Source organism: Chenopodium album, chromosome 13 (genome assembly GCF_948465745.1).
Source record: "Chenopodium album chromosome 13, dcCheAlbu1.1, whole genome shotgun sequence".
Taxonomy (NCBI): domain Eukaryota; kingdom Viridiplantae; phylum Streptophyta; class Magnoliopsida; order Caryophyllales; family Amaranthaceae; genus Chenopodium; species Chenopodium album.
Window position 1 is genome coordinate 40,708,962 of NC_137846.1, and position 72,089 is coordinate 40,781,050.

General features: G+C 33.7%; 3 protein-coding genes and 1 long non-coding RNA gene across 5 annotated transcripts; 3 read left to right on the top strand and 1 right to left on the bottom strand.

The window, feature by feature from the left end:
* Positions 1–4,054: 4,054 nt before the first annotated feature.
* Positions 4,055–5,936, top strand: LOC145576654 (uncharacterized). Its single transcript, XM_081634375.1, has 2 exons — positions 4,055–4,643; positions 5,523–5,936. Exons 1-2 carry the CDS (start codon positions 4,131–4,133, stop codon positions 5,574–5,576), a joined length of 567 nt encoding a protein of 188 aa, XP_081490501.1. The 5' UTR covers positions 4,055–4,130; the 3' UTR covers positions 5,577–5,936.
* Positions 5,937–7,507: 1,571 nt separating this feature from the next.
* LOC145576655 (uncharacterized) lies at positions 7,508–9,103 on the top strand. Of its 2 annotated transcripts, none has more exons than XR_014098514.1 (2): positions 7,508–7,704; positions 8,200–9,103. It is a non-coding gene; the product is annotated as an uncharacterized LOC145576655 (long non-coding RNA). The 2 variants fall into 2 exon arrangements; XR_014098515.1 differs by having other exon boundaries at positions 8,240–8,982.
* A 2,373-nt stretch (positions 9,104–11,476) lies between these two features.
* Positions 11,477–14,151, top strand: LOC145576656 (bidirectional sugar transporter SWEET2-like). Its single transcript, XM_081634376.1, has 7 exons — positions 11,477–11,672; positions 12,542–12,578; positions 12,690–12,906; positions 13,002–13,160; positions 13,373–13,492; positions 13,593–13,726; positions 13,825–14,151. The coding sequence occupies exons 1-6, from the start codon at positions 11,612–11,614 to the stop codon at positions 13,701–13,703; spliced, it is 705 nt and encodes a 234-aa protein (XP_081490502.1). The 5' UTR covers positions 11,477–11,611; the 3' UTR covers positions 13,704–13,726; positions 13,825–14,151.
* A 21,043-nt stretch (positions 14,152–35,194) lies between these two features.
* Positions 35,195–51,242, bottom strand: LOC145574766 (3-isopropylmalate dehydratase large subunit, chloroplastic-like). The gene is made up of 15 exons (XM_081632624.1): positions 51,104–51,242; positions 50,723–50,878; positions 49,904–50,074; positions 40,779–40,931; positions 40,634–40,702; positions 40,387–40,503; positions 39,151–39,225; positions 38,983–39,060; positions 38,741–38,836; positions 38,287–38,336; positions 37,994–38,048; positions 37,757–37,888; positions 37,040–37,087; positions 36,779–36,937; positions 35,195–35,552 (listed from the first exon to the last, which is right to left on the bottom strand). The coding sequence occupies exons 2-15, from the start codon at positions 50,867–50,869 to the stop codon at positions 35,415–35,417; spliced, it is 1,488 nt and encodes a 495-aa protein (XP_081488750.1). The 5' UTR covers positions 50,870–50,878; positions 51,104–51,242; the 3' UTR covers positions 35,195–35,414.
* Positions 51,243–72,089: the final 20,847 nt, after the last annotated feature.

A 72,089-nucleotide genomic window follows, 5' to 3' on the forward strand; every position in this document is an offset into this window, starting at 1 on the left:
ACGGAGTATTACAGTACTAAGCTATTAACTCAAAAATAACTTCTTTTATTTTTATCATGATTTTTGTTACAATTCTCTTAAACCCTGGCAGTGCTGCTCCTACGCCCCCTTCTCTATTATCTCCTCCTCCTCCTCCTCTCCGCACCCCCCTCCATCCGATTTTGTGCTTTTCGTTCTACAATAGCCTAAAGGTTTGTGCCAGGCGATGCAGTGTGTAAATGCCCCGAGCACTAACCAAGGGTTCTCCTTGCACAGAGGGTGGCCTATGGATACCACTGGGAACATGAAGCCCTTCCTTTTTTTTTTTTTTTTTCTCTTATCCCGGATCTAACCTGAAGCTCTTGATACCATGTTGAAAAAAAAATAGAGATGAGAGAAGGGAAAGAATAATAAAAGTTGTATTCAATCCATTTAAAATTGTACTACATTGCAACATAAATATAGTGCAAAATATAACTAAAAATAAGGAACATAATCTCATGATCATTGATCATGCTAACATTAACCCCCACTAAACTAACCCACTACTATTATGATTCCACTAACATTAGGAGTTAACTAACCACTAACAATTTGAAGCAAATATTCCAACACACCCCCTTGCTTCAAATTAGATTACAATGACTATTCGATTTTCATGCTTGATCTCAACGAAATTTTCTTTTGCTTTTACAGCATTTTGTGATGCACATCTCATCACCCACACAATTTTGATGGTGCACATTATCACCAACATGATATTCTCGGAGCACTTCTCTCCGCACAACTAATCCTCGACATTTTTTTTATTGATGCACTTCTCATCAATTACTTGATCTTGTTGATGCACATTATCATCAACTTACATTCAATGGAGCACATCTCTCCATTAACTCTCTTTGACATTGTCCTCCAATTGACCATGTCACCTTGCATCATACCAAACATCTTTGGTATTATCTTGGAAACCATCTCTGCATTGATTACGACTTCCATACCTTCATGGGCTAAAAGTGAACCCATCAACATACCACACTAACCATTACTTTCATGGTTAAACACACAAAAAAATACTCACAAAAATATTTCACTCGAAAAAAATATTGCTCTCAAACAATAAGATCAAGCTGCGTTGCTTGTCTCCTTACTCGATATTTTTTTTAATACTCTCTATCTCTCTCTCTCTCTCTCTCTCTTTTCTTCTTTTTCTTCTTTTTCTTCATCTCTTTCCCTTCCCTTTTTTTTTTTTCTCTTATCCCGGATCTAACCTGAACCTCTTGATACCATGTTGAAATAATAAATAGAGATGAGAGAAGGGAAAGAATAATAAAAGTTGTATTCAATCCATTTAAAATTGTACTACATTGCAACATAAATATAGTGCAAAATATAACTAAAAATAAGGAACATAATCCCAAGATCATTGATCATGCTAACATTAACCCCCACTAAACTAACCCACTACTATTATGATTCCACTAACATTAGGAGTTAACTAACCACTAACAATTTGAAGCAAATATTCCAACAACTGACAGTAGGAAATAGCTAACAAAACTTCAATGCAAGTTTATTATCCTAGGTAATTAGATATGTTACATTTATTTTATATGTTCTAAAATGCATGTATGACAATATTATATTCATTCTCATCTACTACTTCTCAGCTATTAATTAGGTGAATTAGAAGGTGCATGTGCTAATGCAAAGTTATAATTAAGGATGATAGGATTAAAAAAAAAAAATCTATATACTTCCTCCGTTCTTTTTTTATTGCACCATAAGAGACTTCACACTTGTCAATGCATTACTTTAGCTATCAATATCTTCAATTATACGTTTGTAAAAATTATAAAAATTTGATACTTGAAAAGTAGAGTTCGATACGAATCTAAGTAGATCCCACATGACTATATTTTTCCTAATGTATAAATCACAAATGATGGTCAAAGAAGATTAAGTGAATAGTGTTAAAGTCCTAATGATGCAATAAAATAAAAACGGAGGAAGTATATATATGCACAACATAAACCACAACCAAGAAAGAAAAAAAAACAGATTGATTACAAATAATAAATTAAGTCTTGATATCCTAAAAAAAAATTATGTCTTGAAATATTGTGCTAAATGAATTTAAGTCTTTAATTTGACTATCCCTTCATATCTCGCCTGAAGTAGTAGATTTCTTCCTCTCATATTACTTGTAAACATATGCAATTATAATGTCACCATTTCCTATCTCAGGAACATGTAGTATGAAAGTGAATGTATTCATCAAACATTCACTCAAATACTCTAAAAAGTAGTCTCCAAAACTTTGCTCATAAAAAAAACAGAGTGAAATGTATAGAATTTGAGTATTGGGGATTTGGAAGATTGTGGTGAAGTGTTGTTGCAAAATTAACTCTACAATTATACTTCCGCTAATTAATTCCAATTGACTCTAATTCTTTCCCCCTTTTTTCTCCTTCTCGAAATCATATAACAACACGGTTGCTAAATACAACCTTGACCTACTTAACACACCCTCCTAAAATACCAAAAATACCCTCACCCTCCCTCTCTTCCTCCCTCCCGTGTTCTTTGTTGTTGATTTCTCTTTCACCCTACATCCCAAAATTCATAAATCGTCACCGTCACAATTAAAAATCATTCAATATCCCTATTCAATTTGCATCTATTTTATATCATTTCATTCCCTATTTCATTTTGGATCTCCACTCAAACAACAAAGGTTAGTTCCTCCAAATTCTGATTGTTGAAGATGTGCAATTATGGAATGCACGGTAAATTTTCGATTTGTGTATTTTCGTTCCTTTTTCCAGAATTTTCGATCTTTTTTGGGATTAAATTTGCGTTAAATTGATACAACTGAGTTGGGATGATCAGACTCAAACTCAAAATCAACAAGCAACAATTGAATTTTACAATAAATAATTTCAATTTTTTTTTTTTAATAAAATTCCAAAGTAGGGATGAAAAAAAAAAGATTATTTTGTTAAATTTGTGAGGAATCCAGTATATTATTTTGTTCAAGTTGTGCGGAATACAATATAAGATTTTGTTCAATTTTTGCTAAATAAAGTACTCCTTTGTTCAATATGATTTTGTTCAATTTGTGAGAAATAGAGTATACTACTTTGTTCAATATGCATGAAATAAATACATAAATTTTGTTCATTGTAGTTGAAATAGACTAGTTTGTTTCATACGTATTATATGAGATAGACTATAAACGAAAAGTTACATCAATTTCAATGTCTTTCATGTCAAAATATATAATCGTTTATTGCAATCACAATAAGTATTTTAAATTGATTTTAGTTAATGTATGTTATGACAATAATGAATAGTTTTATTAAGATTTTATATTGAGGTGAAATAGGAGGGAAGTTAAACTTTAGAGTTCTTTTAGAATTGCAAAAATAAGGAAAAAAAAGGGTTGTGTAAAGTAAATCTAGGTTGCGTTTAGCAATCCCCTATAACAATAGGAAAAGCATAATTGTATAAAGAATTTAACTCTTTTTACTTGTAAGCTCCCTTTCATTTTAAATTGTCATGTAATGTATCATAAACTATAATGTAATTTTCGCAATCACTTTCTTATAATTTTTAAAATCTCTAATAAACCCTTTTTTATAAAAAATAAAAAAAATAAAAAAAAAACTTTTTAGAAAACAAACTCCATTTTAAAAAGAGTATTTTTTTTTAAACTATTCTATAGCTTTTTTAAGATTCATACAAATACTGAAACACACTTTGCCACTTACAAAATATGAAGGGAGTTAATAATTATTGTGGGACGGAGGCTAGAAATAATTATAATATTGTATCAATGTGTTTTCAATAGTTGTACATCCTCTATAAAACACAACATTTTTTCCCATTTTGATTCCATGGGTTGCCCGTGAACTAAATTTAAAACATTAATACACATTGCGGTTGCTCTGATTAAATGGCCAAATGTTTCATGTGAAGCTCCACCGTCGTACGTCAGCCCCTTATACTTTAATTACCAACCAAATTTTCATTTTCATGCAATTCATTTCATAGCTACCTTAATAAATCACTTCATTACCCTATTAAAAAAATAAAAAATAAAATAAAATAAAGCAAATTTTTCTATTGTAGAAAGAAAGATTACGTAATACATGGATGCATTGTGGAAATTAGAGGATAAATTGAAGATATCAACACCAAAAGCAGTAGTAGTACTTATTTGTACGTCAATTTTAGTCATTATTGTTTGCTTAACCATAATTTTTGTAGTCCTTAAGAAGAAGGCCGCTCAAAGGAACAAGATCGCGTGCCATGATGAATTTGATGAAGAGACCGAGTCAATGATAGTGTACGAAAGATCTCATTCCAAGTGTGGATTGATGGAAGTAAGGAAGGCATTGTTGGGGTCAGCGTGTTGGAGCTTGGCACACAAGTGGAACGACGAGAGTAGTGTTGTGCTAGGGAAACAAAGGATGAACGTTGTGTCGAGTTGTTTGAAGTGTTTAGGTTGTGTAGGCCGGTCGAAGATGCCCGTTTGGCAAAGGCCAATTCTAATGGGTGAGAGGTGTGAACTTCCTAGATTTAGTGGTTTGATTTTGTATGATGAAACAGGTAGGCCAATTACTCACCACTATGATCATCATCACCATCAGTATTACCAACAGGTGAGCAACACAATATATAACCTCCTCCAATTTGTTTCATTTTGCTTATTATTGTCTTAGCACCCGTTCACTTCACCTTATTTTTGCTAAACTGAAATTAATTGTACTGAACTGAAGTTATTTTTGCTGAAATGAAATTATTTTTACAGAAATTATTTTTTTAAGGTAAACTGAACAGGGCCTTATTTGAAATCATCATTGACATAATATAAGAAAATTTAAGTCATGCGAAATCTTATTTGATTTGTTTATTAATAAATATTTTTAATATATGCAAAGATTTTTATATAATTTGTAATTCAAGATATTTATATTTAAAATAGGAGACTAAAAAAAGAAAAAAAAAGAGTACTTATTTACTTGATTTTCAATTTTTGCAAAGATTGATTCTAGGGTTAAGATCTAATTCCTTGGTTGAACAAAAAAAATTTAAATTAAAAAATTGCACTATATATCTTGTAATGAAATTTTACTAGTACTAGTGCTTATATAGTCATATACTCATATAATTAGTGCTTGCAATCATATTTATAAGTTTATGGTTTTGCTTGCCTTCATAATGTGATTTGCGAACTTTCTCTCCATTCATTGAGAAAGGGTTTATGGGCCAACATTGGCATCAATACTTGGGTTTTTCGTGTTGTAACAAATTATTTAGGAATTACCAACAACTTTTTTGTACATTATGAAATTACGTGTCTATCTATTAATGTCTATGGTAGATAAACTATTAATTGAAAGTCTTGATTTAGTGATCAAGACTTATGACTTATGTGTGTGTGTTAAAACACGTGTTTAAATTCTTAATTTGTTGTTTTTAGTTTTGGGAGGTTGGCTAAGGCAAAGTTATATGTGAGTGCGTGTGATCATAATTCACAGGAAGAAGCAGAGTTTGCTGGAACGACGGCGGGTATGCTTATGGACTTACTATGATGGTTGAAGATAGATCTGATCACGAGAGTGTTATTCATGGATGCGTCCTTTTCTATTCGATGTGATTTTCACCGTGCGCAATATCAAGGAAGAGATGTACATACACTATATCAATTTGGTTTTAGCCTCTCTTTTCTTGTTGTAATCTCATACAAGTATAGTATAAAAGATCAGCTATTTCTCTTTATATGAAAGAAAATAATGCAAGATAAAAAGATCAAGTTCTGATTTTACAAACTTGTGAATGTCTAGTGCATTTCTACAATCGTTGAAATTCTTACATTTCTACAAACTTGTGAGTTGTGACTTGTGAGGTCAAGTGCAAGCTAATTTTTCACGTACCATCCATTTTCATTAGCAATTCAATAAGATTTATTTGCAGTAATTCTAGTCTCGTGTATAAAATAAATATATACATATATAATAATATAATTGTTACACCCTTTGTTCCTTTTAATTCTTTAATACACTTGTGAATTTTGTAGTCTCCAATGGATCACAACTTTAATCATATATTCATTCAATATGATATGATGAGTTACAATTCTATATAAAAAAAAATGATATATTGAATATATGTTTCAAACAAAATTGATATGGTTTTGATGTTTATTATAGTGTTTTTTCATAGTAAAAATTTCAAAAAATTGAGATGTAAAACATAAAAAGAAACGAGTAGCATTTACTAGTGTAATGACATGTACATTATAACGATTTACCATTTTTATATTTAAACAAGTTCAATGACATTAAATTAGCAAATCAATACTTCATACTTTGTAGTGCAATGAAGTATATGTAGTAGTAAAAAGTTGCTTCTACCGTTTTTTTTATTTGACCTGTTTTATTTATTATACTTGTTGTCAATGCACAATTTTAAATTTCAATAACTTCAATTCTTATATTAACTTTTTTTGACACAAATTCTTATATTAATTAATTGTTAAAAAATTCTTAAAAAAATAAATAACGATAAAGAATTTTTTTTACAAACCAAACTTCGTAAAGTTTTATTTACTTAAAAAGAAAAATAGAAATTAGATTTTGTTACCGCACGGATCCTATCTATAAATCCATTAATGGGCTCACTATTTAACATATTTGACATTATTTTTTAATTGCACTACTATATTAGTACTCATGCGATGCACGATTTAAGAATTTAAAAGATATTTTTATTAATATTATATTATTAATTAATTAATAGTTTTGCAACAAATCATATGAAAGAGTATTTTTAGGAAGAAAAACTTCATTAATGCGTTTTTAGTAATTGATACACATACTTTTATTTATTTTTTAAAAAATAATCTTCCTAATATTTGAATTTATTTGTTGGAAAGATAAAAAGTTGAAAAAAAATTGAATGAAAAAAAAATGATGTCATAATGAATTTCGGAGGGAAATTTTTTAATTAGAAAATGACATGTGTACAAAAATGATGTCAGCGGTTTTAACTTTAGTAATACTCCAGTTATAGATTTGTTTTGGTTACAAGAACTAGGAAAAAGGGTGTAAGGCGGGGAATACCAAGAAATGCCCATGTGTGTATGTGACTACAAACAATGGAGACAAAAAAAGTGTGGTAATAAGTTATTATCAAATGTATGTAAATGGTATGATTGGGTATTTGGTGTATGAACATATGATAAAAGTTTATAAATGCATATCATAGAGGGATATGACATTAATACTTTGTGTACAACTTCTCAAAAAGAAAAATAGTGCAATTAAATAAATAAATAATTAAAAAGGGGAAAGTATGTTATGTGAGATCAAAAGTGAGGTTAATCCTTCTATTACTATGAATTTCATGAGTCTTTTTTCATGCCTTATACATACTGGTATACCTCTTTGCTAAATCCGGTAATATATATATAGGAAGTGGATCATGTGAAAACAAGTGTTAGGTTTTGTTCTTGATTTATTAATTGAAAAATCCTTTCTTTCTCCTCTACTTTTTACTGTATTTTTCTCTCTCCTCCATCTCATATCTCATATCTCATATCTCCTATCTCCCTAACTCCATCACACTCTTTCTCTCTCCTTCCCTTAAAAAATCATCAAATTACAGAGAATTTGCTTCAATGTCCGTAATTCTTTATTAGCTTCAAAGTTGAACTAGAAAGTGAGTTTTTCGTCTATATTTTTCGTTAATTGTGTATTTTCAATTTTATTTTATTTTTTTTTTTTTTTTTGAAAATCAAACTGATTTTTCGATTTAAATTTTTTGAGTTTCGTAGGAGTAATTACACTTATTTGAGCTTTTTCTTGCTTAATCGAATTTCAAAGGAGTGTAAATATGTTAAGATTCGACTTAATTCCTTCTTATGGCATTATTGAGCTTAATTTGTATTTTTTTTTTTTTCATAATTTGAGTAGATTAGGTTTTTATGTATAATTTTTTCTTGACTTTCTTCTGATTTCGAATGCAACTGTGAGTTGTTTGCTGAATTTTATCTAATGAATTTGCGCTTTTGTCTATTATAATAGTTTTAATATATGAAACTTTTATCTAATTAAATTAGGGGATTTTGAGTATTTACAATCTATATGCATCAGTATGTAATTCTTTAGTTGAATCTGAATGTGCTTTTGTGTGATTTATATTTCTAAAAATTAGTGGAATTTGATCAACACGTGGCTGAATTGTTGATTGTTAGAGGTCGAATTGGTGATGTTGGAGTCGGGCTTTGGTGGCGAATCGGTGGAGCAATTGGTGGCTGGGCTGTGTGGGCGTCCGATGGAGTTACGGCTGCTGATGTTGTGGTTTGACTGTTATGGTGATTATTGCGATAGCTGGTCATGTGACTTGGCGGAGGTTGGTTGTGGATTTGGAGGGTGCGAGGTGGATGAACTACATGGCTGGCTAGGCGAATTAAGGTGGCTGGTGGTTGTTGTGGGAAAGCGTAGCTACTTTGTGTTGTTGTTGGGTTGTGCTGAAGTAGGTGAGTGGGGGTGAATACTTGCAGGTTGCAGCAGTGTTACAAGGTTGTTATTGCTGCTTGTTGGTGTTGTGTAAGCTGATGGTGGAGTGAAGGCTTAGGTGTTTAGGGGCAGGAACAAAGGAGGGGGGGCAGCAGCCTTGTGAAGCAAAAGAACATTTGATAGTGGTTCCGGTGAAAACATTATTGTATATAATGACCTTAGCATCAAGAAAATATTGTCAAATTTTGACATAGTTACCTTATTTTTTTTTGTATATTTTTGTATATTTAATGACCATAGCATCATGAAAATGTTGTAAAATTTGTTTCAGGGACCTTATTTTTGTACATAGCAATCTTTATGTAAATGTTGTTAAAATTGATGTAGTTACCTTATTTTTATATATAGTGACCTTCATTTTTGTATATAACCTCTATGTAAATGTCGTCAATTTAGATAAAATTACCTTAATTTAGTATGTAGTGACCTTAAAAAGGTTGAATTGATTTTATGTAAGTTTGGAAAGATCTTAGGGCTTTTGAACCGTCTGATCTATTGTGATAATAATGAATGGTTGAGATTTGTTGTTTTCAGCATAAGCCTTGTTTTCAGCGGAACCACCCCGTATATATATGTATATGTATATGTGTATATATATAAAGCTAAACTTTTAGCCAGGTCACGAGGCTGTGACATTTGGCGTTTCAACTTTTCGCCAAGTGTTGTGCCAAGTTGGATAGATTTAAATAGACTTTATAAAATAAAAAAGTTAGTTTAGAATTCTATTTTGATAGAATTTTAGGATAAAATTGTTAGTTTAGAGTTTAATTTTTGATAAAATACCAATATTTTAGAGGTACAAATTGAATTATAATTTTATTCAAAAAAATTATTAGATTATAATTCTCAAAAATTTCACATAAATTTATTTTGTATATTATAATATTTTTTGGAGCAAAGGAACTAGTTCAAAGCGTAAAATATCCATTTACAATATATATTAATCGGTTAAAATAATGTATTTCACAATCTAGAAAAATTTTATTACTGCGTAGACTTGTCAATTAGGGTCGGGTCATGAATCATCTCGCATTGTGTCAGTTTAGGTTACGAGTCAAGAAATAATATTCCACTCTTGCCCAAAGTTTTGGGTTCGGGTCAACCCAACGAGCTTTGAACATTTATTTATTTATTTATTTATTTATTTATTTTTGCTAATTTTTAAAATTTTTAATGTATGAACATTTTCACCAACATTATCATTAGTAATTACATTACTACTAGATAGCAAATCGTCAGAAAAGCACATCAATTCCTAACTAATTTTGTATCAATGATATATTTTAAAATTTAATATATAGATTAAAAATTTATCTTAAAATTCAATAAATAATCCGGGCATCGCACGGGGCACAAAACTAGTGTAAGAATTATTTATCCAACTTTTTGCCAAGTGTCGCGCCACGTTGGATAAATTTAAATAGACTTCATAAGATAAAAAATTTAGTTTAGAATTCTATTTGGATAGAATTTTAGGATAAAATTTTTAGTTTAGAGTTTTATTATCGATAAAATACTAATATTTCAGATGTACAAATTGAATTATAATTTTATTCAAAAAAGGTTATTAGTTTTATATCAAAATATTTTTTTTGGAGCGAAAGAAGTAGTTCAAAGCGTAAAACATCCATTTATAATATATATTAATCGATTAAAATTATATACTTCACAATCTAATAGAATGGGTACCTGTCAAATAAGGTTGGGTCATGGAACATTTCGGATTGGGTCACTTCAGATTACGAGTCAAGAAATGTTCAAGCTTTGCCCAAAGTTTTGGGTTTGGGTTAATCCAACGTGTTTTGAACATTTAAATTTATTAAGTTTATTTTTTGCTAATTATTATTTTTTATTTTTAATGTATTAAAGCGAACATTTTTACCAACATTATTATTAGTCATTACATGCCTACTAGATAGCAAATCATCAAAAAACCACATCAATTCCTAACTAATTTTGTATCAATGATATATTTTAAATTTTAACATATAAATTATAAATTTATCTTAAAATTTAATAAACAACCTGGGCGTCGCACGGGGCATAAAACTATATATATATATATATATATATGAAAAATGTACAATTTTCAACAACGACCATAAATTTGTTGAAAAATCAGTGCATTTTGTATGCAGTTGGCCATACCATGCGGTCGCTTGTAAAATAACAAAGAAACTCATATAACACTGATCGAGTAATTCTTATAATACTAATATATAACCCCTGTAATACTAACTGAATAATCCCTATAACACCGACGAAGTAACTCATACAACACTGACCGGATAACCCCTGTAACACCGTAGAAGTAACCCACATAACACTTGTTGAATTACCCTTGTAACACTGAAAAAGTAACTCATGTAATACTGACTGAATATCCCCTATAACACTATCTTAATAACCCCTATAATCATAAGTTTATAACCGAACAACCTCTATAACATTAATCGAATAATACACGATGAGCTGTTTATAATCGAACAACCTCTATAATATTAACCGAATAATACACGATGAACTGATCACGCGGTAAACAAACGACATAAAAGTTAAAAGTTAGTGAAAATTTTATTAGGGCCGATTTTGTTTGAATATTGGTCATCAAATTCTATCCTTGGGGCCCAATCACTATTTTGTTGGGTGGGCTGTTTCACCTAGTCATCATAATATCCTACGTGATACTATTATCCTTGAAAGGATAATGACCAAAACCAGTAATTGCAATTATAAGGAATAAACTCTAAAAATACCTCCGTATCCTTATAAAAGTCTAAAAAATCATATCTCGACCATAACAATTCTTTTCACTTTTTTAACAACGTGACAATTTCCCCTTATAAAAATGTCACATCTTTTGTGACAGACTGTAATACAATACCTCTTTGACCGATCATACATACAAATATACAATTCTACATTTTAGATTTTAGATTTTAGAAGAGATTGGTCTGAAAACACCACACACACACACAAAAATAAAAAAAGAAAAAAGAAAAAGAAAAAGGAATTTTAATTTTATTTTTCATATCCAAATTAAATTCATGGTTTCTTCACTTTCAGTTGTTGCATATTCTGCTCTCAAAGATGCAGCTGGGGTTGCTGGTAATTTCCCATTTCTCTCTCTCTCTTTATTTTAAATTATTGGAAAAAATGGAGATTTTGTATTGCAATTTTTTTTATAGTTGAATGTAATTGATTGATTAGTTCAGATATTATTCTCTCTTTTTGGGTGTTAATTTTTGTGATTTGACTTTTTTTTCTGATTAGATTTCATCTTTGTTTGAGGTCAATCATTAAAACTTCTTGACTTTATTGTTGGAATATATCAAGAAGAGTTTTTAATTTCTGGGAATTTATGATTTGAGCAAAACATTTAAATGCTGATATTAAATTGAGTCATTCAAGTGTAATTGGTTAAAGATTGCATAATTGAGTAATTATTGTCAAATCGTTGCAAATAATATGAAATGAAGGTTGTATAATCTTTGCTTAGTTGTTGCGATCAGTCATCTATCCTAGAAGCCTTATACTGTATATGAATACTTATCTCTGGTAATCCCTCGGACTCTAAAAGTTCTTCCTAATAGGATGGTACAGTGGCAGATATAAAAGTCAAAGTGGAAGTACTTTTTAAAATGATGGGATTAATGTAGTTGTGAATAACTGAATTTATATGGGAGTTAATGAGTTATCAATTGTTCATTTTGATGATGTTGGTCTATTGGAAGCACCTCATATCGTTATTGTTGCGAGTTTTGAATATTTCGGATTATTTGAAAATTAAGTACACCAATTTATGATGGAAAAAGTAGTTTTCAGTTGTTTGTTGTCAAATTTGAAATTGAACATTTGAAAGCTATCAGTAATGCTGATTTAATGACCAAGGTAGTTGTTATGATAGATATTATTTGTAGGATTTTCTTATGTCATGACTTTTGACTTACAAACTTTCATCTGCATTTGCATTACAGGGAACATCTTTGCTTTTGGGCTGTTTGTGTCACCAATGTGAGTTTTACCACTCGAAATCGTGTGAATATTGCAAATTTCATTGATCTATGTTCAAGTTTTTCTGAGTGTTATTCTCACTGAATATCCTATAACTTGTGCAATAAACAGACCGACATTCAGGAGAATTATCAGAAATGGGTCAACAGAAGAATTCTCAGGATTGCCCTATATATACACCCTCCTGAACTGTATGATATGCGCCTGGTATGGGTCACCCTTCGTATCAGTTGATAATATATTGATTACAACAGTCAATTCGACAGGGGCTATCTTCCAATTAGTCTACATATCCCTCTTCATAGCATATGCTGAGCGAGTGAGAAAGGTATTATATCATTTCTGATTTAACTCTGGCTATTGATTGGGAGTATCATTGAATGGTTTATTAGTTGATTGCTTTCATTTCATGTTATATAACAGATGAAGATGCTTGGTTTGCTATCTGCTGTGGTTGTCTCGTTTGCCATTTTGGTCACCTTGAGCTTAAGAGTCTTTGACTTTAATTCAAGGCAGATTTTTGTTGGGTTCTTGAGCTGCGCATCTCTAATTTCAATGTTTGCTTCACCACTCTTTATAATCGTATGTTTTCCAAGTTTCAGCACTCTTGTTTAATTTCTTGCAATATATTGAATCCTCCTAGGCTAATTAACCAAGGGATCAATGCACCCTCAGCTAACTACAGTTTGCTCAATAAGGGTGCTGAAGACATGTCGTCCATAATAGTTGCTTAACTAATTATGTAAATACAGACTATGCCTTCTCATTTCTGACAGACAGTATTGACTTTGCAGAGACTGGTTATAAGGACAAAAAGTGTCGAATACATGCCTTTCTACCTTTCACTCTCTTCTTTCTTGATGAGCATGTCTTTTTTTACGTACGGGATGCTTAACTGGGATGCATTCATCTATGTAAGCAGTCTTATATCTTCACTTATCAAGTATATAGCTTAATGTTTTTTTTACCCTTTTACTGAATACAGTCGTGTTTGCTTTCCTGATTGAACTCCAGGTTCCAAATGGGATAGGAGCCCTTCTCGCAATCATTCAATTGGGACTGTATGGCTATTATAGTAACAAAGCTAATGAAGAACATGAACCTTTGATTGTTTCCTACTCATGATATTTTTTGCTGAAATTCACAAGGTAAAGCTTCATCGAAGCTTCTCACTTGACCTTTGTAAATATATATTTTAACATCATGGAATGAGCGAATTCATGTGCATCTATTTGCACCCTTGCAGGAGAACTGATAAATGGTTGTTCAGAAGTGCAACGCTGCTGTTCTTCCGCATTGGAAGAATCCTATAAGATCTGTGCTCTTTCTTCAGCTATCTCTTCCGGTCACATTGGCTGGTGCCTTGGGAATTATTTGTTTGCATCAAGCAATTCTTTGTCACAGGTGATGTCCACCTGATATTTATTCCGATTGATTCATCCATTCATGAATGGAATATCCTTCTTCCTGCTTGAGGAGTATTTCCATTCTTTGCTTTGTATTTGGAAAAATTCTTCAGCAAATTTTGTAATTTTTTGGGTGCAAATGATAAAAAGTATGATTAATTTGGTTATTCCCTGCAAAAATTACCACAAAGGAAAACTTGAAGGGTTGAACTCTTTCTTACAAGTTAAATACTCAGTATTATGGTCTTTGTCGAACCGGTGGTTGGAAACAGATAACCTCAAATTGGAATCCATAACACCAAGCACAACTTGGTCTTTGTCCCACATATCTACCAAGATGGAGTGATAAAAGTTTATCTATGTGTTCTCTAATTTTTTACAATTGAATTTAATAATTGCCGACGCACAACTTTGACGATCCTATAGGTATCTTATTAGTTATATACTTTAAATTAGTAAGATAACTTTAGTGATTAATATCTTATAAGTATCAAAATTATATTTTTATGTAAAATACTTGCATCGTTTTTTAAGTTGCGTTGCTTTTATTGGACAACTTGTCAATTATTGGTCCTTAATCTTTAGGGCAAGTACGAGTTAGGTCAGTGGGTCATACTTGGATATTAGGTCAAGATAGCCTCTAGGCTAGGTTTGGGCTTGGTTCAAATCAAGCTTGGTTTGAGTTATGTTGGACTGACAAACTCATTTTAAGTTATCCTTTCGTGTGTAGTTCATGTTCAGTTTGAGTTGGGTTCATTTTGGATATGGGTAATTAGGTATGATTAGGTTAGGTTTGGGGCAATTTATGGTAAATGAATTCAAGACTCGGTCTAGTCTGGCTTACTATTAACGAGTCAATAAATTATTAACAATGGTGGGTTGTAAACGCACACATCAGCGAAGGAGAAAGAAAATGTGGAGTTGCTAGTGTTTGAGACGATTTTCTAGTTTGCATTAACGAAGAAAGGGGGTATATACTTACTAGAGACTAATCCTGATTATTGGATAGGTTTGGGGCAATTTATGGTAAATGAATTCAAGTCTCGGTTTAGTCTAGCTTACTATTGACGAGCCAATAAACTATTAGCAATGGTGGGTTGTAAATGCACACATCAACGAAGGAGAAAGAAAATGTGGAGTTGCTAGTGTTTGAGGGCGATTTTCTAGTTTGCATTAACGAAGAAAGGGGGTATGTACTTACTAAAGACTAGACCTGATTATTGGATAGGGTAGCCCAATGACAATAGGATCAGGCTCAAGCTTAAAGGGTACTTTGTGGATAGGGCCTTTAATGGACAGTGCCCTTATGAGGTAAGGTCAATGTAAGGCCAAAATGTTTGTCTAATAAGATATAGAAAATAGTTAAGTTAAAAAAAAATACTTCCTCCGTTACGTACTGTAGACACTTGATTGTGTCTCCCCAAATACCAAACTCAGTGATGAGTATCTTTCACGTCATTGAATATCGAATGAGGTGAAATATTGAAAAGTCTCGTGAATTCTTCTGTTTCTAAAATGTTTTAATAAAAATAATTCATTTCTGTTCTCTAAAAATCATTCATTTTGTATCCTATTTATGAAAAACATCCAATCTTGTTTAGTTTGGTCCATGATATGGGTCCAATAGTTGTGTAATTGGATGGGGCTTGAAAAGACCTTTCTAACGATATATTATAAAACCAATCCCGCGTTACAACGAGGAAGTTATGGTCAGAATACTAAACTGGGTCTTAAATGAGTTTTATGGGCGACCCAATGATCATGTAAAGGGTCCATTAATTTTAATTGTACTCCTAAAGTCATTAGGATTCTTCTTAGTCTTCTAGAAACTTCTAGAAGGTTATTTTGAGTTCTAATGGGATTAGGATTAATAGTTAATAATTATATTTGATTTCGAAAAGATAAAGAATTTTATTTGGAATAAAACAAGTGTTTTAAAAGATTAAAACCAGTTTAATTAAAGATAAGTACGGACTCTAAGTAACCTAATTTGATTAGGAGAAGGACTCCATATGGAAATTTTATCATACAGCAATCATCGTGCCGTGATGGGCTTATCACCATGCGATGGGCTTATCGCCATGCTATGGAGCTATCGCATCGCGATAGTCCTGTCGCGTCGCGATGGAACCAGTTTTACTCCGAGTCTGATTCTTGCACTTTTCAATCGTTTACGGTCGATTTTTCTCTATAAATAGGGTCGATTTCCCCCGTTTTCAACTCATCAACAATCATCTATTCTCTTTTCTCTCTCTAAGCTAAAAGCTTATTCTTTCTTTCTCCCTCCTTCTAAGCCTTTTTACACCTTTTTATAAAATACACCATTCCTCATTCACGAGTCTCGAATACATCTAGGATCTAGCCAAGCTCGAAGTTGACTTAGATCTCGACGTGAAAGAAAGAGGTATGAGGCTTCTAAGTTAATAATTTCATTGCTCTATTTCTATAGAAATCATGCTTAGATTGTTTTATTAATTCCTAGTATCATGTTAGGATGCTTTTATTGCTTTCTAGTATCATGTTAGGATTAAAGCTTTGATTTTTATTGTTTAGTGACATACTAAGATTTGTTATTAATCTTGTTAGTATCATGTCTAGGATCTTGCTAACGTTCTTATGCTTTGATGAGATTGAGATCGTTATGATGATGATTTGGTTGTATCAATGTTATTATGTTGCTTGATATTATTGTTATTGCTTGATCACGCCCTCTCTTGCAGATTTAAAGGGAATTTATACTTGAAATCACACTTAATAAGATAATTAATAATTTGATTTTAGGCTAATATGATTTTCATTCAAGTGATCACCGATGATAGATTTATTTGTGCATTAATATCAACCAAAATAGATTAAACAGGTTTAGGATTAATATATTGATTGTATGTTGCTTCGAAAAGCGCGCATGAGTATAAGAAGAACAAAGTAAAGGCCTATTTAGGGCATGTTCAATCGCTTTTAGGTTGAATTTGTACCTTCATCCCCGAATATCCAGTTATGGTTCAAGACCACTATGGAGTTACGATCTCTGTGATCGTGTGATCGTGAATGGTTTACAATTTCCTAAAACTTGTTGGCGACTCTTTTTCTCTAGATTCCTTTCCTTTGGACGCCACCATGCTTAAGTGTATGATCACAGTGGGGCTCAAGTGTAGGATGCTTGAAATATTCTCTACACGTATTATCTGCAACAAATAGGTTGACACGGACTCCAAGACAAAAGATATTAAGCCTTGATTAGTAAGATTGAAGGGTACGTGCTTATGTGAAGGAGAGAGAGTGGTATGGCTAATAATCTACCACATCACCACCAACTAACACCCCTCCACCACCACTATTATATTCGTACTCCACCAGAAACTCCACCACCAGCACCGCAACAAGAAACTCCACCACCAGAAACTCCGAAATCCCGATCACGACCACCACCATAAACTCCACCAGTGAAATCGCGAAACCCCGACCACTACCAAAAAATCCGCAAATCCACCACCACCAGAAACAACCAACACCAGAAACGACCGCCACTAGAAACTCCGAAACCCTGACCACCAGAAACGACCACCACTAGTGAAATCCCGAAACCCCGACTACCAGCACGTACCACAACGCGAAACTACCATCGGAATCCCAAAACCCCCCCACCACCAGTAAAATCCACCACAAAAACACCGTACTTGGGAAATTCGTAGCTTTAGATCTGAGATCTTAGATCTGAAATCCACCAGCGAAATCACACACCCAATTCTCTTTCTCTTTTGTTTCGATCTGAGATCCTTAATTGAGAGTTTGAGATAAAGAAGAATGTGACTGGCGTTGGTGGTGGTGGCTATAAAGAAGGTGAACCCTAACTGAAGATGAAGAAGATGATGTTGGTGGTTGTAATAGTCCGGTGTCGGAGGTGTTTATGGTGGCCTTGGTGTCGGTGGTCTGGTGAACTGTCGAAGGTGTTCGTGGTGTTGGTGGTCTGGTACGATGGTTCCCATGGGTGGTCAGTGATGATGGTGGTGGTCAATGATGATGGTGGCAGGGGAGAGGAGTTTTTTTAATTATTAATGTTAAGTAATAGTGCTATTATTTCTTAAACAGGGGGTAATATAGTAATTTTATTTTAAAAAAACTTACCAAAAAAGGAAAGAAAAAGTTTGTTTAGTTTCCCTTTTTGGCAAATGTTGCACTAACGAAGGAAGTACATAAATATATGAAAAAATTAGAAAATAACACCATAATTTTACAAAAAATGGATTATAACACCACAATTTTTCAAACTTTTATTATAACACCACAAAAAAATCAAAAATAATTAATTTCACCACCATCTAACGGATTCTTGGATGGAATGTGTTGGTGGGGCTCATTTTGGACACGTGTCACTCAGCGATTTGTTTAAAAAAACAACAAAAAAAATCCCCCTAAATCCTAACCCAAGTTACCCAACCCAACCCCACCATCGGAACCACCAGCCAAAGTCGTCGACAACCCCTGACCTCCCACCGAAACCCGTCAAAACCCCTTGACCTCCCACCGGAACCCCCTGACCCCAACAAAACTGCCGACTTCACATAATCACCCTTTTCTCCTCCCCAAAAACCACCCTAGCCACCGCATTATTTCACGTAATGCCCCCATCGTAGCGACTCCAGCACCCAGATGGCGACCCACCGAACTCCGCCTGCCTGACGACCCGCAGAATTCCACCTGCGCGACGACCCCCGACCTGATCCCCACCCTAGTATGCGACCCCATTCCATGCAAACGGCAGCTGGGGTGTTTTTCGATGGCTGGGGTGTTTCCATTCAAAGATGGGTTAGGTGGGTTTTTCGGTGGATGGGGTGTTTTAAGGTCGGCTTTGGTTGATTTTTCAGTGGCTGGAGGTGCCGACAGTGGGGTTGGGTTAGGGTTTTGGGGTTGCCGGCGGCAGTTCATGGTTGCCGATGGTGGGGCAAGGTTAGGGTTTAGCTTTTTTGTTTTTATTTTTTAAAATTTTTGTTTTTTTAAAATTTTTGTTTTTTTAACCAATCAATGAATGAGACATGTGCTTGGAGGGCCCCATTAACGGACCATCCAAAAATTCCGTTTGATGGTGGTGAAATCCAATATTTGGGTTTTTTGTGGTGTTATAATAAAAGTTTGAGATTTTGTGGTGTTATAATCAAATTTTTATGAAATTTGTGGTGTTATTTTCTAATTTTTCATAAATATATTCTTATTCATATATACGTAGTATTTAATTATGGCTTTGTCCAATGTTTAATTTAATTGATATTTGCTGGCTTGTCCATTATCGACCTAATAAAATGTGACCTTGTTTTCCCGAATCGCAATCAACCCGCCCGAGAAATTTAAACATTTCATGTTAAGAAATTCGAAATTTTCAACTTAATGTAACACTTCGTTTCATGCAATGTCAGGCATTCTCTTCAACTTAGGGCGTGTTCGACGCTAGCGTTTTAGTAGCTTTTAGTGGTTTGACTTGGTCAAACCATTACTTAACAAAAAATGTGAGTGTTTGGAAAAATAGTGGTTATGGTAGCTTTTAGTGGTGGATGCAGCTTTAATGAAAAGTTAGTTTTATTAGTTTTTGAAGTTAGAGTTAGCTTTTGAGGTAGCTGTTGAAAATTTAATCTACAGATTTAAAGATAAAATATCGATTTTTATATGTAACGGCTAGTCAATCGCTAATTTACCGAACACTCATACCTAAAATTTCTATCTTCACGGCTAACAACATGTTGACATCTAAAAGCTACCTACACCACTAACAGCTATCTTCACAACTATATTTAGCCGAACATGCCCTTAATCAAGGAGCATTCAAGAAAAAAAAACAATTAATTTCAATTCAATAACAATAAAAGTTAATTTTTACAAATGATAATTTCAACGCAATAATAATAACAATTCAATAATAATCTTCTGATCTCAAATGTAAATTTTTGTAGGGGCTTCCACCGGTGTTTTTATAGGTTGTAAGCCTAAAAAAACCTTTCAATAAATGGATCCCATCTCTATTATGGTGTTTGTCCTATTAGGTTTAATTTCTTTGTTTGTTCGTGTGCCAAAGGTTAAAGATTTAGGGTTTCACAATCGTCAGAAGTATCTGGAAGGCCATATGAGTTTTTTCACCCAAACAGATCAAATTTGCGATGTAACTTATTGTAAGGTGATTTGTAATTGTATTGGAATTTTAAAATTCCTAGGATTTGTTTGTAAGTGTCGTTCAGGTATATTTCAAAATCCTTTATCTTCTTGTAAAAAAAATAACAAAATATAAGTTTACTTTAGTAAAAAAATATATTTTTATTTCAGTAAAAAATCATCAACATTTCATAAAATATTTATTCAATAGTTTACTCTAAAAATCCATGTGTAGATTATCTCATGAATCAATTAGATTTGTAAATGTTTTTAAAATGGTTTTTATAAAGGCAAATGCTATATGCATCATAAGGGCTGCATATAAGCATTAATTAGATACAAGATTCCCTTATATTTCCAATAATATAAATACAGTTCTCAATTAACTAATTTTATGAATCCAAGTAAAATATTTAACCACATTAAGTTTTGGCTAAAAAGGGGGAAATTTTGGCGCCATATTCTATTAAAATTTTGCATCCCTTCAGTTTCCATTATATGGTCTCGTCAAACATAAAATTCCATTAATGGATATTAATCAACATTCCATCAAAATTTCTTTTGACAAATAAATCCTATCAAAGTTACTGTTAATTTGGGGCAAAAGGCACATCAAGAACCCACTGCTATGTATATATGTTTTTGATCACTTTTGACTAAATTACTTCTTTTTTTTTTTTTTTGGTGTACTGTCATATGGAAGATACTATTTTTTTAATTTTATTTTTAAACCTGGAAGATACCATTTGTGAGTCATTTATTTAGGATCTAAGATTTTTTTTAGCTCAACTTTTGTCATATTTATCACGTAACTTTTGGATGATTAACTTTCATGATTATCAATTTAAGTTTTTTTTTTCTTTTTTTTTTTAAGGAAATTATCAATTAAGTTGTAAAGTAACTTTTTTTTTTAATAAATTTTTTAAAGGAGAGAAAATTATTTATTTTAGTTAAAGTTGGGTGAACATATTTGTTGAAGGGATGGTTGGACAGCTCAATTAAAAGCATTCAAACAACATTTAATAGCTTTATTATCAATCTAATACAATGTTTAATTAGATGCTATTGAAATAAGTAAATATGCATTAATTATGGGAGGGAGTAGGGGTGCACTATGTGTACAAAATCATATTGTACACTAGTCTCCCATTGGGGGAAAGGGAATCTTCTTTTTGTGTGGGTCATGCTTATTTTTCATTTGAATTTCAAAACATATTTTTTAAATTTTAAAGTTTGAATTTCAAATTTAACTCTAAGTCTTCAACTACTATATTAATTAGTATACAATCTCAAAAAAATTGTCTCTGATTTTTTCCCCTCATTTTTTTTCTCTCTCCAATTTTTTTTTCTCTATCTAATTTTTTCTATCTCCATAGCAATAACATATGAAGAACATTCAAGAAATCTGAAATTTCTTCCTTAAAAAATAAAATCTGGAATTTTTTGTGTTGTCATGAATACCTTATCCCCGGTGCGATTGTCAAGGATTTCTTTCCCGGTGTTTTTTTTTTACTTCGTCTTGTATACGGCCGTTTTTCCCAGTGGGTTAAAATTATTAAGATGAAATTTATTGTAAATAGTTTTGAAGAATAAAATTATTTGAAAACAAATTTGGTTTGAACATTAATGTTGTAAAATTTGTAGTTGGAAATTGATTAAATGTCGTTGCCAGAATTGAAATTGGACACAGAATTATGTCGGAATTGTAATGGATATGAAAGTTTTGCCGGAATTTTAATTTTAGACACCAAAGTTTGGCCGGAATTGTCATGGACACATGTTAATAAATAAATTTCTTTTCACGTAATCAACGTGCTGATACCCCTTAGTATAATGGTTTAGAATATAAGTTTCGTGTGTAAATGTCTACAGGTTACTTGAGTTCGAACTCTGTGACAATAAATAACTTTTTTTTTTTTTGGTTTGATTACTTTTCAATTTTACGAAATCATATTTTATTTTAAATATCAAAATAACAAATACATACTTTTTTTTTATTTCTTTGAAGGGAACAAAGATATACTTTAGATGTGTAACTCTTTTATATTTAATAAAGAAGTACCTATAACTAATCTTTAATAACTATTTTTTTTCTCAAAAAAAAAATTATTTCCAATGGTCTGATATACAAACTCCTTGAGTGATGATGGATAGTCATCTTGTGTTCGAATCTCGTGGAGGTACAAAAGAAACACGTTTTGCTTTTTTTATTTTTTTTTTATAAATTTTCATTTTAAGCATCATTTTTGTATTTAAAAAATCATAACTAATTGTTATCAATTTTAAAGGAATCATATTTGTATATATAAAGTCAAAACATACACCATATTTCAAAGTAAAAAAAAAAATCAAATAACTCTTTTTATTTTAAATGTTTTGCATGTAAATTATTTGTATAATGTGTCCAATCAATTATTTTTGGGCATAAATTTTTTCTAGAAAATAAAATAAAATAATAAGCCAAGTGTAGACACCCAATTGTGTCTCCCCAAAACCAAACCCAGTAATGAATACTTTTCACGTCATTTGATTATCGAACGAAGTGAAAGTATGGAAAGTCTAATGATGAGGATGTTTTTATTAAAATATTTCTTTTCTTACCCCTATTTTATGAAAAATAGCCAGTCCAATTTAGCTTGGTCAATGATAAGGGTCCAATAATAGTGTAGTTGGATTGGGTTCGAAAAGAGCTTTCTAACGATATATTATAGGCCCAATTCCGATGAATTATGAGGAAATTATGGATTAAATTAAATTAGGTCCAATGATTTTAAATGTGGCCCAATGATCTAGAGGAGGGCCTATTAATTATTATTCCTAAAGTGATTAGGATTGATTTTAATATTCTAGGAGTGTCTAGAAGGTTCTTTTTAATTCTAATGAGTTTAGGATTGATAATTATATTTTTAAAAGATGTTTTATTTAGAATAAAATATATTAAAACTGATTTCGAAAACTGCTTGGACGCTTAATTACCTGCAACCGGTGTTAAGGGTAATTACGCGTGGAAAAACGCGTTGATTTTTAAACCAGCGCGAGACGACAAAGTCGTCGCCAGGCGCTGGTCTTCGTCGTCTGGCGACGAGCTTGTCGTCTGGCGCTGACTCCTGTCGTTTGCGACAGGAGGTATTTTATTCTGAATATGATTTTCTTTGATGCCGTGCTATTTTTCCTATAAATAGGGGTCGTATCTCCCTATTTTCAAATCATCAACACCCAAAATTCTCTTCTCTCTCTCTCTCTCTAAAAGCTAGAAGCTTTCTCTCTCTCTTCTTTTTCTAAACCTTCCCTCTCTCAAAATTCCTCATAAATTAGCTCTAGACACACCTAACCAAGTTCGAAGTTGCCTTTGCCCTAGACGTGAAAGGTTTGATATTTCTGAGGGTTTGGTCACAAATCCCTATTTCAATTATTTAGTTTAATTGTTTTGTTTATTATTTTCCTTGAAGTTACAAACGTGTGTATTTTGTTATTAGAAAGAGATACGAGGCATCGAAGTAAGTACTTTAATTGTTTTATTGATTCTTTTGATATAGAAATCATGCTTAGATTGTTTTGTTGACTCCTAGTATCATGTTAGGATGTTTTGTTGCTTCCTAGTATCATGTTTAGGGTAATAACTAAAATTTCTAATATCAAGTATGATTATTATGATGCTTCCTATTTCTTTCCTAATATCATGTTAGTATCATGTTAGGGTTAAAGCTTTGATCTTTATTGTTTAGTGACATGCTAGGGTTTGTTATTAATCTTGTTAGTATCATGCCTAGGATCTTGCTAATAATTTTATGCTTTAACATGATTATTTTAATTATGATTGTTATTTCAATTATGATTATTATTGTTATGATTGTTATTGTGTTTCTTGATGTTTATTTATTGTTATTGCTTGATCACACCTTTTATGTATGTTTAAAGGGAATTTGTACTTGTAATCACGCTTAATAAGATAATTAATAATCTTGTGTAGGGTTAATATGATTATAATTCAAGTGATCGCCAATAATAGTTTTATTTGTGCATTAATATTCAACCAACATAGATTAAACAGGTTTAGGGTTAACCTATTGATTGCATGTTAGTCAGAAAGCGCACATGAATACGAGAAGAATAAAGTAGAGGCCTATTTTTAGGGCAGGTTCAATCTCTTTTATGTTGGATTTGTACCTTCATCCCCGAACTTCCAGTCATGGTTCCAGACCTATTGGAGTTAACGATATCCTGGATCGTTAAGGGGTGTAACCTTCACCCTGTGAACGGTTTACAAGTTCCTAAAACTTGTTGGCGACTCTTTTGCTCTAGCTTCCTTCCCTTTGGACGCCACCATGCTTAAGTGTATGATCACAGTGGGGCTCAAGTGTGGGATGACTTGAAATATTCCCTACACCAGGAAATTTAGTCTAATGGATAATCTATAAAATTAATTTGTTTTCATCCAATGTAGGAGTTGATACAATGATACCCCTTAGTCTAGTAATAAACAAACCCCTTGAATGACTATGAATAGTCGTCCTATGTTCGAATCTTGTGGAGGTATAAAGAAACACATTTTGATTTTTTATTTTTTTTATAAATTTTCATTTTAAGTATCATTTTTGTATTTAAAAACTCAAAAATAATTATTATCAATTTTAAAGGAATCATATTTGTATTTGTAAAATCAAAACTTACACCGTATTTCAAAGTCAAGAAACTTATTGGAACTTTGTAAGACTTTATCAAACTTATTACACCTTACTGAACTTATTTGAACTTATTATAACGGGTATCCATCATTCGGATTAAAATAGAAATTTTATGAAATCAAAATTGAATTATTAATTCGAATCGGATCCGAACTTTAAATCGGATTGGATTGAATTTTTTTGAAAATTCGGACGTTCGAATTGGATGGGATTGACCTTGTTAACACATATTCTTGTTAACACATATTATTAATACAAATTCTTGCTTGTACATATTATTAAACCACACAACGACATTCAATACCATTATCCTTACATTTGAAGCCCCGTAAACCCTAAACCTTAAACCTTAAACCCTAAATACAATGATAAGAAGCAATAATTATCATATATACTATGTATTAAAAGGCGTCCCTTTTAAAGGAACGGTGCCACGTGACACTCTTCAACGTATATAATAACATGTCACAATGCCACGTCAGCGACATGTAAGCTTGCGACTTCATTTAACAAAATTAATAAAATATGGTTTTATCTAGATTCGAATCCTCAACCTCAAACAACATTATTAGTGTTTTAAATTTCACATATTTAACATTATATATTCCTTTTAAATTAGAGGTTATTTAATTTTTTTTTTTCACAAGATTAGAAAATAAATACATATGAATTAAAAAAAAAAAAAAACCGTAACATTTGAGACAACGCCCAAATCACACACTAGCTATACAACAGTTGAACATATTTAAATTAAAGAAGTACAAAATAGCAATCCGGGACATCGCCCGGGACACCCACTAGTTATGTAATACTGAGCGTCATTTTAATATTTAAGGAATCATATTGTCGTTTACATCATCATGGAATTCACTTGACATCAACATCAAATGTAACACCCCTAAATCTCCCTCTACGGAAATACTAGTATAATACGTATAATTATATCGTAGAGATAGACTTTGGCGTATTACCGCCGCGTGATTACGCAAGGCTACTCAAACACTTAACTCAATAACAAACTTGCAGCGGAAACTCAACTTTCTTTTATTAATACTTATAAAAATAGTAACATTGTTATGAGTACTCAAAATAAAGACACACGACCAACACTTCCTAATCTAGGTAAAACCATTCCCAGGACTCCATAGGCTCAATTATTGACTCCATATGCTCAATTATTGACTCCACCTGAAATTAGTCAACACTGCTTACCATTAAGGTAAATAGGGCAAACCAAAATAAATAAGAAATACGGATTCACAAATTATGCTAAGTACGATAAGTGCAAGATAATGTAAACTCAATTTATTTGCAAACATGCTTTAAAAATCATTTCCAATAATTAATATAATAAATTCCAAACTCATTATTCCAATGATTCAATATTCAAAATAATAATTAATAAAACCAATTCCTTTATTAAGAACCAATTTTTTTAATCCAATTCCTCACCCAAGTGTGCACACCCCCAAAGCTAGTCTCCTTATGTTATAAGGCTATTCTTGAGGAAAGATCCGGTCCTACAAAGTCCAAGGCCTTATCAATAAACCAAATCCGCATAGTGGGATTACCAACATGCTTATAAAGCATTAATAATAATAATTCAATGGTTCAATAAATCCTTTTAATATCAAATTAATTCCAATATAATTCAAACTCCTTTTTAATAATTCCACATACTTTCAAAATCAAAACCTTTTAAATAAATACTTGAGAATAAAATCTCATATTAATAACTTTTCAAAATCAATAAATCTTCCTTGAAAAACCTTTTATTTAATTCAACAAACCTTTTAAAATCAAATCCTTTATTTAAACACCATAAGTAATTCAAACCATTCAAAACATGATTTAAAAATCAATCATTCAAAATTCTTTTATTAAAACAAATTAATATTAAAATCAATATCTTCAAACATAATTCAAATCAATTTAATTCACTCACCAATAAAATCATATAAAACATGTTATTCAAACCAATCACTTTCAAAGGTATCTAGCCACCTAAACGTACCTTGATCCTTGCTAGAAAAATCACACAAAAAGAACCTCAAGAACCTTGATTCCGAATATCAATCAACACTTCGCACTTTCAAAGTTCAATAACGAATACACCTTGCAAATAACATAACCATAAGGTTATTACAACATAAACTCAAATCTAATGTGCAAGGACTATAAAACTATTTTAAAATAATACTTTAATATAAATTATAACTTATTTGTATTTTAGAAAACTAACCATGAAAAAGCTAAAAGAATGGGATTAAAGAGATTTGAATTTTCGTAGGAAAGAATAGGCAGAACTTGCAGAGGTCATAACTCCTTCAATATAACTCCGAATTGGGTGATTCTTGAGCCTAACCTCAAGGATTTTTCGAGAGGAACAATCTTTTGTGAAACACCAATACCCCAAAAACTGACTAGAAGTGCCTGAAACCTGGCTTCAAAGGTATACGGGATAATATTTGTCTGAAAAGAGGAGAAGAAAAGTATGAAAAGGTTTAGGGAAAAGAAGAATAAGAGAGAAGAAGAGAATTGAGTTTTTGGTGTGAAGAATATGAGAGGTATGAAGGGGTATTTATAGGCTAGCTCATGCAAGAATTATAGCAAGAGAATGTGGGAAGAATTATGGCCAGTAGGGTTTAAGAGATTACTTGGAGAAGTAAGTAAAAAAATTAAGGAAAGTTTGGATATTAAGGTGATTGTGTATAATTGAATATGGAATGTATGTATGTCATGAAAAATAATAAGGACATTGGAATTACTTGGGGAATAATTAAGAAGAATGAATGGCAAGAAAATATGATGATTAGATATTAAAAAGATGGAGAAATAGAATAAAGGAAAATAAGAGATTTTGAGGATATAATTAAAAATATAATTTACCAAAATAAGTCACCCAAAAATCCATCATGGTGGCTTTAGATATTTAGGGAATTAATTTGCTAGTTTTAAGGAATTAAAAATAATTGTGTAAATAATATTTATTGTATAAAATAATTAATTAATAAAATTCCAATTATTCACTAAATAAAATAACTAAGAAAATCAGATTTTCTACACAAAGAAAATCCAAAAATCATAGTTAATAATTTAGGAATTTTCGGCCATTTTAAATAAATAATAAAATATAATTTTATTTAATTAAAATATTCGAAATATATATAAATAAGCTGGTTTTTAAAATAAAATAAATGGATAATAAATCTTAAACAAAATCCAAAAATAATAATTGAGTTTTAAAATACTTTTGTTGCCAAAATTCAAATATCATTTTGGCTCCAAAATTCAAATAGAAAAATAAATTACTTAAAATACCCTTTTTAGAAAATACTAATTAATTAGAAAATACGTTTCAAAAATACGGGGTATTACATCAAATGCAGAAAATAATACAAATTTCGTTCACCAATGTGATTATACGCCTTGGTTTAGTTGGTCAATGCTTTCCTATTGTACACAACAGTCTGTGTTCGATACCTAACTATACCCATTTTTCTTATTTTTACATAAAATCACATATTATCATAGATTCACCTAAATAAACAATTGCTCTATATTCCTTTTTTTATGTATCCAAATTAAATTAGACTTTTAAATACCAATTAAAGGGTTTAAAAAAAAGTCAAAATAAAATAATTACGATAGATTCACCTGAATAAAACAATTTGAGGGTTTAAAAAAAGGTTAAAATAACAATTCGAGAAATCATTTTTTCTTTAAAAGAATCATGGAATTCATTTGACATCACAATAAAATGGTACAAAGTACTAAATATTTAAAAACGTACGTGCTGATACCCCTGGCTCGGTTGGTCAATGCTTTCCTATTGTACAAAAGTGATCCGTGTTCGAAACCTTATTACTATACCAGATGTTTTTAAAAAAAAAAAAAAATTCAACCACATATAACCCATAAATTTGCCTGCAATGGTGTAATCTGAATATTTCTATAAATATTTATATAAAAACAAAAACATAATACTTATATATTCAAATATAAGATGTACCCAACTTACAATAAATATATACCCATGTTCATGGATATGATTCCAGAATAAAAAAAACGATTATATGAATTCTCAAATGAATAATATAAATTCATTTTAGTGGATGTTTTTTAATATGATGAATTTAATACATGTATGATTTCAAACCAAACTTAAATAAATGAAAACTACCTTCGTAATGGATAACATATAATTTATGTAAGTAATACTTACAATTAACCTCTCTGTTAATACATATCCCCTACCTTATAAAAAGTACAAGATTACTCTTATGAATAGTGTGAAGTGTGATGCCATTTATACCCTTTAAAATGTGTATTTACACTTCATTAATTTGTACAATCTTTTGTAATGAATATTGTTTGGACAATTATACCATTTAAAATATTTAATGACTTATACCCTCATTAATGATAATTCTCTCTCTTCTTTTTATAACTTTTAAAAATAGTGCGTAGACATTAATTCCCCTAAATATATTTGATTATAGGAAATTTTGTCTAGAACTACCCTAAAGATAGGGTCATTTGTGAACAACTACCCATTTTTTTTTATTTGTTTAGAACTACCCACAAGTTACAAAACGTTTGGGTAGCACTACACATTAACGTTTTCCGTCCAATTAAAATGTTATTGGGCCCACTTTTTCACTTTTCCCACTTAATTAACTCCCCTAATTACCTTCTCTCTCCTCCCTAATTAACTTCCCCTCCATTCTCACTCAATAATCCAAAAGATTATACTCAATCAATTGAACACAAATTCTCAATTATTCAAGTAATGTTTCACACTTTCCTTTTAATTCATTGTTTATTGTATTTGTATACAAGTTTTAATTGAACACAATTAACATAATTAGGGCGTAAATTAGGGATTCGAATTAGGGTTTATAGGTTCAAATAAATTTGGGGGTTTTGATTTCTAGGGTTTAGGGGTTCAATTGAGTTCTAGGTTTCAGTTATTTTGACTTTGAGATTGAATTCAATTGCATTTTAATTACTAATTGGCCATTGCAGTTGGTAGGATGTCTAATTGGCCATTGTTATTGCTAGGATGTCTAAATTTGGGAGTTTTAATTTCTAGGGTTTAGGGGAAGTTAATTAGGGAAAAGAGAGAAGGTAATTAGAGGAGTTAATTAAGTGGAAAAAGTGAAAAAGTGGACCCCATTAACGTTTTTTTGGACGGAAAACGTTAATGTGTATTATTACCCAAACTATTCTTAACTTCTGGGTAGTTCTTAACAAATAAAAAAACACGGGTAGTTGTTCACAAATGACCCTATCTTTAGGGTAGTTCTAGACAAAATTTCCTTGATTATACGTTTTCTTTCACTAAATCGACCAATAATTTAAAAAAAGATTTTGGGTATGGATAACTATGACGCGCACATCGCACGCGTTAACTACCCTAGTTATTAAAAAAAACTTACAGTTTAAACTCTGTGGTAATATATATATATATATATATATATATATATAAAATGAAGAATTTTAAGTTATTACAAAATGAATAACACACTTTTTTTTTTTTGAAATATAAACAACAGACTAGTATTAAAATATCATATAGAAGAAATAATTACAATCTATAAAAGCAACTGATACATCGGTAAACTAATTCATTTACAAAGTGATGCACATAACAGAACAAGTATTGTACAAAACTTCTTGTTAATACATTTAATTAATACATATTCTTCTTAAAATACATTATTAAACCAAACAACAACATACAATACCATTATCTTAACATTTATTGCTCAATAAAATTTTAACCCTAGACCATGTAACCTAAACCCTAAACCCAACCCTAACAGCATTTATATGCAATAGTAATTATCATAATATATTAATAAGCGTCCTATTAACATTTAAGGAATCATATTGTCTTTAATAGAATCATACAATTCATTTGACATAAATATAAATGGTACAAATTAATAAATAATACAATAATATATGTGCTGGTACCCCCTGGTGTAGTTGGTCAATGCTTTCCTATTGAATAAAAGTGATCCATGTTCGAATCCTAACTACACCGATTTTACTTTTTTTTTGTTTTAATTTTATTTTTTATTCAACTTCATCAAATTACTAATGTATCCCAATAAAAATTAGTCCTTTTAAATACTAATGTTACCAATCGTCAATAAAACAATTTGTTTAACTCCGAAATTATGAGACTCCCACTACAAAAGCAAAATCTTTCTGAATTTCAGAGTATCAAATTACATAAAACAATATCTTTCCAGGTTTAATAAACATCAAAATAGTATTTACAGGATCAAAAAAAATATTTGCTTACGTATTCATATCTAACATAATACTTAGTCATTCAACTCAGAAACATTGGATGGATGTGGGGATCGATTAACATTCGATTGTTGAGAACTATTATGAGAACTCATGACGATTTGTATGGGAACGTCTCTGCCAAAACTACGTAGGTTCAAAATGTTCAAAGTTGTTCCAGACTGTTGAAATATTTGACCACCGGGTCTTTGATTTAATCCTCCATATGGGTTGTGCTGGTAAATGCCTCAAGGATCAACTGATCCATAGTGGACTGGACCACCGTAAACAGAGCTGAAATAACTAGTATGGTGCTGCGGATTCACTCCATAAAACTAGTTTGCATCACCAAACATACCATTATCAAAAGTATCATCCCCCTCACCTTCATCCTCAGGTTCCTAAACATAGAACAGTAAAAAAAGGTCTTAATGTTAGGAAGAATTAAACTGTATAAAACCAGGATAATTGTCATTCTATCAATCTAACAAATTTCACTTTCCATTTCACTGCCACAATGTCAAACACACTACTGCATTTTATTTCATATGCTAAAAAATAATTAAAAAAATGCTATGAAATAATATTTTAATTTATTATTGAAAAAATAATCTTAAATACAACAAACAGATTCTATAAAATAATTTATTATTGACAGCAAATAAACCTCGCTCGATTCCATTTAACAATTGCTTCCATTATCATGGAACCCAGAAACACTCTTACAATTAAATAAAATTTCACAAGAAATAATTATAAAATAAACAAAACCAAAGCCAACATACAAATCAATCTATTAATCTAAAAGATTTACCCTTTCAAATCAATCTTTATAAAACTTTTAATGTTTACCCAAAATCAATTTCTTCAAAATCAAACAATGAAAACCCTAAATTATCAAAATCATCAATTAGAAAATTTAAACGAAATAATTCAACAACAAACAAGATTACCAGCGAATACTTGTAAATAATTAACAAAATTGATATCCACACTTGAATAATTTCTTCACAATTTGTTCCCTTATTTAAATTGGTATGTTCTTCGCCAAAAACTTTTGGGGAAAAGATGAAATTTTGGGGGAGAAGATGATAACTTAATTGTGTATCATCCATTAATTTATGCATTAATTGTTTGGCGCCCAGTTAAATTTTTGCCGCTCACCTTCCTCACAATGGCGCTCAGGTTGAAAATTTTGCCGCTTTTCTTTCCTTCTTATTTTTTTCCATTCCCTCTTCTTTTTTCCCCTTCCCTAACTTCAATGCTTAGTTGGAGAAAACTAATTGGTGGTGTACAAAATGCTTTTGTACACCATGTGTACAAAATGCTTTTACCCTCTTATTTTTTTTCCACTAGATTGTACCCATGCATGCTAAATTGCTAATGCACGGGACATATGTAAATTTAGGAAAAAGATAGTATAAGGGCCTGTTCTCATATGTTTATTTTCAGTTCAGTTCACTTCAGCTCCTAATTTCCTTCTCTTATAAAATATTCATTTCAATTCAGTTCAGTTCAGTTCAGTTCAGCTGAGTTCAGTCAATGAGAACAGGCCCTAAGTAGGGATGACAGTGGGTCGGGTTAAATGGGAGACCCGCCCCATCCCCGCCCAAGTGGGGCGGGATGGAGGGTGTTTTGGCGGGTGATAGGGCGGGGATGGGGATATAATGTGTAGCCGTCATGGGCGATGGGGTGGGTTTTGATTTTAGAGTAGACCCACCCCATACCCGCCCTGCCCCGTACCCGCCTTATATCCGCACCATTTTTCCCTTTAAAAGAGTTTAGAATTTATGAAACTTAATACCCCATAACGCTCAAATAGCTTGAATGGTAAAGTCCCATTTTTTTAACCTAATTTGATATAATTGTCATTAACATGATACAATACAGCACCATGGCAATGGATTTAGGATGGTTTTGGGGCGGGTTTAAGGTGGGTATGGATATCCAAGTGGGTGATGGGCGGGATGAATCCTATCTTGTACCCGGTGGGACGGGTATGGATGTGGATATTGTACCCGCCACGGGTGGTGGGACAGGGATGGATATAAGATTTTTAGGCGGATATGGGTATGGAGGTACCATCATCCGCATCCGATCCGCCCCATTGCCATCCCTAAGTATAAGGGGAAGTTATAGAGTCTTTTTTTCGGGAAAGGAAATTATGGATTTTTTTTCATGTTAATTTGAAATTGTAGTGGTTATTTGTAAGTTATTTCCAAAAAAAAGTGTGAGAATGCATGAGAATTGAGAGTTGTGGTGAATTTACTCTACAATTATAAAAGACAAGAGTGTGCCTGTGCATTTTGCACGGGATATATATTATATTAGAAAGATATTAATTAAATATATAATATAAGAAAAATTATATTTAAAATACTGGAAGTTGATTTTGATTTTGTAACTTAAACCCTGTTCTTTTGAGTTACTGTCGTCTGTTTGTGGACTTTTGGTCAGGTCTGCTCTCTGCTAAACCCTGCTTAACTCTATTGTATTGAGTATTAATAATCTGCTGACACTTGTTATGCCCTACTAAGGGCCTGAACTGAAGTGAACTGAAGTGAACTGAACTGAAATGAATATTTTATAAGAGAAAGAAATTAGGAGCTGAACTGAACTGAACTGAATTGAGCTGAACTGAACTGAACTGAACTGAACTGAATTTCAACGTAAGAGAACAGGCCCTAACACCTGCTTTACTCCGCTGTACTAAATCTGATGTTCTCTGCTTTGCTCACAAGCTCAAAAAACAGGGTCTTACTCTTATATATCAATGGGCACGCAATGTGGCCACCTATTATGGGGTTTACTTTGTAAAAGCTATAGAGGTTACCCATTCAATGTTAGGGGTTACTCGATTAATGTTATAGGGGTTGTTTCATAAGCGCTTTAGGAGTTATTTGGCGAGGCTAGTCGCGCAAAAAGCATGCTTACATTGTTTTTGTTTTAATTTAATGATTAGAGAAGTGGAAGTTGTTTGAAGGGTAGTCCCTAAATAAATGCATGTAATTGAAAGGTTGTTGGGATTTGAATGTTATGGTGAATTGTTGATAAAAGAATTGTATACCCATATGGCATATATTATACTAAGTGTAAAAAAAAAAAAAAAAAAAAAATGTTAGTAGTGTTTTGAAAAAAAAATAAAAATAAAAAAGAGTGTGATGGGTAGGTTTATTTTTTATATGTAAAAAAAAAAAATAGGTAGTTTTTTTTTAATTAAATTTAAAAAAAAAAAAAAAAAAAAAACCAAATGCATGAGAGTTTAGCATTATGATTTTGGAGGCTTCTCATTATAACGACTTTTAAATTATATATAAGACTAGAACATACCCGTGCAAAGCACGGATACATTATACATGAAAGAAAATAACCTAAAGTGAAATGTCGGTCGTTATAATAAAATTTTAAAATAGTGGGATGGATATGGTAGTTATTGGTGTTTACAAAAAAATTTAAAAAAAAAAATAAATAAAAAAAAAAAAGTGTGATCAACAGAATTTGAGGATCGAGTATTTAGGGGATTGTGCTGAATTGACTCTACAATTATATTATAGATTCCCTCTTCTTTTTTCCCCTTCCCTAACTTCAATGCTGAGTTGGCGAAAACTAATTGGTGGTGTACAAAATGCTTTTGCACACCATGTGTACTCCTAGCTTTTACCCTGCATATAGCAGGACCGTTTTGTAAATTAGGTATCATTAATTAAATAAAAGGTCAACTCTTATTAAAAAGAAAAAGGGTCATCTTTCTAAGGTTATTTAGAGGGGAAAATAAATTTAAAAGCAAGTACAAAAGATAATGAAAAGGGATGACCAAAATAGCCAAAACGCTTCACAAAACTTGCTATTTTGGGTAGTTGTTCAATGGATTGATACCATGAATCAACCCTTCATTTAATATTGCAGCTTTGGCCTTTGGGAAGGAATATAAAGAGTTTCTTATTACAAAGTATTTGCCATTTCTCAATATAAGCCACCCCATATTATTATTATTATTATGAAAAGGCACCAAAATTTTATCAATTTTCTCCTTCATGGTAGCCCGAATTAAATAAAAGTATATCCCATTACCTATAAGAGTGCATAGCGGTAACTAACCTCTAAAATTATTTAAGAGTGCAAAATTTTAACATAATATTAATGTCGCCATCAAAAAAAAAAAAAAAAAAAAAAATTAATGTCATTAGTAATGCATAGCGGTACATGACACTTATTACATTAAGGGTACATAACGATGCATATTATAGAACTTTCGACAAATGAAATCCACAACATACGGTGTAGGAATGATGAAGCAAAAGACACTACAGGAACTCCCTTGGGTCAGTAACAAAACCAGTCAACGCAGATGCAGCTGCAGTGTAAGGAGACGCTAGATAAATCTGCCCTTCTTTGTTTCCCATTCGCCCAGGGAAGTTCCTATTTGTTGTTGACACGCACACCTGCATTCAGTATACTTTTAGTCAAAGGTAGGTCGAATGGGGAAACAACGGTTCTATCTCATAGATATGCATATCGTTCACTTAAATTTACTCAAAACTTCCTAAAATACCTTTAACAATACAACAGGCTCCCGCGAATTATTGAGAGTAATATGCACATAATGAATTAATAAGATCCCCAAATGTAGGAGAACAGTATGCGGCTACAAGGTGTATGATTAGGTTAGCTGTTAGCACATAGGAGAATTGTCTATCATGCAGTAATGAATAGATACAGCCATCAAAATCAGACAAGGACAGTGGTATTTGTCAAATAAGCACATGATTAATGACAATTACAGTTGTCATTATCAGCTAAAATTGTAATTTCTGCTAAAAAGCATGTGGTGATAATAATACAACTTGCTTAATTAGTGACCTACTGACTCATTACATTGTATATAAACCACAAGTCCACAACTAAATAAAAACATGTTAATTGATATCATCTCGAACTTTGAATCATTCACTCAATATTCCATATCTATGTATGGAATTTTTTCCATAGTAAAACGACCTATGCCCTCAAGGTTAATTAAATAATCACCTATACAGTGGAATCTTTAATATGGAAACCCACCCCTATTATGCTGAATAAAAATTAATGAATAATGGTGGTTAACTGGATGTGAATCTAAGAGTTATGGCTGGTTTAAATCAAATATATAGTTACGTTTGGCCTTTAAAATAATGCTTAGGATTGTTTTGCACTAGCTTTTAGTTTCTGCACTTAAATTCTAATTTCAAAAAGCACTGAAAATTTGAAAAAGGTATGGTTGAGCACAATGGAAAGCTATTTTTAGAAGGCAGAATGTAGATTTAAGAGAAGACTGGATGATACAAAATGATAGTAGGAGTATAGCTCAATCCTATAATCCATGTACATAGGCCTGTCTCAGCTTGTTTTTGCATAGATCAATTTATTTTTGCGAACTTAATTAATTTTTGTAGAAACTTTTTAAAATAAACTGAGAACAGAGCCTTAAGCAAGCAAGATGCAAGTATTTCCCTAGCGTATTTCCCTTGTTCACCTGCATGCCTCTCATTTTCTAGTTCCTTGTCTTACCTCCAATTTCAGCTCATGTTATTTTTAAGATCTTACACAATAATCTCTTCTTAATGGGCTCTCAACTAGTCAGCCTGAAGTGAACAAGGATACAAGAGTTGGACAGCATTGGGCAAGTTACCTGCGCCTCATTCATTCGTGCGTAAGTGTCCCTAGGGCCACCAAGGCAAGCTCCACAACCTGGACTGCCTGGTGTATCACACCCAGCTTCTTCAAATATCTGAGCACAGGTCTTACCACCGGAACCAGGCACAGGAAGAGTGTATACATCCACCCAGACCTAAAGAGTTATCAAAGAGAATAGATCATTAGTCTATAAAATTTTAAGCTTTAAATGTTCAAATCCCTATGTGCACATAGTAAATAGAGGGCGGAAACAAACCTTCTGGGTGGCAGGTACCAGGAAAGTGGGGACTTTGACCTTCTTACCCTGTAGAAATAATAACACAGATACCAAAAATGAACTTTAGAATATATTTGACTGGAAAAGCAGCCACACATTCCAAATCCAAACATTTACAACCTGATCTTATCACCCCAGGCAACAAAAACGTATACGAACAATTTCATAGCACAGGTAACTCTCTATCTTCAGGTTAAGAGACACAAAGGATAAAAATGAGGGTGCTAGTCCAAGTGGTTCAGTTCTTATGCAACATAAATTCCAAGAGATTAGGCTATGTTCTTCTCAACTTTTTTTAGAAAAATGTTGATTCTTATTAGAATCAGACCATTCAGCCCTGATCGTAAAAACTCAAACCAGAACAAATTAGGTCTTCTGTGTTCTGTTATCTCAATTTGAAATATCTCTAATTCCGTATTAACAAAGATTATGAGCATTAGATATTTAAAATCTATACATTAAGATGAATCTAATAAGATCACACACTAAGAAGATGTCAGATCAGACCCAAAAAAAATTCAGACCAGAGATCATAACACTTTATTTCACATAAACAGAACATAGCCCTACACAACATGAGCAACTGAGACAAAGATCCATATGAGCTCAGGGATATGAGATCCCGCAAAATAAGTCATTAAAACGAGAATATAAAAGTTTCAAATAATCAGCAATTCAGAGGCCATGAAGACTTACAGAAGCCATAAAGACCTTGGCTGCAGCTAGAAAATCTTCTGTCTTTCCACCGGTACAAGAACCAATGTATACTCTGTCAATTTTGACATCTTTACACTCTCTCGCTAAAGCACGGTTGTCTGGAGAGTGAGGCTGCAAATAATTTAAAGGATGTCAGTTGTCATTGATTCAATCCTTTAAAAAAGATGAGGTCAACAAGACAAAACATCTAAATTAACATTCAATTGTATCATTTACCTTCGCAACAAGAGGTTCTAGCTTTGAGACGTCAAACCAGTACTCAGACATAAATCTAGAATCCAAAGAAATAGAAAACATCAGAGAGCTTAATGTAAACATAGGCATGATCACATATCAGCTGCATAAAGAAAGCTGCAATAGCATTTCTAAATAATAAGTAAATAAGAAAGAAAAAAATAAACAGAGTTCGGGGTTTCACAGCTTCAATAGGAATTTTATAACAAAATCTGAAGGCATGATCTTATCAATTACAAAGCTAAATTGCTAAAAAGTAAAAGCAATAAAAGTACCTTGCTTGATCATCACTATACAGGGGATCGTAAGGAATAGAAGTCTTGCCCTGTACAAAATCCACACACTCATATGTAAGCAAGCAAATCTGTCCAAATAGCTTGATGAATCAAGAAACATAAACTAATTCTCTGTAGCTTACTATTGATAGTATTAAATATATCATGATACCAGCATATGTCAATTTTAAAGCAAACACATGAATGATCACTCTAGGAAATAACAGCCAAAGATTTAGCATACTACAGGAGATGAATAAAAATGTGTATTATAACCTATATGGCTAATTTAACAGCATGCAGAACAGGTTGCCAGGCAATGGAAGATATTAACGAGTAAAAGAGCTAGTCTTCTCAATATGCACCAAGCCATAGTTAAGGTCCATAAAACTCCTTGAAAACTGGGCGGAAAACTAGGCTTTGGGGAAGACCAAAAACCAAATAATGCACAAACCTCGAGATATTTGCGTGTAGTATCATCAAAAGGAACAACCCCATTCTTTCCGCCTGCTTCAACAACCATATTGCAAAGGGTCATTCTTTCCTCCATCTGGGAGCACACAGATGCAATTGCGATATCAGGAAGTTGTAAAGCATCAAACAAAAAATACATACAAGATTACAAAATTTTTAGTCAACATTTTATTTTTAAATTAACTAATTTTAAACTTTAAAGAGTAACAATAGATAGCGTACACTCAAACTTTCAACAGTGGATCCAACAAATTCCATTGATTTGTAAGTTGCACCCGCCACTGATATTTCACCAATGATCTGCAAAATCAATCAAAAGTGGGAAAGAGGAATCAATATGCGATTACGGGGCTGAAATTACAGAATCAATCAAGAACATGCTACACTTACTTGCAGGATCAAATCCTTTGCAAGCAGATAATCAGGCATTTCTCCATCCATTACAAATCTAAGAGTTGGTGGAACCTGCAACAATTATAAGTAGTTAAGTACAAAAGAAATTTAAACCGTAAAGAGGTGATGTATGAGAATGATAGCTGAACTTGAAGTTTAGAGTTTAATTTAACTTTATACACAGCTTCCAGAAAAAAAATTTGTTACTTGCATATAGATAAAATATCAGAACTCGGAAGAAACAAATGAACAAAGCAAGAATAAGTGTCCTAATAGAGCAGACATTTGTGAAAAGAAAATAAAACTTAAAAAAAAAAATAAAAAAAAAAAGACCAATTCTACTGAATTTAAAAATAGACCCAGGAAAGCCACATATGCTCTAACCCAAATCAAACATTAACTAGTAATTCCATCCAAAGCCTGTCAAATAAAAGAACAGCTTCAGGAAGTTGAGTAAACCAAATTCTCAACAAATACAAAACGGCATTTAGCAGCACACGGAAGTAATTCTTCACTTGGTCACCCCAAACCCCCACAACGGGCAGTTGCAAAAACATTGCATTAAAAAGAAAAAAAAAAAAAACTTGTGAATCTCCAGCAAGGAAGACAACTCACCCAAATACATTAAGCAACAAGGCAATGGTAAAGACATGGGCACAAGCCGCACAACATTCAATAAAGGCATGGAAGACTTCTAGCCTCATGGCTAACCTCAAGTATGATTTTAGAGCCTAAGGTATCAAAGTCTGAAGCAAGAAGAAAACGTGGCTAGAAATTCAGGTGACTATAGGATATTGAAATCAGATTCATTCATAGCAATATAAGACCACTGACCAGCTTTATTTATATGGATGTATTAATGATAGTATGACAGAGACTCTACGGTAGCAAAGTGCATAGAAACTAGAAACTCCAAACATAGGAGATAATTGATGCTCCTTCACTGCATTTGTGGTCAAATTATTTATGACAAACTTGATGATGACGAATCAAGCATAAGGTGAGACTGTTTCCCAACACAGAAAAATAGAGGGGGGGAACATCAGATAGTCCAGGCTCCAGGATTCCAAGCATGTCAAGCAAAGGTAAACCAAATATAAAGCAATTCAAAGAGAGTTCAAGGTAAACCAAATATAAAGCAATTCAAAAATTTACAACCAGATTAAGTTGTGAATTCATCAATAAACAGATATACTTAATTAAGGACCTATAGTAAGGACACGAGTTTCGAACCTTTAATAGTATTTTACCAGTGCCCAAAACAAAACCAGCATCAGTATTGCCTATTCCAGTGGCAAATTGACCAAATGCTCCAGCATTACATGTATGAGAGTCGGTCCCTAACAAGACCTAAAATTAATAAGTATATGAGATGTTGCACCAAAAAACATATATATAAAGAAATTAATTATGTGAGACTTGTGGCCTCAGAGCAACTAATTGGAAAATAGCTAGTAGCAATGTTGCCAGGACAGTATACCTCTCCAGGTCTGCAATGACCCTCTTGTGCAAGAGCTACATGGCATACACCTTTGTAATCAGGATTAACCTGTACAGGTGACAGAATCATTAAAAATATAATCATGATGATTAGGAACCATTAATACTATCAGCATACAACGTACCTTAAAGTCTGAAAGATCAGTTATATCATAAAAATATTTGATACTTTGCTCCTTCACAAAGTCTCTCAAGATATCAACATTCCGGTTGGCCCGTTCATCGCTTGTAAAAATATAGTGGTCGGGAATAATTACAACCTTTTCACGGTCCCATACCTTCAAATAACAAAGTACACGGAACAGTTCAAGGCTTGAGAGGAGAATAAAGGAAGCCATAGGTACATGCAGACATATGCAAACAACAATATAAAAAATCACTCAAATAAAATTTTGGACTAGCAAAGGGCTGCAGTCCGATTCAAAGTGCATTGTATATTATAATATCTTTCATTACCTCCCCCTCCCCTCTCTTCTCTTCTAAAGAAATATTAACTAATTGATTATTTTTGAAATGCATAGAGATCAAAGAGAGAAACTTGAAACTGACAACATCAAGATAATTATAAGTTAGGCAGATAACAGTGCATTTGGTGTACAGAAAGCAGCATGCATGAACTCAAAATCATTTCAAATAACTCAAGATATACGCAATTGCTAGTACATATAAAAAAATATCAAAAGTACAGGTGACCATTTACTTAGGCTGGCTCAGGCAAAAATATGTGCTACTACATACAAAAATAACCCAGGATGCCTATTTGTGGATCAACTCAATATACTAACCAGAAATATTCGACCATTCTATGTTATAGACTAACAAATCTGACTTGTATATTTTACTGATTAAGAGGAAATTTAAAGGGGAAAGCTTGGAAATTTGATTAAACAGATTAATGATTTCTTACAAAAGGTAGTTGGTTTAGCCTACAAAGCTCATATCAGTGACTTGAGGTCACTACTCTCTCAAGGATCCACTCCGAAATTCTGCCCATCTGTTCTTTCCTCCTCTCTCTCTATTTATACTAAAGCTAAAGACTCTAACCTAATAATACTAAACTACCAATGTTGCCCTTCCTTAAGTTGGTCAATTACATTCTAATCTGATTTTTTTTCCAACTAAACAAAACAAAGTATGGATTGGCCATAAATCGGCCCATCGCTAATCCTCCTGAAATGCTTGAGCACTTCATTCGTGTTTCTTTAAATCTCATCTCAGCTTGGTCAGGCCTGCTAGTCAGCACAGTAGGAAATATTCGACATAGATATTAATCTACTTCAGTGGTTTCTCAACTTATCACCCTTTTGCATGCAGAAAATAATAGAACAAATCCCTCCTCTTTACCTCCATAATTCGAATATCCAGAAAAACCTCTAGCTAGAATGCTATATTCAAGAAATTAATTCATTCTACAAAAAAAATTCAAAAATGGTAGCACTGAAATTAAGAGGCATAATCCACAGCATTGAGTCAATAAAAGCATTTGGAACAACTACCATTCCAAATTACATCAAGGTATCGATGCCTCAATGAAGCATACGGACACTATTACACTTTACACCTGCCATTCTTTTATATGCTTATGCGCCGTAGTTAGTGTGTGTCGCCTAAGGACCATAATGAGCAATTAGCAAAATCCTACTTCCTCCTCCCGAAATAATCGAGTCACTTTTAATTAAAAAGCTGTCGAAAATTACTTGGGACACTTTTATAAATGAATAAACCCTCAATTTCTTTCATGTTTCTCACTCACTTTAGGACCATTGTACTTACTACTTTCTATAAAAGCACTAAAAAAAGTGTATTAAAAGGCGCACCTAGGTGCTTAAGGTAGAGAGCCTTTTTTTCTCTAGGCGAGTCGCATTCAAAAAGGAGCACTTGAGGCGCACATAGGCAAATTTCTTTAACTGTTATATTGTGTGCCTCACTTCAAAGAGGTGCACCGAAGCGGCGGGTGCAGCAGACCTTCATCACCTCAGTCCACCTTGAGCTTTTTTATACATTTTTAAAAATTTTGACCTCTCACTCACATCTTCAAAAAGTAAAGACACATTTTCCACTAACTACATTAAAAATAAAATTGAAGTGCCTAAGCATTGGGTTTAATTAGGGACAAAGCGAGTATAACAACTTGTAGGAAGCAATGAATTCCACTAGTTACTCAGCACTAATGACTATCCAAGAGCATCTTGGAAGCTTTTGTTGCCTCACAATATGCACACTGCATTAGTCTATTTTGAAGCCATTTTTTGCTTCATTGGGAACCAATTTCACATTCATATTATATTGTAAGTTCTGATAACAGAGATGAGTTTTCCAACCTGCTACCAAAAAATTCAATGATACAATGAAAATCCATCAAATGTCTGAGAATATAACAGAAAATTCTCAGCCAAATGTTGTTATAGGAAATTAGAAGAAACGGCGATAAGCATACTACAAGCTTATATGTCAAATCATAGTTAGGGGATTTTAGTTTTAATTGCTATATATCCAAAACCCAGGTTGCCTTCTACTGTATTTTATCACAAAACCACTCAAAAGATTTGCAAGGAACCAGCCTAGGCCTGAGGTCCGTTTCACTTATGCTAGAAGGCCCAAGAAATAAGCTAGTGCAGAATGACTTGGTGAGCTGGAGGTTGTTAGAAATCAGTTTTGGGGGGAAAGGGTTAAGAAGTAATTTTGGAATAAAATTAGTTATGGAGTTTGTTATTTTATTCTCTTTTGCTGGCAGCTTCTAGAGTCTGTTAGCTAGTTCAATTTTCAGTATTAATAGGAGAAATGGTGAGGGGGAATGTATGCAAAAATTAATCAAGACAAGTTGTTTGGGAGAGTTCCTTCCTCTCGAAAGAAGGCCTGTATTGTGATCTCTTTGATTTAGCAATACAATTTTATCCTTGCTACTATTGCCTCTCTGTTTTTTTTAGCTCTGAATTCTCTGTTCTGAACTAATTCCCAGCAAATTTGGTATCAGAGCAGTGGCGATCCGAGCCGGAGACGACAATGGCACGCCTCACAAATGCGCAACGAATGGATTTGATGGAGCAGGAGCTTGCTGGGATTCCGGCAATGGTGGCTCAGGAGATAACTGCTGCTCTTGCAGCCGTCAAAACCGACCTCAATGCGATCCGTTCTGAGGTTCGCTCGGCCATGGTGACTGGACCAGAAACTCGTGAACCCAACGGTGGTCCCTGGGATAATCCATTCTCCTTGCAACACCACCTTGGTGAGGGTGACAGTGGTTTTCAAGGCGGGCAATCAAACTGGAAGTTGAGGAAGCTCGATTTACCCTTGTTTGATGGAACCAACCCGGATGGTTGGATTCTTAGAGCCGAGCGTTTCTTCCATTTTTATCGATTAAGTGAAGAAGATAAGCTGGAGGCGGCCGTCGTCGCGCTTGATGGCGATGCCTTACTCTGGTATCAATGGGAGCATAGGCGCCACCCCTTGCTTTCATGGGATGCGCTGAAGAAATTGCTTCTCCGGCGTTTCAGGACCGCCGCCACTGGCACTCTGCATGAACAGTGGCTGGCCCACGAGCAGACCGGCACGGTGGCCGATTATAGGCGGCGTTTCATTGAGCTGTTAGCTCCGATTGAAAATGTACCAGAAGAGATTGCAAAGGGCCAGTATATTAAGGGGTTGAAGGAAGAAATTCGGGTCGAGGTCCGGATCTTAGATCCGATCACTCTGGATCAGGCCATGGACTTATCCATGCGGGTCGAAGAAAAAATTCGGGTCGGCCCGCGAACCAAGCCATCCGGTAATCTACCCACGTGGCGACCTCCTTTCCCAAACCTGCGAACTCACCCAAATCAATTCTCCCAAAACACCACAACCCTAAACACAAACCCGAACCACCAATCTACCACCACCCAACCCAACCCTAACCGAAACACCTCCAACCACAAAATTTCCGGCGATATAAGGCGGCTATCGGAGAAGGAGCTTCAGCATAAGAGGGAGCAAGGGTTGTGTTTCCGTTGTGATGAGAAGTGGACAATTAACCACCGCTGCCAGCGCCGCGGCCTGAGCGTGTTGCTAATGGTGGGCGATGATGAGGAGGAAGACGCTGGTGATTTTTCCTTGGTGGAATCGAACCCAGATGACATGGCCATTCCTTACCCAGACCCGAATTCTACCCCGGAAGTTTCCCTAAGCTCTGTAATGGGGTTAACAAGCCCGAAGACTATGCGCTTGGCTGGGACGGTCAACGGGGAGTCGGTGGTGGTGATGATAGACCCTGGTGCAACGCATAACTTTATTTCCACCGTGGCTGCCGGAGATGGGAGATTCAACCTTCAGAATCCAGGCGTTTTGGGGTAACCCTTGGCACGGGAGAAGCGGTGCAAGGGGAGGGCGTGTGTAAGAGCGTGGTGTTGGACCTCCTGGGAGTTACAATAGTGGAGGATTTTCTCATCCTTCCCCTTGGTAGCTCCGACATAATACTCGGTATACAGTGGCTGGAGAAGTTGGGAACGATCACCACCAACTGGAAAACGCAGACCATTAAATTCCAGCTGGGAGGAGACACGGTGACCTTGACTGGAGATCCTCATTTGGGACGATCTGGAATTTCCCTTAAGGCCATGTTTAAGAATTTGCAGAAGGGAGGGCAGGGGTTTTTGTTGGAGTTGAACCACTTGGAGACAATGGAGGAAGAAGAGCCAGTAGTAACAGCTGCCTTTCAACCTCTAATTCAGGAATTTCAGCATGTGTTTCATTTGCCCAGTGGCCTGCCCCCCCACCGCCACATTGAGCACTCCATTGTGTTACGCAACGGCACTAATCCCATCAAAGTTAGGCCGTACCGCTACCCACAATCACAGAAGACTGAGATTGAGAGGCTGCCAGTGCTGGGATTATTCAATCCTCAGCAAGTGCTTATTCGAGTCCGGTTTTGCTTGTTAAAAAGAAAGACGGTTCTTGGCGATTCTGTGTGGATTATAGGGCGCTTAATAAGGAGACTATTCCAGACAAGTTTCCAATTCCCATTATTGATGAGTTACTTGATGAGTTGGGAGGGTCGGCGATCTTTACTAAACTTGACTTAAAGTCAGGTTACCATCAGATTCGGGTGTGCCCTGCCGATGTCCATAAAACGGCCTTTCGAACCCATGATGGCCACTACGAATTTCTCGTAATGCCGTTTGGCCTTATCAATGCCCCAGCCACCTTTCAGTCTCTTATGAATGAAATCTTCAAGCCGTTCCTGCGCAAATTCGTTTTGGTGTTTTTCGATGATATATTAGTATATAGCCCCTGTGCCGAGTCTCATCTGGTGCACTTGAGACGGGTTTTGCAGACTTTGGCAGAGCATCAGCTCTACGCAAACTTCAAGAAATGTGAGGTGGGCAAGGCAAGGGTTGCTTACTTGGGTCACATTATCTCGGCAACAGGGGTAGAAGTTGATTCATCCAAGGTGCAGGCAATGTTAGATTGGCCTCCCCCTACAAACTTGAAGCAACTCAGAGGGTTTCTCGGTCTCACAGGGTATTATCGCAAGTTTATTCAGGGCTATGCTCAAATTGCTCAACCGTTGACTGATTAGTTGCGCAAGGATAATTTTGGCTGGACCGAGGAGGCAACCACAGCCTTCAATTCTCTCAAATCTGCCATGATCAGCGCTCCTATCTTGGCTGCCCCTAATTTTTCCTTGCCTTTTGTGGTGGAGACCGATGCTTCAGGGCATGGTCTAGGGGCGGTTCTCTTGCAAGCAGACCATCCAATTGCGTATTTCAGCAGGATTTTGGGTGTTAGAAGTCGTGAAAAACCCATTTACGAAAAGGAATTAATGGCTATAGTGTTTGCCGTTGAGAAATGGCGGCATTACTTGCTAGGACGCCATTTTATTGTTCGTTCAGATCAACGAAGCCTTAAATATCTCTTAGAGCAACGGGAGGTGGGTCAGTCTTATCAGAAGTGGATTAGCAAGCTTATGGGATGTACGTTTGATATACACTACAAACCTGGCCCTACAAACAAAGTGGCAGATGCCTTATCGCGCCAGTAGAGCTCTGAGATTGAGTGCTCTTCTCTGGTCACTTCTTGTAGCCTCCGTTGGGATTATGTGCAGTCATTTATTGAGAAGGATGGTGCTTTGCAACGTTTGATTTCTCAGTTGAAAAATGGGGAGCACACTCCCAAGTGGTTCACTTTGGATAAAGGCGTGTTGAAATATAAGGGGAGGATTGTAATTCCAAAACACAGTGAGCTAACACTCAAGTTGCTTAAGGAGTATCACGATTCTTTGGTAGGTGGGCATGCTGGGGATCTCAAGACGTACCACCGTTTAGCTGGAGAGTGGTTTTGGTTTGGCATGCGCATAGATGTGGCAAAGTATGTGCAGCAATGTCACATTTGCCAGCAAAATAAGAATTCCACTTTGTCTCCGCTGGGTCTCCTTCAGCCCTTACCCATTCCCAAGAGGGTATGGGAGGATATATCCATGGATTTCGTAGAGGGTTTGCCTAAATCCATGGGTTGGGGCACTATTCTTGTGGTGGTGGATCGCCTCACAAAGTATGGGCACTTCATTCCCTTGAAACACCCCTTTACACCTCAGAGTGTGGCTCACAGCTTCTTGACTAAGGTGGTTAGGTTACATGGCATACCTGGTTCTATCGTCGGAGTTGTTAGTCTTTCTTAGTATTTTTTAGTCGGAGTTGTTCAAGCTGCAGGGCACTCAGCTCATGCGCAGCACGGCTTATCATCACCCACAGACTGATAGTCAGACAGAAGTCGTGAATAAAGGTATTGAATCCTATTTGCGGTGCTTTGTGAATGGAAAACCCCATACTTGGGCTCGTTGGCTGCCATGGGCCGAATACTGGTACAACACTTCTTTCCATACCGCCACCAATTACACACCATTTAAGGCTCTTTATGGCAGAGAACCCCCGCACCTGATCAGATTTTCAGCAGGCAGTACCGCTGTGTCTTCTGTGGAAGAGCAGCTACGAGAGAGGGATGCTATTTTGGATGATCTGAAATTTCATTTGGTGCAGGCTCAGGTGTATATGCAGCAGTATGAAAATAAGAGCAGGCGTGAAGGGGCTTTTGAGGTGGGGGATCTGGTGTACCTCAAGCTCCAACCTTACAGACAACGCTCATTGGTGAGGAGGTCTAATGACAAACTTTCACCTCGCTTTTATGGCCCTTATCAGGTTCTTCAGAAAATTGGCAAGGTTTCTTACAAATTGCAGCTTCCAGCAGGCACCAAAATCCATCCTGTCTTCCATATCTCGCAACTGAAGAAGGCTGTTGGGGCAGGGCATCGTCCAACCTCACTTCCAGCACAATTATCAGCAGAGATGGTGCTTGAAGTTGAACCTGAAGCAGTCCACCAGGGAGGTCTTGATTCAATGGAAAGGATTGCAGGAATTTGAGGCTACATGGGAGCACTTTGATGAGGTTCACTTGAGGTTTCCTAGTTTCCACCTTGAGGACAAGGTGAAACTTTGGGTGGGGGGTATTGCAAGGAACCAGCCAGGCCTGAGGTCCGTTTCACTTATGCTAGAAGGCCCAAGAAATAAGCTAGTGCAGAATGACTTGGTGAGCTGGAGGTTGTTAGAAATCAGTTTTGGGGGGAAAGGGTTAAGAAGTAATTTTGGAATAAAATTAGTTATGGAGTTTGTTATTTTATTCTCTTTTGCTGGCAGCTTCTAGAGTCTGTTAGCTAGTTCAATTTTCAGTATTAATAGGAGAAATGGTGAGGGGGAATGTATGCAAAAATTAATCAAGACAAGTTGTTTGGGAGAGTTCCTTCCTCTCGAAAGAAGGCCTGTATTGTGATCTCTTTGATTTAGCAATACAATTTTATCCTTGCTACTGGTGCCTCTCTGTTTTTTTTAGCTCTGAATTCTCTGTTCTGAACTAATTCCCAGCAAGATTTCTCTAATATACACCTTCATATGAGCAATACTTTGCTCCTGCCTTTAAAAGAAAAGAGTTTAAAATTCAAGAAAGGAATTTCTTGAGTTAGGGTTAGTAATATTTGTCAATATATATAGTGATAAGCTGCCAATTACTGGAAGCTTTGGTAATGAGTAACTATCATACCAAATTTTCTAACTTCCACAATTGAATGCAATTAATGCCTATAAAATGCAAAGCCTCTTTCCAAAGGCAAGAAAATTTATTTAGTAAGGTTCAATACAGGCTGAATATAAGGGGGTTTAGGGTATGCAGTTCAATATCTTAAAGCAGGCAGTCTTTCCTTTGTGCCACAGATTAATAGTTTGCAACTTTGCACTGCAGAAATCTTAGTGCAAAGAATAAATGTGAATGTCGAGTTGAAGACATCTGCTATCAAGCCTCTGATCAGTTCCTCCTTACGATAATCACTCTTCAATTCAGCTCAACTATCCGTGTCAGATAACACCCCAAATGAGTTATGGGCATATGGGTATGGAAATTTAGAGACACAGTTTTCGCCCAAACAGGAAATTTAATAATTTTCTTTAAATATACGAAAATAACAAAGGAAAATTTTCTTTTACATGTGTCCCAATCATAACTTCAGAAACTTGTAATCACAGACACGTGCACGTTCTAGCTTTAGAAATTTCCACATCAAACTCTTAGATCATACCCAAGTCTAACACTCATATTCAATTCCAAGCATCTAAAGTTATCCTATAACATGGGATTGCTTTACTGTAAGTAAGATGAAAATGAGATCAGTGGAACACAAAGTTAATAATTTTACAGAATCAAAAGTGATATATTCCATTGGTTTTATTTAGCCTGGTGTATGGGCAAATCATTGCTTTCGATTGTCCTATAATACAATGTGGTAAGGGTCATAGTGTCTGACGGTCTGACCTATGTTTCTATTGTCCTATAATACAAAAACTCTTGAGGAATTTAGGACATCAAATCGCAGAACTTGACCAAGGTATGTACAAGAGAGGCTTGACAGATGACAACTAACCTTATAAAGGTTTTCTGCCAGAACCCAGAGATGTAAAGGATTCCAAGTCTCCAGTTAAGTTGGTTATTGTAATTGCTATTGTATAAAACTTGTACTTGATATATTCACACATGTCTCTAATTCTCTAGGATCAAAGACAAATTGACTCTTTCTACTCTAGGCAAGGCTGATAGAAACAATTTGATAACTTGGTTGAGTCTTTACCCCATGAATGCACATTTTCACATAAAAACAGGCTTAATAATGAAAAGAAAAACCAGAAAATAACAATAAACAATCACCAAAGATTAACACTTCTACTATTAAAAGTAATACCTTGGCATTCTTTCCAAATTCCTTCTTGAATATACCAAAGGAGCCAGGTCCACAAACATCATGGGTCATCAAAATATCAACATTAACCCACACATTATCACCTGGGGTTAGCTGAGATCTCTCAGAAGACCTAGCCAATATCTTCTCAGTCATTGTCATCCCATGTTTCACCTAAATAACCAAATTGAAACCAATAATCAACTCAATCCTCCACTCTATTAAAGAAGAGTCAAATAAAAATGAACAACACAAATAAACAATACGTAATCAATATGGATGCTGATGAGCTTAGTTGGTTAAAGTTGAGTGGTACCCAAGACATAAAACCAAATTAACACCAATAATCAACTCAATCCTCCACTCTATTAAAGAAGAGTCCATTAAAAATGAACAACAACACAAACAAACAATATAAAAATCAACATGGAATTATGGATGCTGACGAGCTTAGTTGGTTAAACTCGGGTCGTACCCAAGACATAAGATCAAATCCCGTCTATATTATTTTGCGCACACACACAATGACACAATACAAAACAAACCAAACCAAATAAATAAGGGCTTGTTTGGTATTATTTTTGGTTTTCAATTTCCTGTTTTTTTTAAAACTAAAAACCAAAAACAGGAAACAAGAAAAAAGTATTTTCACTTTTCTGTTATCAGTTTTCAAAATTATCATGATTTTAATAAGTCTAAATAATTTTTGATTCACTATGTGACATATATAATATACTTTTAAAAAACCAAAAAACAGAAAACCACAGTGATGCCAAACGAACCCTAAATAAATAAAAATGGGGTTTTTGATATGAAACCAACCGAGCCAGTTTCAGAAGGATTTCTCTGAGTCTGTTGAGGAGCCATGACTGAAACTATCTTCTTTGATTTCAACATTTCAGACCCGTCTTTGAGCCAGGGCAACAAGGGCGGCGGCGCTGAGCGCAGAAAGAAAACATCCATTTTCATAGTTTCTTCCTAACAATTCAAGGATTTTGCAACACATTAGCAATCAATTTAGACCCAATTATCAAATTAAATTCTTCTAGCTTAAGAATATGAAGAACAACAATCTTTTAGTGATGAAATAAATTATACCCAATAGTTCAACAATCAATCCACCTTATAAGAACCCTGAATTGAATTAATTGTTAATACTAGATTATGAAAATGAAATTCGATGATTAAGAAAAACCATCTTACCTAAGCTTGAATGGAAGAGAAAAAGCTTCAATGGAGAAATGGAGAATGCAGAGTAGCCGCCTCAATGTGGAGAATGAAACAAGAAGAGGAAGGGCACGTGATAAGCTTCAATATCTTTCTAACTTAGTTTAAGCTAGGGCTGTTGACCAACCAACCCAGACCAAACACGACATAACTAATGTAATCCATTTGTCTTTTAATACTCCCTCTGTTTCCTAATAATTTTCTCATTACTTTGATCATCAATAATATGTTATTGATATCGACCATATCGTGTTGCGAACAGTCTTGACAAAGATTTTATATTAACATACAATGGATTATTAATATAAGGGTAATGTTATACTCCCTTCGTTACATATTACTCGCAATAAAGGATTATTTTATGGCCTTGTTTGGCAATTGGCTGCTGGCTGTTGATTGTCGGCTGGTTTGACTAGTTGTTTATACTGGCTTTTTTGTTGGCTGTTTGATTTTTTATTAGTCTAAAAACATATTTGGTAAAATTAGCTGTTGGATGTCATTAGTAACTTAGGTAGCCAAAAGCTACTCCAAGTAGTTTTTTCATTTTGGCTTAAAAGCAAGCTTTTCAGCTGGCTGAAAAAGCCATTTACCAAACACAAATTTTGCATGTTTGACCAAAGAAAAAGCCAAAAGCCAATGAAAAGTCATTTATGAAACAAGCCCTATGTCTCACAAATAATACCCCTTTGTTGCGAGTAATATGTAACGGAGGGAGTATGTAACACTAAGGGTTATATATAAGCATTAAATATACTCTTGAAAATTGTATAAAATTAAGAATTCACGACCAAAACACGCGTAAATCAGTGTAATTAGTGTTTATATTTTTATGATTTTCTAACTTTATTTGATTTTTTAGTGTGTATTTAATGTTTATATGTAGCCATAAGGGTTATGTATAGCATTTTCCTTAATATAAAGATAATCTACCAAAAAAAAGTATGAATATTGTAAATGATATAAAATTAAACGAATTATGCCATACGACTCTTGACTTGGTCAGTACCTAGTATAAAGATATTTAAGTTTTTACATCGATACACGAGATGACGAGACATTGCAAAATACTATCATTGAGGTCATCGATAGAGGTGGGCAACGTGTCGTGTTGGGTCGTCGCGGGTCGTGCATCGCCGTGCCAGGTAATGGCTCGTGTCATGTCGTGTCATGCCGTGTCTGCATCCCGACGTGTCGTGCCGTGCCGAGCCACCATTTAACGCACCCAAGCCCACAGCACGACACGGCCCACGTGCCTGGCGTGCCGTGTCGGGCACCGGGCCGCCCATAATATTATTTATTTTTTTAAAAAAAAATTTAAAACAACTTTTTAAATAAATATACTAATTTTATTAATTTATGTTTATGTTGTTTTTATTATTGTGCTTTTTATTATTTTTATTTTTATTATTATTTATGTTATTTTATGGTTGTGTCGGGCCGTGCTTGGCGTGCCGTGCTGGCGGGCCAAACTACCGTGTCGCCCGCGAGTTCGTGTCGTGCTCGTGCCGGATTCTTGATATCGTGTTCACGACACGGCCCACTCCTCGATCACTGTGTCATATCGTGTCGTGTCGGGCCCGTGCTGCCCGCGAACCGGCACGACCCATGTCCACCTCTAGTCATCAGTAGTTTTTGCAAAATTTCTTGCTAGAGGGAAAGGAAAGAGGAAAATCAATGACAGGTATCATGATAATAAGAACAAAAGGCCTAGGACGGTCGAGAATGAGGAAGATGAACCTAGATACAATGCTGATAGACGTGAGATTAAAGATTGTTTTGTCAGGCAATGGGAATACTCTAAGCATTCCGAGAAAGAGGAAATAATTTGATTTATTGAATGACCAAATAGAAGCTCTATTTTTCTTATAAATGAAAAACGGACCCCTTATTTCGATGTTTTTGAAAAACAAGGATATCCTTCCAATGCCGAATCCAAAGAACACGTCAATGGAGCAATGAAATAAGAAGCTTTGGTGTGAGTACCTGATATGTCTATTTTATATAGTGATTTACCCCCATCCCTTGGTCATAATTAGGAGTATTTGTGGCTCTTTAGAGCCACTTTTACTACTAATATGTGCTTTCTAGTGTTTTCGTAGTTTTGATATTGCTTTATAGGAAAATGCATGTTTTGAGCATTTTCCCGGATTTATTTTGAGCCATTACGAGCATTAAAGAAGCACGACCATCTTTCATAGCCCAAGGCTAGTTATAATCATAAAACCAGCAATTAAGGGCTCGTCATAGAAGAAACAAGGCAATAGACCGAGTAATCAAGCCTGAAGAGGAAATATGAGTTGAGCCAAGATTAGTAGCCCAAATGACAAGTCAAATCCTTGCCCATGAGCTCCGCCCGACCGGATGGAGGCTCGCCCGAAGACGCACCCGGCCGGGCGAGGGGGAAGAACAAAGAAGCCCTTGGCCCAAAGGCGCACCCGACCGGGCGCGAGAAGAGGCATCCTCAAGAAAAGGCGGGTCTGGCCGGGCGAAGCTCCGCCTGACCGGGCGCGTGTTTTAGAGGAGATTTCCGACGATTTTTGTCGATTTTCTTACTTAGTTTTTAATTAGAATTTTTAGCCTTGTATAAATACTTTTTGTTTAGCTTGGTACAATTATCTCTTCTCATTAGCTAAATTTTTATACTCAGTTTTAAGCTTTGGATATTTTTCTCTTTTCTCTCTCTACAACTCTTAGTTTATGCAATTTATTATTTCCGTTTACTTTGGTAACAATTTTTTCCATTTTTATTCCCAGTAATTTAATTACTTTGATATATCATGTCTTGTTTAATTGCTTTGTTTAGTTTAGATTTTAATATGTGTGAGTAGATTATTTTCTAGGGTTGTGGGGATCCATAAATAATATGAAGGGGTAATTTATTATTGTTGATTATCAATGCTTGATTAATTTCCTATCGATTAAATTAATGTTATGCAATTAGATTAGGCCTGGTTTAATTGTATGAGTTTTGCAATATTGATTGGAAATTCGAGAGATGAGAATTGATATTTAGGCTTAGTTTCAAAAGACAGATTAATTTATAAATGGTTAAGTCAATATTCAAGAAATGCGATTTAATACCGATAGATTAATCCTGTGATTGTAATACGTAGCCAAAGCCCTTTATGATCTGATTAACTATTGCATTGGTGATTGATTGTTATGTTTTACCCTGAAATATTGTTTATTGGTAAACATATACCCTAGGCTTTTATTTATTGATTTCTCCCTACTTTTATTCTCCTTAGTTTAATTCATCATATAAATAAGTTGGTTACTTAATAATTTAGATTATTTTAATTAATTATGAATAGAAAGACTTGTTTTCCTGTGGATTCAACCCTACTTCCCTATCTACTTTAGCTAGAGGACTTAGGAATTACTTTTGATTAAGCCATACGACTTTAGCCTGGAAGTATTGTCACCGGGAGTTTGGGCATACAACCAGAAATTGTCGTGAGCTTAAGAGAGCCTTAGATGAGCTGGCGAATGAAGGGAAGCTCAACCTAAAGAAATACACCCAAGTAAAGGGAGTAATACCTACTCCCTTTCCCTATGTAACTACTATCCTATTATCAGCTTAAAAAAATACTGTATAATATAGTCTATCTTTTATCTTTCCTCGTATAAATGTAGTATAATAAAAAAAAAATAAGGAAATTATACCATAACCTTGTGTGTTTATGTGATTTTCTAATGTAAACTTAACTTTTGCACTACTGTTTGAGGTAACCCTAAACTTTCAAAACATAATTAAATTGGATGAAAATGCTAACACCGTTAATAGTTAAAACATGTACTACGTATGTAAAATAAATTTATATAAAAAAAATACACCAAGTTTGTATTAGGAAAATGAAGGAAGGGTTAGGAAATAGGAAGTTTAAAAGGAGTTATTGATTTTCTTTATCTTTTCATTTGAACCATTTTAGTTTAAAAATAAGAGTGAGTCCCAATTTCTCTTATTGATTAACAAAAGTGTATTTTAAAATGGCACAATGGTAAATATATGCAATTGTATAGATATTTTAATTATTTTTTGTGGTAATTTTTAATTTCTCACTTCATCACCCTCCACCATTTTCCTGCATTCAAACTGTAAACACCATCTTCTTCATCGTTCTTCTAAGTCGTCCAACGCCTTCTTCATCCTCCTTTGTCTTTAATTTTCAGCGGCGAATCAAACGAAAACCCCGAACAAAAATGGAAAAATAATGGCACGGTTAACTCTGATCCAAAGGGAATATATTTGTCTTTCTCCTCTATTGAATATGTTCTTGACTATTGACCTATCCATTAAAGCCACTAATTTCTTGATTGAAGTCTTAGAATTCCATTAATTGAGGTGAGAAAGGAGGGAGAAAGAATAAACTGATGAAGGAGATGAATGCCAAAAGAACAATAATTTACAATATTAGCCTAACTAAAATGACATAGATACCCCTTTGAAGTACTTGTCATGTTTATCAGTAAGAGAAACATAGAATTACCCTTAAAATAATGAAATTGTGTCAAAAAAAAAAGATAATGATTTTTTTTAAAAAAAATTATGAAATTAATTAACGAAGTTATGTATTATTTCATCCAATTTAATGAGTTTGTAAAAATTTAAAGTTATCTCATATATTAGTAAAAATCATGGTTACTATACATAAGAAAAACCCATAAAAAAGGTTGCGTGGTATAATTTTCTCAAATAAAAGGATTTTGCAAAAATCTTAAATAAATCTTGTTCACAATAAACTTATTGTGGACCAATTAATAGCACATGTGAAGAGACTGGGTTCTATCTTCACGTTATTTTACTTTATTTTCATTCTCTCTTCTCAACCAATTTCTCTCTCCTCAAATCTCTACAAAAGCTTCTCACGCATCAAAGCTCAACAAAATTAGCTTTAGCTTTGTCTCTCTACACTTCTCTACATTGCTTTATTAACTTCTTCTTCAATGGCATTAATGAGTGGCGGTGGAACGTATAAGGAGATGAGAACTTTGCCCTTGAATACAAATCGTGAGGTTGAAGACAATAATCGTGGTAATTCTAGTAAATTTCTGGTTTTTGATTTTGTTTTTAAACTTATTAAGTTGATTAAATTATTTCATTGTTTTGGTTTTTGAATTACAAATCTGTTCGCATTTGTTTACAATTATTTTGGATTTTTATTGCTTGAATTTTGTCTCGTATCAACAAATTAGGGTTTTAATTTGTTCAATCTATGTTTAATTATAACTAAAACAGAATTTCGTTGTTTTATTTTAAAAATTAGCTATTTTATTTAGGTTATTAGGGTTTTGACCTCGTTTATCAGTAGGTGGTGTTGTGGTGGCCTGTAATACCCGTATTCTTATGTATCTTATAAATTATTTAATTATAAATATATTTTTGGGTCAACAAGTATTCAATCCGAATGTAGCCCATCCTCTTTATGAACCAATCATCCTATTTTTACATTTGGGTCAACTATTTTATCATTTAAGTCTATTATTTTTATGAAACCCAAACCTACCCTAACCTACTCTATACTATAAATACTTGCATTTATTCCCAAAATTTTACCACACAAAGTCAACAAGTCAAAAGGTTAGTTTTTTTTTTTTTCTATTTTTCTTTTTCTTTTCCCTTTTCTTTCTTTTTCCTTACTTCTTCTTCTCTTGTTTTCCTCCTTGTACGTGAGAATTGGATCAAGTGGATCCAATTCCACTTAGTGCTACCACATCACCAAGGTCGACCCACTGCCGGAGTTCGGCCGCCTAACCAGCCGCCGGTGACCAGACGACCACCACCTTCGTGTCACCTTCTTCCTCCCTTCTCTCTCCTCTTTTTATTTTAATTATCTTGACAATTATATTTATGGGTTTTTATTTTTATTGGTATAAATATGTTAAATTAGTATCAAAAACATGTTCTAATGAATTAAAACTATAAATTTCAGATTAATAATTTGGTTTATTTTTCAGATTTTGTGATTTTATAAGGTTAGGTTTTTGATTTATTAAAGACATGATTTTTATGGTTCTAATAACAAGTAAATTTGGGCTTTTGTATACTTAATGTTTCTAATTGATAATTGAGTATTAAAGTATGTTTTGATGAAGTTTTAAAGGGTTTTTTTTATTGGTTTATAATGCTAAAAATTGGCCCTAAGTGTTGGTGTTGATGATTTTACAAAAAGGGTGTAATTACCCATTAAAGTGGAGTCAATTAGGGTTTTAAAATAATTTTTAAGATTATTTTAAGTTGTTTAAAGTGAGTTTAAGTTGCTGGAAATTGCGCCTACAAGGGTAATTAATATAGTGTTATTGCCCTTTTATGTAGGAGACTTGGTTCGGAATTGTTGTAGTGTACTCGGCTAATTTAAGGGCTTATTTGAGGTACGTTCGCGTACTTGGTAATTATTTGAGTATGTAGAAATATGCTAGGCTTTGATTAATTAATTCCAAATAGTATCATGTTAGGTATTGATTGAAATTTGTTGTATGGTTGATATTGGTGATTGAATTGTGAAGCATGGATTATTTGTGATGGATTAGTGATTGGAAATAATTATATTGACATGTTGAATATGAACCACACTTTTATTATTGGCAAGATTGAAAGAATGTTTAATTAAACTAAATTTTTAATTTGGTTTGAAATATTGAAAGGGAATTTTATTGTGGTTCATATAATTTTTATTGATGCTTTAAGCATGGGAATAGAGCTATTAAGTGTCTTAGTAAACAGGAATAAATTATATTGCGGTGCCTATGTGCACTTAAGGTGTTTCTAACACCAAGGGATAGGATTTACGATGCATTATGCGTTTAAGGTGTCTTTGCCACCGAGGTAGTTTAAAAATGATTCAATATTAAAAGTTATGTGGTCACTAATAATTCAAGAATTAATTTGGTATAATTGATTGCTTGTATAATCATAATATTTGATTTTGTTATGGTTTGAGAGTCATCACCAAGTTGAATAATATGTAAAACAACGTAAAATGTACGAGATTGCGCACCAAAACTCTTGGAACGTATATACCTCGAGTATAAACATATGGGGAGAGTTATGTGGTTTTATATTTAACCATAAATTCTACTGGGAGTACAGAATGCTGTATTATCCTTTTATTATTATTATTATTATTATTATTATTATTATTATTATTATTATTATTATTATTATTATTATTATTATTATTATTATTATTATTATTATTATTATTATTATTATTATTATTATTATTATTATTATTATTATTATTATTATTATTATTATTATTATTATGTGCAGGACGTCCATCAGCTCATGTGACATTTGCCTATCTGGTTAGCTCCCGGTGTAGTTTACCTCAATTTATTTGGGGCAAGGATTTGGTTGGAAACCAGTTCAATGCGTAATCAAATTAAAGAAACAATTTAGTTATCTATTTATTGGTTGGTTGTGTTGTGTGCTTATATACAGGTGCAACAAGGTAAGTTGTGTACTGATAGGATTAAAGCATGTTAGTGTGTATTGTTTACGCTTATGTACTCAGCATTTCTAATTCTGTGTTGTATATTTGTTACATGGCTGAGTTGGGAAAGTGAGGCGAGGATGTGGTGGTTTGTGAAGCCTGGTTGGTGCGGCGATGTTGGTGGAGTGGGCAGTGGCGTACCTACACGTGTGCACACTAAGTCACGTGACTCAGTAGTGCCAAAAAAAAAGGAAAAAAAGCATGAGTAGAAATTGTTGGATTAAAGAGAGTAAAAACCATGCTTTTTGGTAGTTGATCAGTTTACTCCACAATGAGGTTGTGGCCTACAACATTTGCCCACAAGTGGGTTGTGGAGTAGACTTTTTATGTCTATTTTATAAGAAAAATCAGCCTACTCCACAAGTAGGTTGTGGCCAACAACGATTGCCCGCAAGTGGGTTGTGAAGTAGACTTTTTCATGTTTACATACATTCACCTTTTGATATTCTTCATTCATCTCTTGGGTTCTCTTGTAACCTCCCATTGAAGTGGATGTTTATAGTGATTTAATCACCTGGCCTTTTGATGTCTAGATTCATCCTCTACTTGAAACTCCATCCTTATAAATTTGGCTTGGTTATCTTCTTCTTGGACATACATTATACAACAAAAACTAGCTAAACACATTTGTTCTTTGGGCATAAGTTTATATGACTCCACCTCTCATTCAAAAGTGCCTTTAAGTGAGAGTGGTGTGTAACCTTAGGGAACGTACCGGTGATACAATGTGCATCTCGGTGTAGACACCAAATTTTGATCCTACTTTTGTAATTATCACTATTAATTATCTTTTATTATTATAGTTATCGTTTTTTGCAAATAATAATTATTATTTTGCTAAATATTTTTTATAAACTTAATGACGTTTGTTTTATTATTTAAAACAAAGAAAACGAGTAATAATAATAATTTTTTTTCATAATTTCCAAAATACATGTTACATTTGTACTTCTAAACTACTAAATTACAAAATATTGAACTACAGCTAACACCACATGCATTTTTACCCTGCTCCACTGAAGTAATTTTCGGCCTTTACTTGTGAATTAGCAAGTAAATTAATGCAGCCATTAGGAGGACCACTAGCCCCACAATGTACATGAAGTACCCTCGTATCATCCTCATATCTTCCTCAAAGGTGAAGACAGACTGATCTTCTTGGTTATCTTAAAACATGGTGGCCGAAATTAATGGTGGTTTTTGTTTGGTTTTTTCGGGTAAGGAGGGAGATGGAAGAAGATAAGAATTAAGTGGTGAGTGGAGATTTGGATAAGGGTAATTTTCTTTTATAGTAAAAAGTAGGTATTTTATACAGTATTTTTATACGTATATGTATAATAATCGTATAGTATAAAATACAATATTTTTTGACTCGCCGGGGGAATATGTCATTTTCTTTATAAACAAGCATCATTTACTCCTTTAAAGTATAGTAAGTATATTAGTATGTTCACTTAGAGTATTAGAATACTTTTATTTTTGCTATTTGTGCAATACTCAATTATTTGGCCAGCTTACCTATAAAGACCACTCCTCTAAAGACTCATGCCCAACTAATGTAAATGACAAACATTCCCACACCTAAAGAGGTACTACATGTCATAGTAATAAAGGGACCTTCTTTTATATACACTTGTTTTACCGTAGACCAAAATATCATTTTTCTTTTGGTCCCGCAGTTAATACTTGATCCGATAAATATAAGTCCGGACCAAACCCATCGATATTTATCTAAGGATAAATGAGTATTGTATGGACGAGAGTAAAAGAAAAATACTTGTGGAATGTATGAATACAATGCGTAGAAGAATAGTTTTAAGTAAATGTGAATAGTGAAATTGGCGTAAAAATAGGATCTTGTGCTTTACACTTGAGTTTCTGTTATTGTGTGCAATAATGTTTCGTCTTATCTTTACTTTTGTTTTGGTAACTTCCCCCTGTTTTGTTCACAGCAATATAATGGCTCTCCCACACTTGTTTTTTTTAAAATTTTTCTCTTTTTTTTTTCTTTCTTTTCCAATCATTATGTTTTGCTTATTCAGTCTAGTTTGTATATCCTTTCGTCAATTTTGATGAATAATTGTCAAAGGTGAAATAACGTTACTTTTTTTTATCCCCCACGGTTAATATTATATCCAATAAATTTTAATTTGGATCAATTGTATCAATATTTATCTGACGCTAATTGAGACAGCTAGATTTCATACACGTCACATATTGCATATCACTATTCAAAACACTATTTGACACTATTCAAAACACTATTTGACACTATTCAAACACTATTTGACACTATTCAAATAGTATTTTCCGTTACGTTTATTTATGTCGCCGACGTGAATTTGGTCTTCTGTTTTATTCGTTTCCTGTTGTTTTGATCTAATTTTGTATTTTTTATCTTTTTTTCTTATGACTAGGATAAATATAAATTTGTGTTTTAATAGAGTAAGGCAAGATAAGAGTTCACTTTTTTTTTAAAAGGTCATTCGGTTAAGGGAATATATTTTACTCTTGACTACCTTAAATTTATGTCGTAGGACTTAATATTGTATGATTTTACATGGTGTATTTTCACTTTGACCATGTCAATCTTATGATTTTATATGATTTACCTTACTTAATACTTTTAGTAAGGGTTATTGTTTGTAATGCTCGTATTTATAAGATTTTGTCGTATGGTTAGATGTTTCTTTGGTAATTTATATGTACTGTCTAAGGGCATGCAAGGGTTATTTTTTATTTTATTTTTTTTATAAGCTCTGAAAATATTTTGTCCAACCCTACTAGTATTGTAACCTAATCTCTTTGTGTAACTTTCAGGGCTGACATCTTAGGGAGATATTTATTTTATAAGTATTGTTTTAGTACCTTGGTGAGTATAATAGTCACTAAATAAATTTAAGCACTCTGCCATACGTTAGTATTTTTGAGTTGTGACATGACATGGTTATATATTTTCTTTTTTTGTAATACCATGGCATTTTAGAACCTTTTTATTCTATGAATATTAGAGTCTGATGGTTTTCTTTATTTTATCAGTTTAAGTGTTGCAAAACAGATTATGTAGTTTGTTACATATAAAACGAAAGAATTTAATATCAAGATTCTCATTATTACCAAAATCTTGGTATTTACCAAAATAATCCTTGAATTATATTTTATTTACTTTTTTTTATTTACAAATTAATCCCTTTATTTTCCTATAAATACCCCCCTAATTTTCTCATTTTTAGACACCAAAAATTTCCTACAGATTCTCTCTAAAAAACTTTCCCCTCTAATCTTTTGCTTTAGTTAAAATCTCTCTAATTTAACTTTATTTTTAAATTATTATCTTATTAAAAGCATCATATAATTAAGTTGTTATTTTTATTTAAGTATTGTTATTATCTTCAATTTCTATAAAAAAAAACGCAAAAATATTTCAAGTTCAAGTATTGTTGTTATTTTCATCTTTGTTAAAAAAATTAGTTTATTTATTTAAGTATTCCTATTCTATATTAAAAAAAAAAGTTTATTTCTTAAAATTTAGTTTTATTTTTCAAGTTTATTTTATGTAATCGAAAAAATAAAAAAATAAAAAGTTCATTAGCTTTATTTTGCACTAATTTCTTTTAATATCTCAAAATTCCAAAAAAATATCACTTAGTCTCTTTTATTTCACTTTAATTAAGGAGTTATCATCTTTTAATCCTTGATAAGCAAGAAGGATAATCTAAAAAATTGCTACATCTAGCTCAAGGTATTATCTTTATTCCTTTCTTAATTTCCTTAATTATTACTATTATGCTAACTAATGTGTTTGTTCCCATGTGATGATACCAATAGGGGTAATGACGATATTAGGTGCTAAATTAGCCCTAAATCTTTCATTATTCCACATTAGAAAGCCAAACCTATTGGTGAGGTAATACGTAACAAAGAGGGGGGTTAATTGCATTTTGCATTACATCTTTTTCTAATGCATTTAAATATGAAAGATTAATAGATTCATGTGTTTGTCTAAGATATATTTTTAAGAATAATTTCCTTCTTAAATTGAGCTTAAAAACCTAAGGAATTAAGAGTTTATGTAAAGGATGTTCAAGAGTGAAGAGTTACTTACCATGTCCCAAAGATGGCCTATAAAACAACCCTTAAGTCCAAAAGAAGTTCTATTTCTTTAGCTCAAGTGATAGAACTTTTCAAGAGCTTTCCAACTGTATCTCACAATAATTTTTTCGATTTTTCTATGATTCTTAATGATTTTTTTAGTTTAAGCTATCAAAGAGATGAAAAAGGCATGCTTTTTTTTTTTCTCTTAATTGCTTTTTTTAAATTGTATTAATTTATTTTTAAGAAACTAATGGTGTCATGGAACCTATATTACACTATATTATGTATTTTTTTTCCATTTATGGAACTTTAATTATTAAGAGTCTTAAATGCTTTAATTTTATTTAAGAGTTGACTTTAGAAATAAGAGTTTCAACAAGCTTTAATTCTAAATGTTGTTTTAAGAGATCTTAATCTTATTTTAAAGATGACTTTAGAAATAAGAATTTTTGACAAACTCTAAATCTAAAAGATGTTTTAAAAAATCTTTAATTTTATTTTAAATATGACCTTCGAAATAAATGATGTCTTAAGGACTTTAATTTCATTTTAAGACGACTTCAGAAATAAAAGTTTTAACAAACTTTATTTTCTTTTATAATTTTGTGAACCTTCTTATTTCAAACCCTTTTGCGACACAAGAATGAATCATAACTTTGCTTGTTTGTTTTAATAATTAATGATAGTTAATATAAGGTTATGACCTCATTTCCAAACATGAGGTTAAGATTAATTATTTAGTTGTATAAGGTTGTAACAATTATCCATCTCCATTAAAAATAAGCTCATATCCCATTATAAAAACCCAATGGATTAATTGACAATCGGATATGATTAAATAGTTTATTGTTCCCTTTTATTTGGAAGTAAGGTATTGATAGGTGTCGTGTTTTATTTAGTCAATTCCATTAAGCCTAAACACATAACCCTTAAAACCTTACAAAAATTACCCTTGAGAGTTTTCAAACCCAAAGTGAGATTATACAGTGAACCCTTACAGCTTCACTCCAAAAAAAAAACCTTAACCTACCAAAAAGTCGTCAATTGGGACGCATTTGTTGAATTGTCTTGTTCAAAAGACATTTTTGGTGATCACTAATCGGGGTGATTGTCCTCAACCAAGGTGGTTCATTTTACTTTTATGAGTGAATCCGTCAAAGATCACAAAAATCCCACTTACAAAAAAATGACGTTTATGTCAACTACCCAAATTAAAAACCCAATGGGATTGGTTATTTAAAACATGGCATCTGTCCGACCTACGAAGGTTTTGATCCGTGAGTGAATTTAAAATCTCACTATGATCGGTACGTAGTGCAACTTTGGTGCTCAAACCTACCTTATATTAATTATTATGTCGTTTTATGTTATTAACATGTCTTAAAACTTGATTTTTAACAATGCAATAGTAAGAGCCCGTTCCTTAGAACGAAAGGGAAGAAGAGTTCCAGACGTTCAATTCTCTTAACTTAAACCCCGAACCCTGTGCCTTATTTATTCTTATGGAGTTAGCAGTTGATTTTTTTCTTAGTTTTATCTCTTAAAATTAACTGTTTTAAAATCCGTCCTTATTCGGATAAAAATAAGGTGGCGACTCTAGTTTGCAATTATAAGTCTTATCAGACACTTAAGTGGAACCTTCATACACCAATTTTTGTCCACTAAAGACCAGGTACCACACTCCGTTGTGCCGTAATTCATTTTCAAAGGCAGTGACGAAGTCATGCCACACCAGCTTCCTTTTGATTAAAATATTACATTATTCATTCTATTATTCGTAGCCTTTAAAACACTTATTTTACAACAGAAATATGGTAAATAAATGGTAGCTATGTTTAAATAGGGGTCACTATATGTTTGATAATGGGTGATTATATTTTAGTAGGAGTCACTATGTAATTATACGGTAATTACAAAAAAGATGTCTATATCTTAAAAGGGGGTCATTATATGTAAAAAAGGTAATTATATGTGTACAGGGGTCACAAAAAGTGATGTGTAAAAATATGGTAAATAAAATATGACTATATATAAATAGGGGTCACTATTGCGTAAAAATGGGTGATTATAGTAGTCACTACATGTAATAATACTGTAATTACAAAAAAGATAACTATATCTAAAAAGGGCTCACTATATGTAAGAAAAAGGTAACTATATGTATATAGGGGTCGCAATATGTAGGGAAAAAATAACTATGAAAAAGGTAACTATTTTCTAAAAAGGTTCACTATATGTTTATATGTTAGCCTATGTAGGATTCGAACCAACATCTTCTGTGCCAAAAAATACACAGTGCTCGGCCATTTGAGCTAATAGGCTTGAATAGGTTTGAAAATTTTCAATTATATAATTCTCCAATCCTACATGACTTTGAAATTAATGAAAACAATGCATGCTCATGTTCCCTGCTGATAAAAGCATAGATATCTTACTATTTTCTATTCGAGCACATGTAATACGCCACCTTTTCTTTTTTACATGGTTACACTTGAACTAGATATTACAGAGTTAATGTGCTAATCATCATCAGAGCATAATAATCAGATTCATCACTCTAGCTTTAATGTCTACAATTGTTTTAGTATTCAAGCAAGGTCTATTCCCATGCCTATACACAAGATAAGGGGTAATGCATCCCTTACGCCTCTTATTGCAAATGAAAGTTTTATTTTGGTTTCCTAGAAGAAAGAAGGAAAGGAACCACATATGCCTTCAAGAAAATAAGTTTCCACACACCCCTGTTTTATGCTTCATAATATAATAAACCACAACAAAGATCTCGAATATGCCAATACAATATTAAAAACACAAAATAAGCACATATATTTGTAAGGAGGGTGTGCCCATTTATGAATATTTCAAGTCACCCAACTTTGAGCCCCACTGTGATCATGCACTTAAGCATGGTGGCGTCCAAAGGGAAGGAAGCTAGAGTAAAAGAGTCGCCAACAAGTTTTAGGAATTTGTAAACCGTTCACGAGGTGAAGGTTACACCCCTTCATGATCATAGAGATCGCTAACTCCATAGTGGTCCTGAACCATGACTGGATATTCGGGGATGAAGGTACACATCCAACCTAAAAGATATTGAACTTGCCCTAACCAAGCCTCTACTTTGTTCTTCTCATATTTATGTGTGTTTTTCGATCAACATACATTCAATATATTAACCCTAAACCTGTTTAATCTATGTTGGTTGATTATTAATGCACAAACAAATCTATTATTGGTGATCACTTGAATTAAAATCATATTAGCCTGATTCAAATTATTAATTATCTTATTAAGCGTAATTTCAAGAACAAATTTCCTTTAATCCTGCAACAGATAGCGTGATCAGGCAATAACAATAATTTCAAAAAACATAATAACATTAATAATAACAATCACCATCATAATAATCTCATCAAAGCATAATAACGTTAGCAAGATCCTATGCATGATATTAACAAGATTAATAACAAATCCTAGCATGTCATTAAACAATGAAAATCAAAGCTTTAATCCTAACATGATACTAGAAAGTAATAAAAACATTCTAATATGATACTAGGAATTAAAATAATATTCTAAGCATGATTTGATTGATTTCTATATCAAAAGAATAATTAGGTAATCTAATTACTATTGGGATATATTTTAGGAAATAGGATAATTGTGAATATTGTGCACATATATCCTAGTTTATTTATTTTAGGTTACTTCGCCTTGCCTTCCAAGTATACCTAGCTATATATATTGTATGTGGCCGTATTATTGTCAATGAGAATTACAGAGAACAAATTAAACACAATTTTTTAACATGGTATCAAAGCTTAGGTTTTGATCCAATTTTTTTTTTCACTTGTGCGTGATGTACAGGGAGCAGATCAAAGGGAGGAGCTGCTACCCATGTCCGAGCCAATAAGACAGGGGGGCAGGCTGCCTTACAGCCCACGAGTGGTGGGTCTTCTACAGCAGCAGATGGTAATGCTCTTGCGGGTGTTACATCGGCTCAAATTCAACAGCTCCTGGATCAATTGAACTCGTTGCGGCCCAAACTTCATGGTAAGGATGATTTGGGATGGATAATAGATACCGATGCTTCTAATCATGTCACTTGTGATTTATCCCTCTTCACTAATGTGGATTGCCGGATGGGACAAATGCCAATGCATCAAAAATTAGCTCGGTGATTCTAGAAGGGGGCTTGAAGCTTGAGAATGTTCTTTTTGTACCCTAATTAAATTGTAATCTAATTTCCGCAACTCAATTGTGTGATGAATCTAATTGCACTATGCAATTTACTAACAAATTTTGTGTTATTCAGGACCTACCGACGAGGAAGGTGATTGGAGCCGGTGAAAGACAAGATGGACTTTCTTATTCCCGTGGTGTTCCAATGGTGAAGTCTTTGTTTGTGGATGGCATCAAAGAATAGGACATCCTTCGGCAAAAGTTATGCAATCTCTTCCAGTTGTTTGTTTTTCTAGTAGTACTCTTAAAAAATAAAGCATGTGATGTATGCCCTAGGGAAAAACAACATAGAAGTAGCTTTCCTATTAGTTATAGTAAAGCTAGTCGTAGTTTTGAACTTGTTCATGTGGATTTATGGGGCCCTTACAAGATTCTATCGTCTTGTGGTGCTCGTTATTTCCTCACTATCGTTGATGATTTTTCTAGGGGTGTTTGGACCTACTTGATTAGTAATAAAACGGAAGTTGAATATATGTTTCTTAATTTTGTTTCTATGGTTAGACGTCAATTTAATCAAGAAATCAAAATTGTTAGAAGTGATAATAGAACGGAATTCTTTTCCTTGAAAAATTATTTTTTTAAAAATGGGATATTATTTGAGACCTCATGTGTAGACACTCCTCAACAAAATGGGAGGGTAGAGCGAAAACACCAACATATTTTGAATGTGGCAAGGGCTTTACGGTTTCAAGCTAATCTTCCTGTGAAATTTTAGGGTGAATGTATGTAAGCGGCATGTCATTTGATTAATAGAACACCTTCTAGGTTGCTCAATTATAAGACTCCAATTGATGTTCTATTTGCTAAAACTCCTTCATATGATTATATGCGTGTCTTTAGGTGTTTGTGTTATGCTTATAATCAACGTAGCAAAGGTGATTCGGAGATGCATTTTTTTGGGATATCCTTTCGGAAAGAAAGGTTGGAAGGTGTACGATTTGGAGACAAAAGAGTTTTTTGTCTCTCGTGATGTACTTTTTCATGAGCATATATTCCCTTTTGCTACTCTGGGTAGTGAAACTTACACCCAAAATCCCGAGTTGGATGACTGTCATGGTGATGATGAGTGGCTTGAGCATGGGTGGCCTCTAGCTAGTGGTGAGGAGACGGTTGTAAGTAGGGAGAATGGGGCTGTAGGGGGGATGCGGATCACCAAACAACACCCTCCGCGAGCAGCCCGCGACTCATAGAGGAAAAGCGCAGGCACCCTGCGGAGTGGCTTGGCAGCAGCCCTCAACTTTTTGCCCAGGCCGCTAGTTTTCCATTGGGCGATGGAATGTGCCCAGGCAGTGATGCGTGTACAAGTGTGAGGGGTGAAGCTCGTGAGATAGCAGGTGGCATCGACACTAATGAGTAGCAATCAGCATCTAGTATTATGGAAAATGAACATCAAAATATGGGAAAAGGCATGCGACAAAAAATCCCTTCGATCAAACTTCGGGATTATGTGACACACACCATACGGAATAAAAGTCCATCGCCTCAATCTCAATCTTCACCCGTGACATCTAATTCCTCAAGTACTGAATTTTATTTAACACATTTTGTTAATCCTTATTGCTTTTCTATCGAACATAGAAAATATGTTGATGCTATTACAGGAGGCACTGAACCAAGAAACTTTAAAGAAGCAATGAGGAATGAGGGGTGGCGCAAAGCCATGGCTGATGAAATTTGAGCTCTGGAGGAACAAGGTACTTGGACTCTAGAAAAGTTGTCACCCGGAAAGAAAGCTTTGCGCAGTAAATGGGTCTACCAAGAAAAATATGATGAGCATGGAAATTTGCAAAGATTGAAGGCGAGACTTGTCATATTTGGTAATCATTAAGTAGAGGGTCTAGACTACAATGAGACCTTTGCTCCGGTAGAAAAAATGACAACAGTACGAACATTTCTTGCCGTTGCCGCTGTGAAAAATTGGGAGGTTCATCAAATGGACGTCCACAATGCTTTTCTTCATGGAGATCTGGAGGAAGAGGTATACATGAAAATTCATCATGGCTTTGAAAATAATAACTCTGACAAAGTTTACAGGATGAGAAAGTCATTGTATGGCTTGAAACAGGCTTCTCGGTGTTGGTTTGCAAAACTGACTACTGCATTGAAAAATTACTTTAAACAGTCATATTCTAATTATTCGTTATTTACTTTAACGAAAGGGAATTTACAGGTGAATGTATTGGTGTATGTTGATGATTTAATCATTGCAAGCAATGACAATGATGCTTTCATTAATTTTAAAGCATACTTAGGAAGTTGTTTCAAAATGAAAGACTTAGGAGCTCTGAAATATTTTTTGGGTCTAGAGGCAGCCCGAAATAAACAGGGATTCTTTATTTTTCAGAGGAAGTTTGCCATGGATATTATTACAGAGTCGGGATTAGCTGATGTGAAGCATGCAGAGTTCCCTATGGAACAACATCACAGGTTGGCTTTGGCAACAGGTGAACTGTTACAGGATGTTGAGAAGTATCACAGACTTGTTGGTCGGTTGATATATTTGTCTATGACAAGACCTGATTTGACATATTTTGTTCATATTCTGTCTCAGTTTATGCAAAATCCTATAGTAGAGCACTAGTCTGCTGCTCAGCGAGTTGTGAGATATTTAAAGAAAAATCCAGGTCAGGGTTTTCTTTTGAGGTCCAACAGTGCTTTACAGTTGGAAGGTTGGTGTGATTCGGATTGGGCGAGTTGTCCTTTATCTCGACGATCCTTAACTGGTTGGCTAGTTTTACTTGGTTTCTCTCCTGTGTCATGGAAAACCAAGAAGCAACCCACGGTGGCTAAAAGCTCGTCTGAAGCGGAATATCATTCTATGAACGGTGTATATTGTGAATTAAAGTGGTTGAAACAACTACTTCGTGACTTAGGTGTATGCCATGAGACTGGGATGTGCCTATTTTGTGATAGTCAATCTGCTTTGTACATTGCTCAGAATCCGGTGTTCCATGAGCGTACAAAGCATATTGAGGCAGATTGCCATTTTATATGAGATGCGATAATGGATGGTACTATATCCCCTTCTTATGTAACTACAACTCTTCAGTTGGCGGATATCTTCACCAAGGCCTTGGGAAAGGTTAAATTTGAGTTTCTTCTTCGCAAGTTGGGCATTAGAGATTTGACTGCTCCAACTTGAGGGGGGGGGGGTATTGGGATATATTTTAGGAAATAGGATAATTGTGAATATTGTGCACATATATCCTAGTGTATTTATTTTAGGTTACTTGGCCTTTCCTTCCAAGTATACCTAGCTATGTATATTGTATGTGGCCGTATTATTGTCAATGAGAATTACAGAGAACAAATTAAACACAATTGCTTAACAATTACTTACTTTGATGCCTCATACCTCTTTTTATCAAAATAATACACACCTTAATAAGTTCAATATTTATATTAAATCAAACAATAAAAATATTAATTGAAATTAGATTTGGGACCAAACCCTCAGAATTATCAACCTTTCACGTTGAGGTCTTAGGCAACTTCGAGCTTGGTTATGTGTGTCAAAGTCTCGTGATGGACGTATGGTGTATTTTGAAAAGGCTAGGCTTAGAAATCAAGAGAGAAAGAAAGAATAAGCTTTAGCTTAGAAAGAGAAAGAGAAAGAGAAGATTGATGATTGAAAACGGGGGAATCAACCCTATTTATAGAGAATAATCGACCGAAAACGATAGAAAAAGAGTCAAAATTTGACTCGGAGTAAAACCAACAACATCGCGGCGCGACAGGGTTATCGAGACGTGATAGCTCTATCGCGTGGCGACAGGCCTATCGCGGTGTGATAGTAGCTGTACGATAAACTTTCCGCACGGAGTCCTTCCAATGGAATTGGGTTACCAACAGACCATACTTATCTTTTATTAAAACCATGATTTAATCCTTTTAAAACACTTGTTTTATTCCAAATAGAATTCTTAATCTTTTCAAAACCAATAATAATCATAATTACTAATCCTAATCCCTTTAGGACTCAAAATAACCTTCTAGATGATTCTAGAAGATTAAGATAAACCCTAATGACTTTAGGAACACAATTATAATTAATGGACCCTCCACATGATCATTGAGCCGCCCTTAAAACTTATTTAGGATCCAGTTTAGTATTTTGGCCATAACTTCCTCGTTATAACTCGGAATTGGGTTTATAATATATCGTTGGAAAGCTCTTTTCAACCCCATCCAACTACATAATTATTGGACCCATATCATGGACCAAAGTAAACATTATTGGACGTTTTTCATAAATAGGATACAAAATGAATGATTTTCGAAATATGAAATGAATTATTTTTATTTTAAAACATTTTAGAAAACTGAAGAATTCACAATACTCCTCAACATTTCACTTCGTTCGATATTTCAATGACGTGAAAAGTACTCATCACTGGGCTTGGTTTTTGGGGAGACACAATCAGGTGTCTATACCATTGTAGGAGATCCTTCTCCTCTATGCCCATGGCCCTTTAAAAGCCTAGGACTTTACACTTTTTAGGGTGTTTTAAGATTTGAATTCTTGACTGTTTGGGAGACCTTTGAATTAGAAATGCTCCAATCATTATGCTTAATTGTAAGAAACTAGTAAGGAGTCGCCAATGAGTTTTAGGAAAACTCATAAACCTCGTTCATGCCTTTCTCCCAAGTAGAGTTCAAGGGATATTTAGCATGAATTATAAGTTTACCTCATGCCCAAATTGGTCTACTTATACCAGAAATGAGTTCGGGAGCGAGGTACTAAAATAATGTTCCTTTTAGGGAGGAATCGCTATTCTAGACCTAGTGCGGCCTCTGCTAGCTCTTTCTTTTTCACAATTTCATCACCAAACAATATAGGCAACGTGGTTCCTAAAAACTAGGTTAGTTGATTTTATTTACAAGCATTAATCACGTAGGAATTACATTGTAAAAGTCGTTATTCTTTTGTTATTCAAATTTGTGAAAAGAACAAGAAATAAACAATATTTGCTTGACTTAGGTGTAATACCCCGTATCTTTGAAATGTATTTTCTAATTAATTAATTAATTAATTATTATTTTCTAAAAAGGGTATATTAGTAATTTATTTTACTATTTGAATTTTGGAGCCAAAATGATATTTGAACTTTGGCGCCAAAAGTATTTTAAAA

Coding starts and splice junctions, on each gene's coding strand:
- LOC145576654 (XM_081634375.1), top strand. CDS start 4,131: ATGGATGCATTGTGGAAATTAGAGGATAAATTGAAGATATCAACACCA. Junction 4,644..5,522: donor ACCATCAGTATTACCAACAG/GTGAGCAACACA, acceptor CATAATTCACAG/GAAGAAGCAGAGTTTGCTGG.
- LOC145576656 (XM_081634376.1), top strand. CDS start 11,612: ATGGTTTCTTCACTTTCAGTTGTTGCATATTCTGCTCTCAAAGATGCA. Junction 12,579..12,689: donor GGGCTGTTTGTGTCACCAAT/GTGAGTTTTACC, acceptor TGCAATAAACAG/ACCGACATTCAGGAGAATTA. Junction 13,493..13,592: donor ACTGGGATGCATTCATCTAT/GTAAGCAGTCTT, acceptor ATTGAACTCCAG/GTTCCAAATGGGATAGGAGC.
- LOC145574766 (XM_081632624.1), bottom strand. CDS start 50,869: ATGAAAATGGATGTTTTCTTTCTGCGCTCAGCGCCGCCGCCCTTGTTG. Junction 39,226..40,386: donor CTGGTAAAATACTATTAAAG/GTTCGAAACTCG, acceptor TAATTGTTGCAG/GTTCCACCAACTCTTAGATT. Junction 38,049..38,286: donor TATAGTGATGATCAAGCAAG/GTACTTTTATTG, acceptor TTTGGATTCTAG/ATTTATGTCTGAGTACTGGT.